The 72,089-nt window shown below is 33.5% G+C and overlaps 2 protein-coding genes across 3 annotated transcripts; one reads left to right on the top strand and one right to left on the bottom strand.

Moving 5' to 3' along the window:
* The first annotated feature begins 28,235 nt into the window (after nt 1-28,235).
* On the top strand, nt 28,236-33,462 carry LOC139840081 (uncharacterized). Of its 2 annotated transcripts, none has more exons than XM_071830300.1 (6): nt 28,236-28,376; nt 28,966-29,098; nt 29,194-29,297; nt 29,378-29,549; nt 29,644-29,784; nt 33,077-33,462. In XM_071830300.1, the coding sequence occupies exons 1-6, from the start codon at nt 28,327-28,329 to the stop codon at nt 33,407-33,409; spliced, it is 933 nt and encodes a 310-aa protein (XP_071686401.1). In that variant the 5' UTR covers nt 28,236-28,326; the 3' UTR covers nt 33,410-33,462. The 2 variants fall into 2 exon arrangements, with proteins under 2 accessions (XP_071686401.1, XP_071686402.1); XM_071830301.1 differs by lacking the exon at nt 33,077-33,462 and adding an exon at nt 32,012-33,038.
* A 6,772-nt stretch (nt 33,463-40,234) lies between these two features.
* On the bottom strand, nt 40,235-42,705 carry LOC139840915 (zinc finger protein JAGGED-like). The gene is made up of 4 exons (XM_071831154.1): nt 42,588-42,705; nt 41,764-41,889; nt 41,527-41,611; nt 40,235-40,475 (listed from the first exon to the last, which is right to left on the bottom strand). The coding sequence occupies exons 1-4, from the start codon at nt 42,703-42,705 to the stop codon at nt 40,235-40,237; spliced, it is 570 nt and encodes a 189-aa protein (XP_071687255.1).
* Nucleotides 42,706-72,089: the final 29,384 nt, after the last annotated feature.

Raw genomic sequence — 72,089 nt, forward strand, 5'->3', positions numbered from 1 at the left:
AAAATTGAAAATACAACCTAATCTATTTTACATACCAAATATAAAATAAATTACATAACCAAATGAATAATTAATTTTACAAACCAAATTAAATGAATATTACAACCATTCAACCAAACAAATATCCATTCAAACACACATGCATACATCATAAGGTCAAGGCATTGATTGTGAATTACAATATACAATAAATATGACCAATTTGCAAGTTCCAAACCCACTTTTGGAACTTTTAAAATTCGGCCAAAATCAAGCAACCCTCCAAACCCGAAAAGTTTTTGTAATCTACTTTCATGCATGTTTATAGATTACAAAATTCTTTGGTTTATAAACCATATAAGAAGCATATTCCAAAGACCTCGGCTCTGATACCAATGTTGGAATTCAATATAACAACATGTTCTTAAGGTTAACATAATTACTAAATCAATTTAGTAAGAAATATAGCAAGCGGAAGCATGATATATTAAGAAAACAAGTGTATGTATTAAACCATTTTAGTTGAATTCCAAGTAGATATCAAGTCTTGATAATATGCTTACAAATGTAATGAGTAAAGAAGAGTGTTTATACCTCCTCAAAGCTAGTTGAGGGTTGTTTCAAATGTGCAAGATGATGATGAAGATGATGAAGAATGGAGCTTCAAAATGATGAAACCTCAAGGAGAAATACCCAAACTATTAACCCAACACCTTTGTTATTGGTTAGGATTTATGTGACACTTGAAACTAGCTTGCAAAAACCAAATTTTGATCTCTCTTTTTCTCCCCAACAGCCACGGCCTACAGCCCAGATTTTAGAGAGTTTTTCTTGCAATTTTCAAGTGTATTTGCATGTAAGAGTCAAGGTTACTTGCTAGAAGAGACTAGTCTTGCACTTAAGGAAGTGTGTATATAGAAAGTAACAAAAGCAAGCATGAGTTGTCTCCTAGGAGACCCAAAATTCTGCACACTTCTTATAATAATAATAACAATGTTTTAATATTTATATAAACTTGACATAAATATATAAAACCATGTATATTATTAAGTTACTTGCATATTTTATAAACTTTTTATAAAATATAACACAATATAATTATTCAAACCTATAAATAATTAAATATAAATTATCCAAATAATTTATCTCAAGTGATAATATTTTAGAAAACCGATTTTCTAAAGTTCAAGTATCACGTATTTATTCAACGATCCAATCGTTGAGATTAAATACATATAGAGTGTCGGTAAGCTTGTAATTGGGTATGACCCGACTTGGATCATAACACATTAGCCGCATTAATTTGATATGTCTCTCGGGCATACGAAATACCTTCAGTGTGATAGATGTCTACCTCTAGTACAAATCCCATTGATTCACCTAATAATAATGAAGAGTCGAATATATTTTGGGAAGATTCACAAATTCCCGAAGAGGAACCGGAAGAGGAGGAACCGGAAGAGGAGGAACCGGAAGAAGAGGAACCAGAAGAGGAGGAATCGAAAGAGGAGGAACCAGAAGAAGAAGAGGTTCCGTAGGAAGAAATATTGATACCTAATAGTAAATCGATTAAATAAAAGAAAATCCTCAACCAACGGACCAAAGTTAATAATGGTCAATGGTGTTTCCGCCGAGGAAGCAAAATATTGGGAAGATTACCAATTTTTCGATGAATCGGATCCCAATGAGGATTCCGATGATGTTATAGAAATTACCTCGACCCAATTTAATAAAGCGAAAGAAAATAATAAGGGAAAAGGTATAAAAATAGAGAAACCCGATTTCAACCCCGATGAACTTTATATGTATCGGCAACATATGTATTTCCTAAAATGTAACAATGACCCGGGAACCTCTAAACCACCAGGTTTTTCTAAACCATTATGGAAAATGACGGCTCGTATTAGAGGAACACCATATATTCCTAGAAAATTAGGAAAACGAACCAAGTCCGAAGAAGAAGAAACCATTGATTCAGATTAGAGGGTTGTAATCATGTTGTGTATTATATGTATTGTAGTGTGCTTATACTTTTATGTTCTATGTAAAAATTGCTTGTATTGTTTGTTAATTATCTTTTACGAATCTAATCCTTGTCTATTTTACAGTATAAAAACAAAATGGACGTTAAGGGTAGAGAACTGAATATTTTAGAAGATCTACCAGAGGATATGATTGAGGAAATCTTGTCTAGAGTCGGTCAGAATTCATCAGCACAATTAATTATGGCAAAATTAACTTGTCAAACATTTGAAAGACTTTCCAGAAATGCCTTAGTTTATAAAAGGCTTTCCTTTGATAGGTGGGGTATATCACATTGGGGAGACCGTAGGTTACGCCGTGTTTTCTTTAAAGCGTTAAATGCGGGGAACCCAAATGCAATTTTACGCTACGGGTTAAGAACCTATTTTGACTCAACATATCCCAACATAGGATTTCGTAAATTAGAAAGAGCTTCTAACATGCAACATAAAGAAGCATGTTATGCTTACGGGTTAGTGATGTTCGCTTCTTACCAAAGTGAGAAAAAGAATATCGGATTGCAACTTTTAAATAAAACCTTCTCACAAGTAACGGATTCAGTAGTTGGGGTAAGAAACAAGGTTTTTAGATTATTACGGGGCTGTTGGACATTACGAAACCCTCGTCCTTTTGACGACATTACAACATGCTGCCTAGCCAATGGTCATAACGGTTATTTTCCACAAGACCAAGGATGGGAAGTCGTCTTAGTAAAACCAGAATACATGACTTGTTTCTGGACTTATGAATTACGTGTCTTTATTTCCTTTGCTGAACAACTTGCGTATTAACTAGGTTTATCTTCAAAACTGTCCTGTATCAAAGTGTACTATATTTCATGTTATATGTAATATAGCGAAGTTGTAAGTTTGAAGAATATTTGTATGTGATATATTATTATAATCAGTTTTTCATATGGAATTGTAGTAGTTGAATTGTATATTAGCTACTAAGTATGAACTTAACAGGTAGGTAGTACCCGAATTTCAACTTATAAAACGCTAATATGAAGAAAAAGCTTTTATAAATGAGTTCATATTATGCTACGAAATACTATTGACTACTCTTAATATTCTGTATGATTAACTCGATTCAGTTGGCTATTTTGAAGGAAATGTCACCGACTACTTGATACACCATGAATATGAGCGAAGAGGAATTTTGTACCTTTCTTGCTGCAAACATAGCCGCAGTACAGGCTGCGCTACATACCAACAATAACTCTAAATCTAGCAATGCAGCTAACGGCACAAGAAATCGTGTAGGATGCTCCTACAAAGAATTCACTGCCTGCAAACCTTTGGAATTTGATGGAACCGAAGGACCAATTGGATTGAAACGGTGGACCGAGAAAGTCGAATCAGTGTTTTCCATAAGTAAGTGTACTGAAGAGGACAAAGTTAAGTACGCTATGCATACCTTCACTGGTACTGCGTTAACGTGGTGTAACACCTATCTTGAACAGGTAGGACAAAATGCTGCTTACGCACGGCATTCAAGCAATTGATGAACGAGCAGTACCGTCCTAGAAACGAAGTCAATAAACTCAAGACAGAACTTAGAGAGTTACGAACACAAGGGTTCAACGTTACCACATATGAACGACGATTCACAGTGTTGTGCCTATTGTGTCCGGGAGCATTCGAAGATGAAGAAGAGAAGATCGACGCGTTTGTAAAAGGGTTACCAGTAAGGAGTCAAGAAGATGTGAGTTCACACGAGCCCGCTTCTATACAGAAGGCAAGTCGAATGGCTCATAAACTCATAAATCAGATTGAGGGAAGAATTAAAGAGCAGGTGGCCGAAGAAGCCAACACGAAATAACTCAAGAGGAAGTGGGAGGAAAACGGTGACAAGAGTCACCAGTACAACAACAACAACAATTACAACCACAATCGCAACAACTATCCCAACAACTGCAACAACAATCGCAACAATAACCGTAATCCTAACAATAACTACAACAAACATCCCAACAACTACAACAACCATTTCAACAATAATAACAATCCCAACAACAACCTCAATAACAACAACGGCAACAAAAACAAAAAATAGCCATGTCATAAGTGTGAAGAAAATCATCAGGGGTTTTGCACGACATTTTGCAACAGGTGTAAAAGAAATGGTTATAGCGCGATAAAGTGTGAGGTCTATAGACCAAAGTTTAACAGAACTAAAGGAACAAATAATGTCGGAACAAGTAATGCCGAAACGAATAGTGTCGGAGCAAGTAATACCAACGCTGTTTGTTATAAATGTGGAAAACCGGGCCACATTATTAGAAATTGCCCGAATCAGGGGAATACTAATGGGCAGGGCCGTGGAAGAGTTTTCAATATTAATGCGGCAGAAGCACATGATGACCCGGAGCTTGTTACGGGTACGTTTCTTATTGACGATAAATCTGCTTATGTTTTATTTGATTCGGGTGCGGATAGAAGCTATATGAGTAGAGAATTTTGTGCTAAATTAAGTTTCCCATTGACGCCTTTGGATAGTAAATTTTTACTCGAATTAGCAAACGGTAAATTAATTTCAGCAGATAATATATGTCGGGAGAGAGAAATTAAACTGGGGGATGAAACGTTTAAAATTGATTTAATACCAGTCGAGTTAGGGAGTTTTGATGTAATAATTGGCATGGACTGGTTAAAAAAGGTAAGAGCAGAGGTCGTTTGTTACAAAAATGCGATTTGCATTATGCATGAAAAAGGAAAACCTTTAATGGTGTACGGAGAAAAGAACAACACGAAATTAAATCTTATTAGTAGTTTGAAGGCGCAAAAACTAATAAGAAAAGGTTGTTACGTCATTCTAGCACACATCGAGGAAGTTAAACCTGAAGAAAAGAACATCAGTGATGTTCCCGTCGCAAAAGAATTTCCCGATGTATTTCCGAAAGAATTACCGGGATTACCCCCACATCAATCCGTTGAATTTCAAATAGACCTTATACCAGGAGCTGCACCAATAGCTCGTGCTCCATACAGACTCGCACCCAGCAAAATAAAAGAATTACAAAGTCAGTTACAGGAACCTTTAGAGCGTGGTTTCATTCGACCAAGCACATCACCATGGGGAGCTCCTGTTTTGCTTGTCAAGAAGAAAGATGGTACATTCAGGTTGTGTATCGACTACCGAGAGTTGAACAAACTTACCATCAAGAACCGCTACCCACTACCGAGAATCGATGACTTATTTGATCAACTACAAGGCTCGTCTGTTTATTCGAAGATCGATTTATGTTCTGGATATCATCAAATGCGGGTGAAGGAGGATGATATTCCAAAGACTGCTTTTAGGACGCGTTACGGTTATTACGAGTTTATGGTTATGCCGTTTGGATTGACTAATGCACCAGCTGTGTTCATGGACCTCATGAACCGAGTGTGTGGGCCATATCTTGACAAGTTTGTCATTGTTTTCATCGATGACATACTTATTTACTCGAAGAATGATCAAGAGCACGAAGAACATTTGAGAAAAGTGCTAGAGTTGCTGAGAAAATAAAAACTGTACGCTAAGTTTTCAAAGTGTGCATTTTGGTTGGAAGAAGTTCAATTCCTCGGTCACATAGTGAACAAAGAAGGTATTCAGGTGGATCCAGCAAAGATTGAAACCATTGAAAAGTGGGAAACCCCGAAAACTCCGAAACACATACGCCAGTTTTTAGAACTAGCTGGTTACTACAGAAGGTTCATCCAAGACTTTTCCAGAATAGCAAAACCCTTGACTGCATTAACGCATAAAGGGAAGAAATTTGAATGGAAAGATGAACAAGAGAAAGCGTTTCAATTGTAAAAGAAAAAGTTAACTACGGCACCTGTATTGTCATTACCTGAAGGGAATGATGATTTTGTGATATATTGTGACGCCTCAAAGGCAAGGTCTCGGTTGTGTATTAATGCAACGAATGAAAGTAATTGCTTATGCGTCTAAACAATTGAAGATTCACGAACAGAATTATACGACGCATGATTTGGAATTAGGCGCGGTTGTTTTTGCATTAAAGACTTGGAGGCACTACTTATATGGGGTCAAAAGTATTATATATACCGACCATAAAAGTCTTCAACACATATTTAATCAGAAACAACTGAATATGAGGCAGCGTAGGTGGATTGAAGTGTTGAATTATTACGACTTTGAGATTCGTTACCACCCGGGGAAGGCAAATGTGGTAGCCGACACCTTGAGCAGAAAGGACAGAGAACCCATTCGAGTAAAAGCTATGAATATTATGATTCACACTAACCTTACTACTCAAATAAAGGAGGCGCATCAAGGAATTTTAAAAGATTGAAATTTAAAGGATGAAATACCCAAAGGATCGGAGAAGCATCTTAATATTCAGGAAGACGGAACCCGGTATATGGCTGAAAGAATTTGGGTACCAAAATTTGGAGATATGAGAGAAATGGTACTTAGAAAAGCTCATAAAACCAGATACTCAATACATCCTGGAACGGGGAAGATGTACAAGGATCTCAAGAAACATTTTTGGTGGCCAGGTATGAAAGCTCATAAAACCAGATACTAAATACGTAGGGGAATGTTTGACGTGTTCTAAGGTCAAAGCGAAGCATCAGAAACCATCAGGTCAACTTCAACAACCCAAAATCTCGGAATGGAAATGGGAAAACATTACCATGAATTTCATCACTAAATTGCCAAGGACTGCAAGTGGTTTTGATACTATTTGGGTAATAGTTGATCGTCTCACCAAATCAGCACACTTCCTGCCAATAAGAGAAGATGACAAGATGGAGAAGTTAGCACGACTGTATTTGAAGGAAGTCGTCTCCAGACATGAAATACCAATCTCTATTATCTCTGATAGGGATGGCAGAATTATTTCAAGATTCTGGCAGACATTACAGCAGGCATTAGGAACTCGTCTAGACATGAGTATTGCCTATCATCCACAAACTAATGGGCAGAGCGAAAGGACGATACAAATGCTTGAAGACATGCAACGAGCATGTGTTATTGATTTCGGAAACAGTTGGGATCAACATCTACCGTTAGCAGAATTTTCCTACAACAACAGCTACCATTCAAGCATTTATGGTAGAAAGTGCAGGTCTCCGATTTGTTGGAGTGAAGTGGGGGATAGACAGATTACGGGTCCGGAGATAATACAAGAAACTACCGAGAAGATCATCCAAATTCAACAACGATTGAAAACCGCCCACAGTCGACAAAAGAGCTACGCCGACATTAAAAGAAAAGATATAGAATTTGAAATTGGAGAGATGGTCATGCTTAAGGTTGCACCTTGGAAAGGCATTGTTCGATTTGGTAAACGAGGGAAATTAAATTCAAGGTATATTGGACCATTCAAGATTATTGATCGTGTCAGACCAGTGGCTTACCGACTTGAGTTACCTCAACAACTCACGGCTGTACATAATACTTTCCACGTCTCCAATTTGAAAAAATGTTTTGCTAAAGAAGATCTCACTATTCCGTTAGACGAAATCCAAATCAACGAAAAACTTCAATTCATCGAAGAACCCGTCGAAATAATGGATCGTGAGGTTAAAAGACTTAAACAAAACAAGATACCAATTGTTAAGGTTCGATGGAATGCTTGTAGAGGACCCGAGTTCACCTGGGAATGAGAAGATTAGATGAAGAAGAAATACCCACACTTATTTCCAGAAGATACGTCAACACCTCCAACTGCTTAAAATTTCGGGACGAAATTTATTTAACGGGTAGGTACTGTAGTGACCCGAACTTTTCCATGTTTATATATATTAAATGAAATTTATATTTACATGATTAAGTGTTTCCAACATGTTAAGCAATCAAACTTGTTAAGACTTGATTAATTGAAATAGGTTTCATATAGACAATTGACCACCCAAGTTGACCGGTGATTCACGAACGTTAAAACTTGTAAAAACTATATGATGACATATATATGATTATATATATAATTAACATGATATTATGATAAGTAAGTATCTCATTAGGTGTTTTAACAATGAGTTATATACATAAAATTGAGTTTATTGAATTAAGAAACTCGAAACGATATATATAACGATTATCGTTATAACAACGTCTTACTAATTATATATGAATCATATTAAGATATTGTTACACTATGTTTAATCATGATAAATGATAAGTAAACATGTCATTATGTATATTAACAATGAACTACATATGTAAAAACAAGACTACTAACTTAAGGATTTCGAAACGAGACATATATGTAGCGATTATCGTTGTAATGACATTTAAATGTATATATATCATATTAAGATATATTAATATATCATAATATCATGATAATATAATAATTTAACATCTTATTAGATATAATAAACATTGGGTTAACAACATTTAACAAGATCGTTAACTTAAAGGTTTCAAATCAACATTTACATGTAACGACTAACGATGACTTAACGACTCAGTTAAAATGTATATACATCTTGTGTTTTAATATGTATTCATACACTTTTGAAAGACTTCAAGACACTTATCAAAATACTTCTACTTAACAAAAATGCTTACAATTACATCTTCGTTCAGTTTCATCAACAATTCTACTTGTATGCACCCGTATTCGTACTCGTAAAATACACAGCTTTTAGATGTATGTACTATTGGTATATACACTCCAATAATCAGCTCTTAGCAGACCATGTGAGTCACCTAACATATGTGGGAACCATCATTTGGCAACTAGCATGAAATATCTCATAAAATTACAAAAATATTAGTAATCATTCATGACTTATTTACAAGTAAACAAAATTACACATCCTTTATATCTAATCCATATACCAACGACCAAAAACACCTAAAAACACTTTCATTCTTCAATTTTCTTCATCTAATTGATCTCTCTCAAGTTCTATCTTCAAGTTCTAAGTGTTCTTCATAAATTCTATAAGTTCTAGTTTCATAAAATCAAGAATACTTCCAAGTTTGCTAGCTTACTTTCAATCTGGTAAAGTGATCATCCAACCTCAAGAAATCTTTCTTATTTACAGTAAGATATCTTTCTAATACAAGGTAATACTCATATTCAAACTTTGATTCAATTTCTATAACTATAACAATCTTATTTCGAGTGGAAATCTTACTTGAACTTGTTTTTGAAGCAAGATCTATTTTTCTCATTTCCAGTAGGTTTATCCACAAAACTTGAGGTAGTAATGATGATCATAACATCATTCGATTCATATATATAAAACTACCTTATTCGAAGGGTTAAACTTGAAATCACTAGAACATAGTTTAATTAATTCTAAACTTGTTCGCAAACAAAAGTTAATCCTTCTAACTTGACTTTTAAATCAACTAAACACATGTTCTATATCTATATGATATGCTAACTTAATGATTTAAAATCGTAAAACACGAAAAACAACGTAAAACCGGATATACGCCGTCGTAGTAACACCGCGGGCTGTTTTGGGTTAGTTAATTAAAAACTATGATAAACTTTGATTTAAAAGTTGTTCTTCTGGGAAAATGATTTTTCTTATGAACATGAAACTATATCCAAAAATCATGGTTAAACTCAAAGTGTAAGTATGTTTTCCAAAATGGTCATCTAGATGTCGTTCTTTCGACTGAAATGACTACCTTTACAAAAACAACTTTTAACCTGTATTTCTGACTATAAACTTATACTTTTTATGTTTAGATTCATAAACTTAAGTTTAATATGAAACCATAGCAACTTGAAACACTCAAAACGGATTTAAAACGAAGAAGTTATGGGTAAAACAAGATTGGATATTTTTTGCTTGTTGTAGTTACGTGAAAATTAGTAACAAATTTATATTAATCATATCCTAGCTAACTTATATTGTATTATATATGTATTCTAATATATTATGTAATCATGGGATACCATTGACACGTATGCAAATGTTTTGACATATCATATCGACCCATCTATATATATTATTTGGAACAACCATAGACACTCTATATGCAGTAATGTTGGAGTTAGCTATACAGGGTTGAGGTTGATTCCAAAAATATATATACTTTGAGTTGTGATCTAGCCTGAAACATGTATACACTGGGTCATGGATTGATTCAAGATAATATATATCAATTTATTTATGTACATCTAACTATGGACAACTAGTTGTAGGTTACTAACGAGGACAGCTGACTTAATAAACTTAAAACATCAAAATGTATTAAAAGTGTTGTAAATATATTTTGAACATACTTTGATATATATGTACTTATTTGTTATAGGTTCGTGAATCGACCAGTGGCCAAGTGTTACTTCCTGACGAAGTAAAAATCTGTGAAAGTGAGTTATAGTCCCACTTTTAAAATCTAATATTTTGAGATGAGAATACATGCAGTTTTATAAATGTTTTACGAAATAGACACAAGTAATTGAAACTACATTATATGGGTGAATGATCGAATCCGAATATGCCCCTTTTGCTTGGTAACCTAAGAATTAGTAAACTGATCTACTAATTGACGCGAATCCTAAAGATAGATCTATTGGGCCTAACGAACCCCATCCAAAGTACCGGATGCTTTAGTACTTCGAATTCATTTTTATCATGTCCGAAGGATTTCCCAAAATGATAGGGGATATTCTTATATGCATCTTGTTAATGTCGGTTACCAGGTGTTCACCATATGAATGAATTTTATCTCTATGTATGGGATGTATATTGAAATATGAAATCTTGTGGTCTATTATTATTATGATTTGATAATATATAGGTTAAACCTATAACTCACCAACATTTTTGTTGACGTTTTAAGCATGTTTATTCTCAGGTAATTATTAAGAGCTTCCGCTATTGCATACTAAAATAAGGACAAGATTTGGAGTCCATGCTTGTATGATATTATGTAAAAACTGAATTCAAGAAACTTATTTTTGATGTAATATATTCTTATTGTAAACCTTTATGTAATGGTCGTGTGTAAACGGTATATTTTAGATTATCATTACTTGATAATCTACGTAATGCTTTTTAAACCTTTATCGATAAAATAAAGGTTATGGTTGTTTTAAAAATGAATGCAGTCTTTGAAAAACGTCTCATATAGAGGTCAAAACCTAGCGATAAAATCAATTAATATGGAACGTTTATAATCAATATGAACGGGACATTTCAGTGAACCTCAATTAATGTATCTTGATCCTCGCACAAAAGAATGCGAGACCGAAGTTCAAAAAATAATGCATATGCAAGAACTTGCGAATAAATTGCCTGATGCATTTACAGATACAAAAAGAGTGACTAAATCATATATACCAGCAGCAAATGCTCCAGCTCGAATTGAAATTCCAAAAGCTGGCAATAATGTCACTCTTGAGTCTTTACCACGCCAGAAACGTGGAAGACCAATTGGTTCCAAGATAAAAATCCTCGATGATAATGATGTAAAAGAAAGTGTTCAAGAAGAACCACAAATCAATACTCCTTCTGCAGAGGAGATTGATGATGTCAATACGGAATTTTCAATCAATTATGCACATTCAAAAATATTATGGAACCGAAATGAAAAATCTTGATGAGATATTTTTATATAATATTGCATATGACATCATGAATGATGATGATGATCCAGAACCAAAATCTGTCATGGAATGTCAAAGTAGACATGATTGGGATCATTGAAAAGGAGCAATACGAGCTGAATTTGAATCGCTCAATAAAAGAAAAGTTTTCGGATCTATCATTCTCACACCTAAAGATGTGAAACCTGTGGGATATAGATGGGTTTTTGTGCGAAAAAGAAATGAGAAAAATGAAGTTACAAGGTATAAAGCTAGACTTGTAGCTCAAGGTTTTTCCCAAAGACCAGGAATTGATTATGAGGAAACTTATTCTCATGTTATGGATGCAATTACTTTTAGATACTTAATCAGCCTGGTAGTTTCTAAAAATTTAGAAATGCATCTCATGGATGTTGTGACTGCTTATCTATATGGATCAGTTGATAGTGATATATATATGAAGATACCTGAAGGATTTAAGGTATCAGAAGCAACCAATGCAAAACCAAAAGAAATGTACTCAATCAAGTTACAAAGGTCTTTATATGGGTTAAAACAATCGGGTCGCATGTGGTATAAACGATTAAGTGATTACTTGATAAGCAAAGGGTATACTAATAATCTTATTTGCCCATGTGTATTCATTAAAAAAACAACATCCAGATATGTGATCATAGCCGTTTATGTCGATGATCTTAACATCATAGGTACAAATAAAGGGATCCATGAAGCCATTCAACTTCTAAAGAAAGAATTTGAAATGAAAGATCTTGGAAAAACCAAGTATTGCCTTGGTTTGTAGATTGAGCATATGCCTAATGGTTTACTTGTACATCAAACAACTTATACGGAAAAGATTTTAAAATGTTTCAATATGGATAAAGCAAAACCATTAAATACTCCTATGGTTGTTAGATCACTTAATGTTGACACTGATCCATTTCGTCTCTATGAAGATCATGAAGATATCCTGGGACCAGAAGTACCATATCTTAGTGCAATTGGAGCTCTTATGTATCTTACAAATTGTACAAGACCTGACATTTGTTTTGCAGTTAATTTGTTGGCAAGGTTCAGCTCAGCTCCTACCAAAAGACACTAGAATGAGATCAAACACATATTTCGATACCTTCAAGGAACTACTGATTTAGAATTATTTTATTCTAACGAATCAAAACAAGATTTGGTTGGTTATGCAGATGCAGGTTACTTATCTGATCCACATAAAGCTAAATCTCAAAATGGATATGTATTCCTAAATGGTGATACTGCAATATCATGGCGTTCTCAAAAACAAACACTTGTTGCAACATCATCAAATCATGCCGAAGTGATTGCATTACATGAAGCTAAATCTCAAAATGGATATATATTCCTCAGGAATGTTTTTGGTTGAGATCAATGACACAACTTATTACTGATTCTTGTGGACTAGAATGCGATAAAAGTCCAACAACTATCTATGAAGATAATGCAGCTTGCATAGCACAGATGAAAGAAGGGTATATCAAAAGTGACCGAACAAAACACATACCTCCTAGATTCTTCTCATACACTCAAAATCTCATTAAGGACAACCAGATTGAAATGAGATATGTTCAATCCAGCAAAAACTCTGCTGATCTTTTCACGAAAGCACTTTCAACTGCTATTTTCAGAACACACGTTCACAATATTGGCATGAGGCATGTTCAAAAGATATAATAGCTGAGGCGATGCCTACTTGAGGGGGAATCAACTTTATACTGCACTCTTTTTTCCTGGCTAAAGTTTTTTCCCACTGGGTTTTCTTTAGCAAGGTTTTTAACGAGGCAATACTATTGATATCTAAATGATAATAACATTGTCATCCAAGGGGGAGTGTTGTAAAGTCAATTGTGGCTAATAATATTATATATATTATTACTATATCACCTACCATGTACAGTACATTATATACTATAAATAAAGGGTGTAAGCTACCATATTGAGCACACCATCTATTGAATAAAAATAGTTTTGCTCTCTACTTCAATCTTCTTTAATATTTGTAGTACTATTGTCAAGAACCAAACCACAAAAGGTAGTTATAAGCCTACTGAATTATAACAGATTTTTAATTTTTCCCCTATGGTATATATGAAAGAGTTTATTTTAATCTTGAAACGAGAAATGAATCACTAGCTCAATTTGAACACAAAGTACACACAAGTTGAGAAATTACATTTGTAAGTCTATATATTGTTCTAGTTACAATTACGGTGAATATAGGAACAACTGTGTTTATCTTACGAAGAATAATATCGACAACATTTTTAGGCATGAGTTCAAGTATGGCAGTATTAATGTTTCATTCATTGTGCCATGAGGAACAGGCAACGTGTAGAAGACGAATCAATATTAAAAGAACAGTTTTAAACACGAATCTTGGCACATTACATGTTTCTTTTAGAACGGAAGTATCGGCATTACCCAGAGGGGACTTAACTACCTTCGCGATCATAACACTTTAGGAGGATACTCCTCACATACCATCGCGCAATGCGTATCCGGTGTGCTTTGGATTAAACCGAGTGGCTTACGGCATGCACCTTGTCGCCACAACTGGAGAAAAGCTTCCCACCAGGATTCGAACCGACGCCGATTATTTCACGAATGTGGACCCGACTTAACACAAGACTTCCATATCGTTCAAGCAACGCATACTTGATTCGACACATTAGATGTTGATATCCTTTTCACTCAACACATAGTATTATTTATTGAAGAATCAAATCTATAGAAACTTTTATATGTTTCTTTGAATTAAGGAATTGTACAAATACAACAACAACACCCAATCCCGCAATGTGTGGGGTGTAGAGACCCGTCCTAATCCATCCGGACGAAGTCCATATCGATTACAAACGATTCACAATAGTTGGTTACATCGCGAGGTACTTGACCTCTATATGATACATTTTATAAACATTGCATTCGTTTTAAAAGATAAACTTTCATTTCATCGAAAGTTGACGGCATGCATACCATTTCATAATATATCCAACTATAATTGACTTAATCATAATCTTGATGAACTCAATGACTCGAATGCAACGTCTTCTGAAATATGTCATGAATGACTCCAAGTAATATCTCTAAAATGAGCAAATGCACAGCGGAAGATTTCTTTAGTACCTGAGAATAAACATGCTTTAAAGTGTCAACCAAAATGTTGGTGAGTTCATTAGTTTAACATAAACAATCATTTTCGTTATTTTAATAGACCACAAGATTTCATTTTCAGTTCTCATAAATATACGTCCCATGCATAGAGACAAAAATAATCATTCATATGGATTGAACACCCGGTAACCGACATTAACAAGATGTATATAAGAATATCCCCTATCATTCTGGGAAATCCTTCGGACATGATAAAAACAACATCGAAGTACTAAAGCATTCGGTACTTTGGATGTGGTTCGTTAGGCCCAATAGATCTATCTTTAGGATTCGCGTCAATTAGTAGATCGGTTTACTAATTCTTAGGTTACCAAGCAAAAGGGGCATATTCGGCTTCGATCATTCAACCATATAATGTAGTTTCGATTACTTGTGTCTATTTCGTAAAACATTTATAAAAATTGCGCATGTATTCTCAGCCCAAAAATATAAAGGGTAAAAAGGCAAATGAAACTCACCTAATGTATTTTGTAGTAAAAATACATATGACGATATTGAACAAGTGTGGTTTGGCCTCGGATTCACAAACCTATAGCATTATATATATATATATATATATATATATATATATATATATATATATATATATATATATATATATATATATATATATATATATATATATATATATATTAACACGTATAATTGTATTCGAGCAAATTTTCATATATCATTAGTGATATGATTATTATATTAATAATTCATATGTTTCATAAAGTAACTATGTTTATTTTATATACTTTTAAATAATTAATTTTTATTATAAAAATATTAATTTAGTTACGTTATATGTATTAAATATATTTATATATAATTAATATTTATTTGTTATAATATTAGTTGATAAGAATAATATTAATAATAAAGATGCTTAATAATGATAATAATAATAATTATGATAATAATACTAATAGTACTTATAATGATAATAATAATAATAATAATAATAATAATAATAATAATAATAATAATAATAATAATAATAATAATAATAATAATAATAATAATAATAATAATAATAATAATAATAATAATAATAATAATAATGATGATGATGATGATGATGATAAAAATATTAATAATAATAGTAATAGTAAAAATGATACTTTTAAAATGATAATTTTAATAGTAATGATAGTTTTGATAAAAAAAAACAAAATGATAATTTTAAAAAAAAAATATTAGTTTTAATAACAATTCTAATAATAATAATGATAATAATAACAAGAGTAATAAGGATAACTACCTCTCAAGACAAAGTCCCAAAAAATAAATGCCTATGCCCAGGCTTGAACCCGCAACTTCTTGCTCAACGACAACCCACCCAACCATTGATCCATTTGTTACTTCCTGAATTTATCTCGCACTTTTATTTATTTACTATGTAACACGCGGTTTAATCATCTTCATAACATCACCATCTTTATGATCATTTTCATCATCTTAAACTATCATCAACTAACATCATCATCGTTTCTTATTACGTTTATCATTTTCTTAATGAATCGTGAGTCAGAAACACCCACCAAATCGATTCGTTACTAATAACAACATCAAATTTTAGGATCATCATCCCAATCAATTCAGCCCAAAAGACATATAAATTAAGGCCAGTGCCTCGACCCAATATCATAATAGAATACATAGTCCAATAACAATTCATTCGGCCCAAGTAAAATCAATAGGTTGTTTTGGTTTTCCCTGAGTTCTACCGAATTGCATATATATATATATATATATATATATATATATATATATATATATATATATATATATATATATATATATATATATATATATATATATATATATATATATATATATATATATATATATCGCTGTTAGTTTCAATATTCATCATCATCTTCAGTAACATTATCACCATAACCATTGTCATTCATCTTTATCATGATCACTCAACTTATACTCATCAATTATAATTCCTAATCATAAATCAAAATTCCTAATTATAAATCATAATATATCGAGTATCATTTTCTCGTTACCTTCCTTCTTTACAGCCATCAACATTCGCGTAACTTTGTGTTAACAGCAAAATAAACAGAATTTATAGCAACAGAAATGATTCGAATAACAGACACAAGGTTTGGCATGGTGTGTTCGATTGGATTTGAAACAGAAAACGTGCAGTATCAACTTGTAGTTAACAACGAAGAACATTTCGGGATGATTCAATGGTCGGCTGCAAAACAGAAAAAGGAGAAAGCAGTAACAGCGTTGCAGTCACTGTTTGGCAGTTATTGATTGTTAATTCGAAATATTAGCCCAACAAAACAGCCGGTTAACAAACCCATAAGGAAAGTCCACTAAACAAAATAAAATGGTCCAAAAGGAATTGTAATCTGTTTGGTTTTGCTGTTGCATTAGCGAAGTGAAAACAATAAAATAGAAAAGAAATAAGAGGCAATCTATAAATAAGTACCCACTGGTCGGCCACTATGGTTGCAACTTGGAATAATTAGTTCTAAATTTAAACGCCTTTTTAATATATCATCATATCGATAACTGAGTCGATGCTTTTGATTTTTGTTTGAGATTCGACAGAAAAAATAGATGCATAACTGTAGCCTTGTGTTGTCTTCGGTTTTGGGGTTTGAAACTGTATAGAAACAGAAGTTAAAAGTAAAGATCGATGGTGGTTTGCTTGAGCCAGAAAAGAATGAAAAGATGGATGGGTTGTTCGTGTTTTAAGGTGGTGATGTTTATAGTGGTAACGATAGTTGTTTTCGGCAGTGGTGGTGTAGTTTAGTAACAAGAGTTGATAAAAATGGTGATGGGTTTGTAAATCACAAAACAGAAAACGTACTAGAATAATGGTTTTGGTGTTGGGTTGTTTAAATAGTAAGCACAAGTAGTATCGTTTGATGGTGGTTTGGGTAAATGTTTGAAAGGAACAGAAATAGTAATTAGATGGTGGTGTTGTTATGACCCATGGTAATTATACTCGATGGTGGTGGTGACTTGGGTTTACGTATGGTTGAAGGTGGGTGGTGATAGGTACAAATAACAGGAAAAACAAACAAGTATAGCATCGGTTCAATTTGGTTTCGTGATGGTGATGAAGGTGATGAAGCATTCATGGGTTTTAATAGACATAAGTGGGTTTCATGTAGATGAAGTGGGTTGAGGTGGTCGTGGGTGTTTCGTTTGTGGGTTGCAGCAGGAAAAAAAATATATAAAATATGGATGGTATCCTTTGGGTTTCATGATGGTTGATCGATTTATGAAGAACAAGTGTTTGTAGTTGTAGGGTGGTTGTTTGATCAAAAGAAGAAACAGAAAGCAAGTAGGAGGCATAATAATGATGACAATGGCGAGTGTTTGGTGACTTGAAGTTTCAGTTTGAAGTAGATCGTGATGGTGATTTGATGTTGGTTTGTTTCACGAAGAAGAGAACAAGGAGAAGAAGGAGAGAGAGAAGAGAATGGGTGTGGTGGGTTTGTAAATTCTGAATTCGCATCACCTTAAGTCTCTAACACGTACATACAATAATTAATAATAGTAAAATAATTAATAATAATCTCATAATAATAATTTACATGATTCATTCAGTGAATGATGAAAGAAAAAGAACAAGCACAGTCGAATTCACGTGAATGTTTGTTGTTTAATCTTACCGACAGTTTTCATGGACTACTATTTCGCATCCTGTTGATAATTAGTGGCGGATAAAAGTCCTCGAAAAAATCCCATATTTTTAATTTAACTATATTTATTTATTTTGGCCATTATGATATAAAATTCGAGCATTAACTATTAAATAAAAATTACATTAATTATTCACTCCTAACCCCTAAGTAAAATATAAAAAGTTTTAAAATTTAACAAACATCTCCTAAATATATTATTAACAAGCATAAAATTTATAAAACTCATTTTCGGATCACCCTTTATTTTAAAATCATATAAGTTCGAATTAAACTTCTCTAATATCAATTGGAACATCAAACGCGTATTACAATCATTTAAAATTTATTTTAAGTATACTTTATTTATATATATAGATATATTTTAAATAGTAATTATTATAATATCTTATTTTTATTTTATTAATTTTTAATAACAACAACATATAATACTTCAAATTATATTTTGAATTATTATTTATATATACATACACACATATCGATTTACAATTAATTGTTCATGAATCGTCAAGAGCAGTCGAAGTTTAATGAATGTAAGAAAAACAGTTCAAAAATTTTGAGATTCAACATTACAGACTTTGCTGATCGTGTGGAAATCAAATAAGATTAAGTTTAAATTTGATCAGAAATTTCCGGGTCGTCACAGTACCTACCCATTAAAGAAATTTCATCCCGAAATTTGATTAGAATCATCATGGTTGACAATAAATATGTTTTCATGACTCACATGAGCTGATAAATAGAGTTTTATCATTATTGAGTGATATAAATAAAACAATCCGAATACGCGAAGAGTATAAGTGAAGCTATCACAAAAGACTGAAATGAGACACTAAAGATTTGTCTTATCCTCTGACGTAGTCGAGGCTGATTTCCGGAATTTCAGGGATTTAAAGATATTCTTCAAAATCTATCTATATAAGATTTGATCTTCGGTAATCAAGGAGATTGGGATCCGCTTTAAATGCGATCATCTGTTTTGATTGCTTTGTCAGATATTTTACTATAAATCCACCCCCTTCGTTTCCTTACACCCCACACCTTCTATCTTCTATAACTTCTTCCTTAATTCATACTCTTGTTTTCCCTTCCCAACTTTAAGTCAAGCGAATAATGTTCCAGAATTCGTAGTTATAGAATTTCAAATGAACATGACTAATGTTCTAAGAGAGAGATTGTAATAGCACGATCTTGATTGGTTAACTTACCATAATTCAAGAGAAAAGATAAAACTATTAGGATATTATGTTCTTGATATGTTTATAGATTTGGATAGAATGTAAGAGTCGTGTAACATGGCACATGATGACGTTAGGGTCTGTGAATCATCACGTTCCATTAGAAACTCAACATGAGCTGCTGTAATATAATCACGTTGATCAAGTGTCATTATATTATACTAACTCATGCATCAGTTCCCAACACCACTTCAAAAACATTCATAGTTTAAACTGGAAAGTTTACAGAATATAGAAACTAACAGCTTCATTTTATGATATAATACGGATAGCGCAGAGAGATAATTAATATCGAACCAGAATATTTATGAAGATATCTTCAGGAATATTGAGGATATTAATAAATAAAGGTACGATGATATCTTAGGATTTCAGAATCAAATTGTGATGAAGAAATTCATTCACGATGATTTAGAGTGGTTAAGGAGTAAGGTATTCGCTAAAGATTTCATCAAAAACAGAATCATTTGGATTCTTTATGTACAAGTTTAGTCCTTGTAATTTGTTCAGAGTCTTCTTCATGGTTTGCTCAATCCGGTTTCCAGTTCCAACTTTTCTGAGCTTTGTCAACACATTTATTCTTTATCTTTATACCTTTGACTGTTAAGGTCGTGTACAGTTTTTGCTGCTGTATTCAGAATTTGAAGTATTGATTTATAGACTGGGTGCTTTTCAGAATTTTAGAATGGAAGGTCATAATTCAAATAGATAAATGTTATATGAATACATATAACTGTTGATGTGGAAACGTTGCGAGACTCACAATACAGATTTGCTGATTCCCGGTAATTGGTATGGCAATTCTTGTTACAAGATGCGGATGAGTACATGATGAGACTTAATAGATAAATATAGTGATTTGTCGGAGAGATTTAATCCAAGGAGCAACGAGGTTGCTGGTACATCTGCTGGTAATATGGTGGAATATAAAAGGTTCCCCGGTAACAATAAAAGAGCATGCATATATATCAAGGTTATAGTAAGGCTAGTCCGACTGAAAAGTCGAAGTTGACTTGTTGTAGCTGTGACAAATTTGACTAATTTGAAAAGGAATTGCAAAGTTATTTTCAGTAATAACAATGCCAAAGGAGTTAGCACAGATAAGTGCTAGACGTTTACTCAGGTTCCGAGTGTTTTCAAGTGCATAATTATATGCATCAATCTCTTCTTACGTAGATGAGGTGCGGTTGGTTCATCCTCTCGATTGAGGTGTTTTCAAGAATCATGAAATGTTTGAACGCAAATTTGTAATCGTCAAGATACAAATGAGGTTTAAGATGAAATCAAGTGGCAAACTTGAAGAATTGTTTAGTTTCATATGTTATAATCAATATTTTAGTTCATTTTAATTGTCCAATGTTGGTCCTCAGTTGATAGTCCACAGTTAGCAATTTAATAATTCATATATAGTTTAATACATAATATTTAAATTAAATAATACGTATCGTGACCCGTGTACATGTCTCAGACTCGATCACAACTCAAACTATATATATTATTGTAGAATCAACCTCAACCCTGTATAGCTAACTCCAGCATTACTGCATATAGAGCGTCTATGGTTATTCCAAATAATATATATAGATGCGTCGATATGATATGTCAAAACCTTGTATACGTGTCCCGATACGTAAAGTGCGTAAAAATAAATAACAGAAATTAAATGACGATAAATAAAGTGCGTAAAGTAAATAACAGAAATTAAATGATGATAAATAAAATTGTGAGAATGTAAATTGCGATAATTAAATTGCGATAAATAAAATGTAATCAGTTAGCTAGGAGCAATTAGCTAGGAACAGTTAGCGTGGAATCTTAACAAAATTTCTCATAGTTAATTTGTTTGTTTCTAACCAATTTTATTTTTTTAAATGTTTTCTTCATTATGCCACTTGTTGGATTCTGATAAGTCAAAATCCAAATATGAAATTGAATGAAACTGGTTATTTCGTGGTGAACGGATTCATATATCTGTGGGTGTAAGTAGGATAGTAAATGAATATTGAATTAGACTTGAAAGAATGTACAGTGTACTTATTAATGCGAAATCTAAATATTCCTCGGGTATTACCTACCCGTTAAAATATTTTCACCGTTAACAGTTTGTACAATAAAAATTTTAATTACAATCTTTATGAAAACATATATACATATATATTTTCTTCAGATGTAATCATGGATTTAATGAGTCAATGTGATATTAAACTCATCAGATTTACGGCTAGAACTAAAGTACATAATCTCTAAAACATTAGAGATTACATAATCACAATGAAGGACGAAGATAGTTTATGTAGAACGATTCGTAGAACGATGATTATGCTTGAGGTATAGATTGCGAGGTTGAGACTTGTGATGATGTTGTTGTTGTTGGTACTGGTTATGCTGCTGGTGCTGCTGATGGTGGTACTGTTGTTTTCGGTGCTACAAGTATTGTTGGTGCTAAGGTTGGTAATGATGTTGGTGTAGTAAGTATAGCTTGTAAATCACGCACCATTCTTGTCAGGGTTTCTATCCTACCCTCTATCATTTCTATCCATCCACTCATCTGATTCGATAGATCTTGATTATCAATTCGAAGTTCCCTAACTTCTTCTAATATTCCTCTTCGATTGGTATTCGGAAGTAGAGGTTGAATATTTTCTGAGATTGCAGTAACGCGACCCTCGAGGTGGAAAACTTTAGCAAGAAGGGTGAATACAGTGTTGCGCATAGGTTCACCGGTGAGTACATCGTTTTCTCCGATGTTAGGAGGTAAGTTTGGTTCGCGGTAGGGCTCGCCTTCTTCATTTCTCCATCGAGTGAGTAAGTCTCGGACCCACCCCCATCTTCTCCAGAAAGAAAAATAGTTAAACGGTGGAGACACTTCGGGTTCATTGATTTCGGAGTCTACTTAAATACGCATCTCAAAATTGCTTCCGGAACTAATGGAATCCAAGCTAGGTGTAGGATCCATCTCTTATGATCAGTTAGAGGATTTTCGATATGAAATGATTTTCGGTTATCGGATAATATTCTAATTATATAGAATATCTAATATAGTACAGAAGATCCCGTAGATCCCGGAGGAAATTAAGGAAACGTGTCAGATAAAGTCTACAGTAACAGTACGCTAAGATATGGATTTGTCTATACATTATTCATGCAATCAATGCAGTAAAACGTGTCTAGACTAAGAATAATGAGCAGGTAATTTCCTAAGGATGATAAGCAGATGATTTCTGACAAAAATGATAAGCAAAACTTTTGACACGCAGACACGGTCGAAGTCCAGACTCACTATTGCATCCTAATGACTATCAGTTAGACACACTAATGCAAGACCTGGTTCGCTAAGACCACCGCTGTGATACCAACTGTAGAGACCCATCCTAATCCATCCAGACGAAATCCATATCGATTACAAACGATTCACAATAGTTGGTTACATCGCGAGGTACTTGACCTCTATATGATACATTTTACAAACATTGCATTCGTTTTAAAAGACAAACTTTCATTTCATCGAAAGTTGACGGCATGCATACCATTTCATAATATATCCAACTATAATTGACTTAATCATAATCTTGATGAACTCAACGACTCGAATGCAACGTCTTTTGAAATATGTCATGAATGACTCCAAGTAATATATCTAAAATGAGCAAATGCACAGCGGAAGATTTCTTTAGTACCTGAGAATAAACATGCTTTAAAGTGTTAACCAAAAGGTTGGTGAGTTCATTAGTTTAATATAAACAATCATTTTTGTTATTTTAATAGACCACAAGATTTCATTTTCAGTTCTCATAAATATACGTCCCATGCATAGAGACAAAAATAATCATTCATATGGATTGAACACCTGATAACCGACATTAATAAGATGCATATAAGAATATCCCCTATCATTCCGAAAAATCCTTCGGACATGATAAAAACAACATCGAAGTACTAAAGCATCCGGTACTTTGGATGGGGTTCGTTAGGCCCAATAGATCTATCTTTAGGATTCGCGTCAATTAGTAGATCGGTTTACTAATTCTTAGGTTATCAAGCAAAAGGGGCATATTCGGCTTCGATCATTCAACCATATAATGTAGTTTCAATTACTTGTGTCTATTTCGTAAAATATTTATAAAATTGCGCATGTATTCTCAGCCCAAAAATATAAAGGGTAAAAAGGCAAATGAAACTCACCTATGTATTTTGTAGTAAAAATACATATGACGATATTGAACAAGTGTGGATTGGCCTCGGATTCACAAATCTATAGCATTATATATATATATATATATATATATATATATATATATATATATATATATATATATATATATATATATATATATATATTAACACGTATAATTGTATTCGAGCAAATTTTCATATATCATTAGTGATATGATTATTATATTAATAATTCATATGTTTCATAAAGTAACTATGTTTATTTTATATACTTTTAAGTAATTAATTTTTATTATAAAAATATTAATTTAGTTACGTTATATGTATTAAATATATTTATATATAATTAATATTTATTTGTTATAATATTAGTTGATAAGAATAATATTAATAATAAAGATGCTTAATAATGATAATAATAATAATTATGATAATAAGACTAATAGTACTTATAATGATAATAATTTTGATGATAATAATAATAATAATAATAATAATAATAATAATAATAATAATAATAATAATAATAATAATAATAATAATAATAATAATAATAATAATAATAATAATAATAATGATGATGATGATGATAAAAATATTAATAATAATAGTAATAGTAAAAATGATACTTTTAAAATGATAATTTTAATAGTAATGATAGTTTTGATAAAAAAAACAAAATGATAATTTAAAAAAAAAATATTAGTTTTAATAACAATTCTAATAATAATAATGATAATAATAACAAGAGTAATAAGGATAACTACCTCTCAAGACAAAGTCCCAAAAAATAAATGCCTATGCCCAGGCTTGAACCCGCAACTTCTTGCTCAACGACAACCCACCCAACCATTGATCCATTTGTTACTTCCTGAATTTATCTCGCACTTTTATTTATTTACTATGTAACACGCGGTTTAATCATCTTCATAACATCACCATCTTTATGATCATTTTCATCATCTTAAACTATCATCAACTAACATCATCATCGTTTCTTATTACGTTTATCATTTTCTTAATGAATCGTGAGTCATAAACACCCACCAAATCGATTCGTTACTAATAACAACATCAAATTTCAGGATCATCATCCCTATCAATTCAGCCCAAAAGACATATAAATTAAGACTAGTGCCTCGACCCAATATCATAATAGAATACATAGTCCAATAGCAATTCATTCGGCCCAAGTAAAATCAATAGATTGTTTTGGTTTTCCCTGAGTTCTACCGAATTGCATAAAAATATATATATATATATATATATATATATATATATATATATATATATATATATATATATATATATATATATATATATATATATATATATATATATATATATATATATATATATATATCGCTGTTAGTTTCAATATTCATCATCATCTTCAGTAACATTATCACCATAACCATTGTCATTCATCTTTATCATGATCACTCAACTTCTACTCATCAATTATAATTCCTAATCATAAATCAAAATTCCTAATTATAAATCATAATATATCAAGTATCATTTTCTCGTTACCTTCCTTCTTTACAGCCATCAACATTCGCGTAACTTTGTGTTAACAGCAAAATAAACAGAATTTATAGCAACAGAAATGATTCGAATAACAGACACAAGGTTTGGCATGGTGTGTTCGATTGGATTTGAAACAGAAAATGTGCAGTAGCAACTTGTAGTTAACAACGAAGAACATTTGGGTTGATTCAATGGTCGGCTGCAAAATAGAAAAAGGAGAAAGCAGTAACAGCGTTGCAGTCACTGTTTGGCAGTTGTTGATTGTTAATTCGAAATATTAGCCCAACAAAACAGCCGGTTAACAAACCCACAAGGAAAGTCCACTAAACAAAATAAAATGGTCCAAAAGGAATTGTAATCTGTTTGGTTTTGCTGTTGCATTAGCGAAGTGAAAACAATAAAATAGAAAAGAAATAAGAGGCAATCTATAAATAAGTACCCACTGGTCGGCCACTATGGTTGCAACTTGGAATAATTAGTTCTAAATTTAAACGCCTTTTTAATATATCATCATATCGATAACTGAGTCGATGCTTTTGATTTTTGTTTGAGATTCGACAGAAAAAATAGATGCATAACTGTAGCCTTGTGTTGTCTTCGGTTTTGGGGTTTAAAACTGTATAGAAACAGAAGTTAAAAGTAAAGATCGATGGTGGTTTGCTTGAGCCAGAAAAGAATGAAAAGATGGATGGGTTGTTCGTGTTTTAAGGTGGTGATGTTTATGGTGGTAACGATAGTTATTTCCGGCAGTGGTGGTGTAGTCTAGTAACAAGAGTTGATAAAAATGGTGACGGGTTTGTAAATCACAAAACAGAAAACGTACTAGAAGAATGGTTTTGGTGTTGGGTTGTTTAAATAGTAAGCACAAGTAGTATCGTTTGATGGTGGTTTGGGTAAATGTTTGAAAGGAACAGAAATAGTAATTAGATGGTGGTGTTGTTGTGACCCATGGTAATTATACTCGATGGTGGTGGCGACTTGGGTTTACGTATGGTTGAAGGTGGGTGGTGATAGGTACAAATAACAGGAAAAACAAACAAGTATAGCATCGGTTCAATTTGGTTTCGTGATGGTGATGAATGTGATGAAGCGTTCATGGGTTTTAATAGACATAAGTGGGTTTCATGTAGATGAAGTGGGTTGAGGTGATCGTGGGTGTTTCGTTTGTGGGTTGCAGCAGGAAAAAAAATATAAAATATCGATGGTATCCTTTGGGTTTCATGATGGTTGATCGATTTACGTAGAACAAGTGTTTGTAGTTGTAGGGTGGTTGTTTGATCAAAAGAAGAAACAGAAAGCAAGCAGGAGGCATAATAATGATGACAATGGCGAGTGTTTGGTGACTTGAAGTTGCCGTTTGCAGTAAATCGTGATGGTGATTTGATGTTGGTTTGTTTCACGAAGAAGAGAACAAGGAGAAGAAGGAGAGAGAGAAGAGAATGGGTGTGGTGGGTTTGTGAATTCTGAATTCGCATCACCTTAAGTCTCTAACACGTACATACAATAATTAATAATATTAAAATAATTAATAATAATCTCATAATAATAATTTACATGATTCATTCAGTGAATGATGAAAGAAAAAGAACAAGCACAGTCGAATTCACGTGAATGTTTGTTGTTTAATCTTACCGACAGTTTTCATGGACTACTATTTCGCATCCCGTTGATAATTAGTGGCGGATAAAAGTCCTCGGAATCCCATATTTTTAATTTAACTATATTTATTTATTTTGGTCATTATGATATAAAATTCGAGCATTAACTATTAAATAAAAATTACATTAATTATTCACTCCCAACCCCTAAGTAAAATATAAAAAGTTTTAAAATTTAACAAACATCTCCTAAATATATTATTAACAAGCCTAAAATTTATAAAACTCATTTTCGGATCACCCTTTATTTTAAAATCATATAAGTTCGAACTAAACTTCTCTAATATCAACCGGAACATCAAACGCGTATTACAATCATTTAATATTTATTTTCAGTATACTTTATTTATATATATAGATATATTTTAAATAGTAATTATTATAATATCTTATTTTTATTTTATTAATTTTTAATAACAACAACATATAATACTTCAAATTATATTTCGAATTATTATTTATATATACATACACACATATCAATTTACAATTAATTGTTCATGAATCGTCGAGAGCAGTCGAAGTTTAATGAATGTAAGAAAAACAGTTCAAAAATTTTGAGATTCAACATTACAGACTTTGCTTATCGTGTGGAAATCAAATAAGATTAAGTTTAAATTTGATCGAAAATTTCCGGGTCGTCACATGGGGTATGGGGGAGGTGAGACGTAGACAATCCTTCCTATATCCTAGAATAAAGAGAAGTCATTTCTCCACCCCGAGTGAAACACCCCAAAGAGTAGGGAAAGTCTTCTCTCTCTCTCTCTGTTCGACGGATAAAGAGATTGCTTCGTGGAGGACCTCCGGCCAAAAAATATTAAAAAACATAAAATAAAATAATAATAATACTAGTAAGAAAAAAAATAGAATAAATAAGTAAATAAATAATAAAATAAAATAAAACATATATAAATAAAAAATAAAAATAAAATTCAACGTCACAAAAATGGTAGAATCAGATTTTCATGGGTTTTAAATCGTGTCTGGAGTTCAATTTAGGCTCTAAGTGAAAGTCATGTCACTAATAAATCGACGTTCGATGTTGACTCACTTCCGTGGGAATTGAACAAATGTATTTTTATTTTCATACCTTACTTGGTCTTTGGTTGGTTGTATGTTAGAATCAGATATGCAAAGTTTCGAGTTTCGACTAGCATTATCAAAGTATTAAAGTATCAAAGTTATAGGGATTAAATATGTAAGTCCAAACCAAAGGCCAAAATAACCAAATCGTCAACTATCTACAAACGGAGCTGATCGACCAAATCGACTGCCTGAATCGTACGCCCACCACCGCCGATATAAACAACATATGTCCGATTGTTCCGGTTTCAATGTCTATTTTGAATCAAATCTTCAATAGGGGACTTATTGGTGCAAAATGGTAAGTTTCTTGACCCACTTTCCTTCTCAATTTTTAACTTAGGCTTTTTACCTTTCTTGATTTCAGGACTATTTCTTTTTCATATTTATGAATTACCAGTTCCATGTCAGCTTCAATTTCTTATTAACAGACCTACAAAAGTTAAAGTTAGCATTTTTATCGTTTACAAGTTCTTAAATTATATGAATTATAAGTCCAGATTTATTAGGAAGCTGCTATCAGAAAATAATATTGTGCATATGTTAACCCATAGAAAGCTTCATGATCAGTTGATCACACTGTGGTGTTCTATGTTGTAATCAAGTTCAAAAATTTCAGGTCAAGGTTTTGACTTTTAAGATCAAAGGTTTAACTTTTGATATCCAACAATGATTCAGATCTAATTAGATCTGTAGGTTCAATTATTTGATGGTAATTTATACTGTTCAGTATCATCTTAGTTACTGCAATGTGTGAAGTGAAAACATTGTTTGGATAATTTTGGATTGACAAATTGACCCGTTTGACTTGAAAAAGTCAGATTGCTTTTGCAGTAAAATTTTAGTTCAAGATGATAATTATAAATTTGATGAAAATAATGTTATTGCAGTAAAACATGCCTAACGTTAGCGATATCAAGGATTAAATTGCTTCAAAACAAGAGAGACACACAGTTGAAACTAATGCGCCAGGAAATAGCTCAGTTTCTTCAATCTGGGCAAGAACCAATAGCGCGGATACGAGTAAGTCATTATAGTAATATATAACGTGAATTTATCTATCAAGTCTTTTCCTTTATGATTTTCATCATTAGAAAGATGTCTGTAATTTGTTTTAGGTGGAGCATATTATAAGAGAACAAAATATATGGGCTGCCTATGAGATCTTGGAGATGTTTTGTGAGTTCGTTCTTGCACGAGTTCCGATTATCGAAAGCCAGAAGTAAACTCGTTTAAAATTTGCTTATACTATTGTGTGTGTATGTACGTATTTTGACCTAAGTTTTTTTTTTGTAAAAACAGAGAATGTCCATTGGAGTTAAAAGAAGCTGTTGCAAGCATAATTTTTGCAGCTCCGAGATGCTCCGATTTGCCCGATTTATTGACTGTTAGAAATTTGTTCGCTACAAAATACGGGAAGGAGTTTATTGCAGCTGCCTCTGAGCTTCGACCTGATACAAGTGTCAACCGTACAGTTAATTAGTTTAATATACATTTTTATTTAAATTTAATAATGCAGGCAAGGTTTGATTAATCGCATATAATTTCTTTTTAAATTTTGGTTTCAGATAATTGAGAAACTTTCAGTTTATACTCCGTCCGGTGAGGTAAAGCTTAACGTATTAAAAGAAATTGCACGAGAATATAATATCTTATGGGATTCTTCTAAAACCGAAGCTGAATTCAACAAATTGCCGGAGGATCTTTTGGTAATTTTACTTTTTTATACCTTCTTTTACTCCACCTAAATGCTCTTGTAGTTCTAAAATATAGCTAGAGATGCAATCTTTTATATTTTCTGAAAGGAAAATATCGAATATTGATAATAAACTAGCATCTTGCTAGGAAGCTAGGAAGTACGACCAAGACGATCGTAGTAAACTACAACGAACCTACACCTTAAATTCTAATAAAAAAACAACCTTACACATTGACAACTATCGTAACAATCTCACACACCAAGGTGGCGTTTGGTTAGACTTTTAAGTTCAAATGCACTACTTGTTGACACTAAAATCAAGGTTGAAAAAGACGCGAGACAGAGATGACGGTCAGGAACTTGAAAGGTCGAGTCAGTTTAGATGGACGTTGACCATTGTTGACTTTTAAATACCATATTATATTATATATAAATAATTCAAACATAATATTTTAAAGAGAAAATTGGGCGGTTGGTCCCTGTGATTTCCATGAAATGGGGCATTTGGTCCCTGAACTTCATTTTCGAGGTTATTGGTCCCTGTGGTTTTCTAAACACGTGTGGGTGGTACCTCCATCAAACGGACGTCAGATTGATCCGTTAAATCTAATATTGTGAGGGGTATTTTCGTCATTTTTGTCATTTCTTTACCAATTCATCAATCTTTCTCACACAAATAAAACTCTAATATAAAACCATAATACAATACAATTCTCCATGTTTACATTACACAGCAAGAACACCTCCAACTTATTATTTCCAATTACCATAGCAAGTTAAAATCAAATATCTAACCACAAACATCTTACAATCAACAACTTCAAGATAAAATTTAATTTTAAACACCAATTTTTTCAAAATCAATAATTTTGTGTTCCTTTTACACCTCCATCTCCAGTATAAACCCTTAATTGCATATTAAGGTAACACCTTGTTATACTAAAACCCATCTATATGTATATTAAAAAGTAAAAACCCATCTCCTTTATTAAAAACACGCTTGATTAAACTTAAACCCACAAATACACCCATGACTGAACTAAGAAACACTGATCCAACTTTCGGTACAAACCTTTGAATCAAACTCCGCCCATGGTGATGGTTTATTTATGATGGTTCGAGCATAAAAGAGGTGAAAAATTTCAGATCCAACGAGTTACGAAGGAGGTGCTGTCGGAAAATGGTTCCGGTTACGATGAGTTGGGGTTTCCTTTTAATTCTTTGTCTCATGTTCTCGTTCTTTCAGTTCATTCACTTTCAGTTAGATCCAACGAGTTACGAATGACGTGTTGCGGGAACGGTCCTGGTCATATCTATAACGTTGTAAAATAGATGGTTTTATTTTTTCCAATTCATTCACTTTTGGTTCATATATGATGATTATATCAGAAAGTGATTTTAGGAAGCAAACATAGGAAATTTGTGCAATGCTTTGAACTGAACAACCATGGTAGCAAAATTGTAGACCTTTATGAAAGTCAATTATTTTATTTTATTTTATTTTTTTTATAAAAAAATGTTGTGATTTTCTAGAGTGAAAGAAAGAGGCATAATTAATTTTGTTTGTGTTCACTTTTGGTACTTAATTGAGTTTGATTAATTGGTCTAGTTTGAAAGAGATGAAGTTGAATAATCAACAAGGTGGGTTTGGAATTTTTTATTACTTTATTAGGGTTTTGTTTGGGTGAGAATGATGAATTACTAAAGGAAATGGTTAAAATGACGAAAATACCTCTCACATGATCAGATTTAACGGATCAATCTGACGTCCGTTTGATGGAGGGATCACCCACACGCGTTTAGAAAACCATAAGGACCAATAACCCCGAAAATGAAGTTCAGGGACCAAACAAAACCACAGGGACCAACGGCCCAATTTTCCCTATTTTAAATCTAAATATATTTAATAAAAATGATTCACAAATAAGATGATGTGGTGTTAGCTAAAATAATATATAGGTTTTCTATAGTTAAACTCGTGGTATATTTATATGATAAAGCAATTAACAAAAGAATCAACAACACGAACTGAATTGATCGAACTAATTTGACTTTATTTGATAAGCTTGGATACATGTTTACAAAGCGAAATTGAGCAAAAGTGAATTGGAATGAGAAACGTAATGAACTAACTGCCACAGATGAAAATACAAATCAATTAGGCTGGGTCAACGAAAGTCAAAGCTGCACAGGAGCGTATAACAGAATTATAACGGCTGCTTGTTCTTCATTTTCAGTATTTGACGGAAACAACCCCTGTACTTGTAACTTTGGAAGAATTACACATTAAACCCTGCATTTCACATTATAAATTTATGTTTAAGAGATACTATGTAAGTAAGTCAATGTTTTTCCCAACTAATTTTTCAATCAGCTTAGGATTTTTATTTACACTAGAACAAGGCCATAAAACTGTCAACTTTTGACCGACATTGACTGACTTTTCCCGAGTTTGGCATGACTTTTAAAATTTGACCGACTAATTAGACATTTTTGGGTTAATCGGGACAGGCTAGTCACCAAACTGCCGCAATCGCCGTTTGCAACCATATAGTAGCTTGGAAAAGATGAGGTTGTTTTGGCACTTTGACTCCTATGATACCACCGACTTAAAGCAAATGAGAAATGATATATCCTTCTATAAGTTTTCCTGATGCTACATAAAGTGTTGAAGAACTCGGGAGTACTCGGCAAAAAAAGTCCCCCGATTACTCGGTCCAACAACTCGGATTACTCGGTCAAACTCAGTCAAAACTTGGGATTACTCGGTCAAAGTCAAACTTGGTCAAGTACTCATACTCCCCGAGTTGCCTAGTACTCTCTAAAAATTCCCGACTGAGTATTCCCGAGTAGCGATTGTTGCTACCTTGGCTACATTGATATGAATCCATGAGAGAGTGAGGATGTGTGTCTATTTATTGCTCTCATGGATCCATGCTATTTTTCATTAGAATGATTTGTAGAACTAGCTACATTAATTTTTTTTGTTAATGCACTATAAATTATTTATTTGGCCATTATATATACTCTCCAATATATGTGGTATTATTTTTTCACCAATGTTACTTACCTTAGAAAAACATAATTGACTTCATTAAATTTTTATTACTTACTATTGTCATGTTAGTACCCAAAAGGAGCAACAAAGTAAGATAACTTCTGGTTCAAGTTGGGTTGGGTTGACCCGAAACACGTTTTGTATTAAGTTTGTGTGTACATAGCATAAATCTTAATCAAGAATGCTACAAACGTACGAATGTATCTAAACTTGTTCTGTGATGTTTTATTTATGTGACTTGTAGAATGGACCAAGGCGTATATCAAGCGTCACTTCACAAATCAATAATAAAGAACCCCCTAAAGCTGTACTTCGGCCACCATTGATCAGCAGCCCACAAGTTCCTGTTCAGCCACTTCAATCTCCCAAGGCTGCTGCAATCGTGAGTCCGTTCGAAGTCAAACAGTCGTTAGCAGAAAGTCAAAAGGGAAGACCAGTTTCATCGGAGTCACTTGATGTGTTGGAGAGAGCTCGTGTTGCGATAGCTGCTGCAGATCGTGCATCAGCTGCTGCTCGTGCTGCGGCTGAATTAGTTAATGTTAATAATAACTCAATATCATCAGAAATGAGTAGATAATTCTACTAAAGTATATGATCACAAATTGTTAATTTTATCTCTTATTTTTTTTAGTTAATTTTGTATGTGTGTTGAGTGCACGTTCAATGTTGAGTGTTTTTTTCTTCTTACAGTTTGTTTTTTTCTCGTTACAGTTAGCAGAATGATATACAGTATGAATTTATCATTATGTATTTTCTAGAATTGTGTAAATCTAGGCTTTACATAAAAGCAAACATAAGATCAAAGTCCATTAACTTGTTTTTGTTTTACACTTTTGCATTTTTATTTTTTTTCGAAAAAATTTAATAACATTAACGGATTCTAAGATCAACACTGTACAAACGATTAAACAAGAAATCCAAATATAGCCAACTAAAAACGGTTCCACCAATAGAGTAAAAAAAAAAAAACGGTTACCTTGGAAACTAAACATTAAAATAATAACATTAGCCTTCTATATAAGCGGTGCTGGAGATTTAAACAAAGAAATAATGCATTATGGCATAAGATCATATCTTCGATCTATGGCAAAGAGGGTGGATTATCTAATGGCGATGGAATTGCACAACAATCCTCTGTGGAACAAGATTCGCAAAATGTGGTGCATGTTGCGTACATTGGGCGTCCCCTTTTCAACATCCATTTTGCGTAAACTTGGATGTGGGGATCAAGTTTCGTTTTGGAATGATAAATGGATTCCGGGTCTGTTGACGAACCTCAAAACAGTCTTTCCTAGATCTTTTGCGCTCGATTCAAACAAAAACGCTCTTGTTTTGGATCGAGTGTGTAACACGAACTTGGGAAAATGAGATTACTGTTAAGTTTCTTTCTGATTTTTTTAACAGCGAGATTAGAGTCATTGACGAGGACCACCAAAGGATTTATCACAGTGGCGATTTCAGAATTATAACTCAATGGGGTCCTGAAATTTTTTGAGTACTACATATATTCGAATGACATTTTAGTGGTAAAAATCGAAAAATATATGGGGTCCGAGTACTTAAATTTAGTGGTGTCCAGTACAATTTAAAAGAAAAACTATAAATCTGAAAAATATATGGGGTCCTGCAGTTAAATTTAGTGGTGTCCTATACAATTTAACAGATATTTTCTACTAAAATTTTTCAAACTAGTGGTGTCCCGTGACCCCACGGACTTGTTACTAAACTCGCCCCTGATTTCTCACCACCCGATCATATCCGTTCCATGTGTAAAGGATGTTTCACCGAAAAACTGTCATAGGGCATGTTCTGCGTGTAGTCACTCTTGATTTAATTGATGTTTCTTTCTGATTTAATTGATGTTTTTACTCTTGATTCTTGCTGTGGACTTGCTACAAATAAATGTCCCATGTCTCCGAAGAAAGTGAACGTTTTTACTTGACGTTTCAATCTTAAAGGGATTTCAACACGTGTGAAACTTGCTAAACGAGGCATCCAGATTAACACAGTTAGTTGCCCCTTTTGTCAAGACAATCCTGAATGCCTCGATCATCTATTCACTACGTGTAAATTTATTACTCCTTTATGGAGGAGCTTTTTGGATTGGTTAAGCGTTAGTTCTAATCGTCGTTTCTAATGCAATTAGCGAACAACTACCCTGTGGGAGCAAAGACGTACTCCAGGCGAGTTTTCCTTAGCTTCACGTTATGTATTATTTGGCGTTGGCTCAACAAACTAGTCCATGGAACCCCAGAGAAACGACAAGCAATCCTATGTTCTAGCCAGTGGCGGAACTTGAAACTGGTCACAGATGTGGCGGGTGTAAAAATTTATTAAATTTTTCATTGATAGATGGGGCGAATACTAAAGAAAACTTTATTTTTTAATAAAAAATTTTTTTAGTGTAAATTTTTTTTCTTTTTTATATCCAGCTGGGGCGGGTGCCCCACCCTGCCCCTTATATATTCCGCCCCTGGTTCTAGCAAGTTCAAAAATATTGTCTCATCTTTGGATTTCAACTAGGAGTGCAAGACACAACATCAGGTTTGCTATTTGGAAAATAAACCCAAAGGGAGCTTTCGATAAAGCATAAAGCAATTGCAAATCAATATTTGGAGTCAAAGGTCTTGTAATGTTTTTGTTCAGGTGTATATTTTCTTTGATGTCGTAGGCATTTTGATGCCATTTAGCTCCTTGTGAATCTGTTACTGCATTCTTGTCATATTGGAGTTTAATACAAGTATTAGCTTTTAAAAAAAAACATAATAACATAGGATAACCGAATAAATTATTATTAAAAGTACTAAAAATGATACAATAACGCAAACCACGGTAGCGGTCGGGAAAACGCCGCCCCCGTTACAAACAAAATACAACCATCTCGGCAAAATACCGAGCCTTCGGGAGAACGTAAATGCCGATGGTTCGCCAATAATATAGAAGAACAGATAGATTCTAGCCGCCGCAAGTCACTTAAGCCGTCACAAAGATGGAACCGTCCGCAAAACACCCATCTCATCCTCGGGGAAGAAATCAGATCTCCAACTATGAGATCGTCACCTGACCCAACCTCGAGAGTGCAACCGGTACGAGGCCATGTAAGAAAACCACGACACCCGCAACTCTACATGCAACCAATCCACACCTACCCCCGTCACTCATCGCCCTTAACCATATACCATATTTAATATGGAGTATGTTTTAGAAGTTTTTTATTTATTTATTTATTTAATTTGAGTATTTTAACATAAATACATTAAATAACCTACTAAAGTATTTAGTTTAACTATTAAGTAATTAAGTAATTACTATTATATGTTATACACTAATTTAATTAAAACAAAATTTGTGTAAAATTTCTAATAGTTTTCTAAAAAAGGCGGATGCATGTAAACCTTTGATAACGAATTTTTTTTTTTTTAAGGGAAACATAATCTAAGATATTATTTTGCTACACCTAAAAGAGTATACTTGTATTTTATTTATTTATGTTGGTAATCATTTTTTTTTTTGACAGCGATTGAGATTACCCGAGGGGGACTAAATCACCCGTTGCGATCATCTTCTGTTTCGACTATGCCGATGCAGCGATAATAACCCCGCCCCCATCGCTGCCCGGGAGAAAACTTTGAAACCGATCCAAGGGCAGGCCAAGTAAAACCCCATCCCCTTTACCCCCCAAACGAATTGGAAAAGGTGCCATGGGTGAATACTTCATGACAGGGATGAAATTATGTTTTTAATATGTAGTCAACGGTGGTCGAACTCCTGACCTCCTCTAAAAAGGCAAGCTACCAACCGCTGTACCACATCACAACTTCTTCATAGGTATCATTTTTTATAAAGACAAACATACATATCTAATTACAAATAGTCCATCAAAGGACTTGAACTCACAACTATTAACCATTTGCATACAAAATGATGGGAAACAAGAGGACTAACCAAATTCATTTTTCTTTTCTAGCATTTTGATTTTAATAATGTAACTTATACTCCGTAATTAATACTTCATTTGTTCCACTACAAATGTCCACTTAATTTTTGCACAAAGTTTTAAAAAATTTCACTAACTTATTTTCCACCAATTAAAAATCTTCTCTTGACAGAATGATTTCTTCTAATTGGTTTAAACCTCAAGTGGACAATTGAAATATGACATTTCAAAATAAAAAGATAGACACTTAAGATGTGACGGAGGTAATAATTTGTACGGAGTAATTATTAATTAATATAGTAATATAACTAGGAGATATTTTACATTTATTTTTGCAATATCTAGCAAGTGTAACATTACTACACCTAAAATATGCTGTGTCTATTATTATAACTAGATTCCATGGGCATATAAGAACAAAAATATAATATGATGTGCATACACTCCGTATATAATATGTGTGCTACGGCCTCCAAACTGCAACATGTCTCAAAAAGAAGAAATCTTTGTCACCCTAATGTCTTGTACCTTTTCTTCATCTTTGGCCAAGCGTGATGAGTACTTAAAAAAAAAAAAAAAAAAGCAAAAGATGAAATTAAACATAAAAATTAATCGAAAACTTTGCTATTTGGGGAGCCCAAAACATCGACTTCAATTCTATAAATATTCAATCTGTTGATGATTATAATATTAATTAATACTTCACTGCTTTGGATCATGAAAACTGATAATGCATGGTTTAATTAGATCAAACATTCATGTACATTTTTAGCATCTTTTCTGAAATTAACAGTGAAATACGTATATATACCCGGTGGACGATAAGTCGGTGACCACCGGTTTTTAGTCGAAAATTGAAAATATCTAATTAGTCAATTGATTTGATATTGAGAGGATTTGCAGTTTAGATTTAAGTATTAAATTATTCAATTCTCATTATTTATGCACGGAGGAACTAAGGTAAATTTTATTTGTTACTTTTTAATATAGGATATTATCTAGTTATTAGAGTTTTATTAAGTATGTGGTATATGAATTTGATGTTAGAAATAGGGTATGAATTTAATGTCCGGATTGATTCTTGAATCGTGTATTCACTTTCTTTATAAAGTATTTCGATCCAACGATTGCTTGGTTTCACGAAAATTTTATAGGGATAAGAAAATAGCGCAGTTAGTGTTTTTGGCAATAAAATCATTAATCAAAATATCAGAGAAATTTTGTATGTTTTTGTTGTTGTGTATGAATGCAGTATGACAAAACCGAAATAAGAAAACTCCTCAATTCGGCAGTTATACTTTGAAGGGATACAACCTTTCAAATTGAGCGGGAAAATCTGTTATACCAAAAGGTATAACTCTTGGCTGGAATACACCTTTTCCACATAACCTATAGTGAAACTCTTGGCGCTGCCCATTGGGCCCCGTAAGGGAGCGCAACCCCCTTGACCCCCGCAATTACTCGACAGTTAGTAGTCAACTCTTACGGACGTTTACTTTACAATCTCCGAACCCGTTGTTAAATATAATTAGCTAATTGCATTCAAGTAAATCGCAATTAACTAATATATATTGGATGACACTAAAATTATCAACATTTGACTCCTCGAGTGGACCCAACTATGATTCGAGGGAAAACCTAAGGAAGAGATTTAGGTTTGAGGGAAGATTTGTAAGGTGCAAATTAAAGTTTCACATCGGTAATGGGCAAGGTCAAAGATATCGCTTATCGCGGAGAACTCGGCAGAGATTTTTGAAGAAGTTCTCGGGGGAGAACTCGGATGTTGATTAACGTTAACTTTTAAAATATAAATAATAAATTTTAAAATATATATTATAAAGTGTGTATATTTAATGAAAATATTAAATAAATTAAATTTATTTGAGAATGAGGACTTTCTCTACTCTTTAGGTGTTTCACTCTGAGTAGGAAAATGACTTCGCTTTTTTCTAGAATTGGGAACAGATTGTCTACAATTTATTTCCCCATACCCCACTAACATTTATGTGAGATTGAGTTTTATTGTTGTTGTTGTTGTTGTTGTACGAAGTAGTAAATAAATTAAGATAGAGATAGATATTTAAAAGTGTATATTTAAATAGAATAGAAAGTTAGTTTGGAAAGTACAACAACAATAAAACCAGATCCCACATAAGCGGGGTATGGAGAAGGTAAGATGTGAACAATTTTTCTTCAATACTAGAATAAAGATAAATTATTTCTCCACCAGAATGAAACACCCCTAATAGTAGAGAAAGTCGTCCCTCTAAATATTTAATGGATAGAGAGATTGCTTCCGAATGGACCTCCGACCAATAAGTAGGTGTGAAAAAAAAATGTGAGACGCCATGAAAATGGTAACATCAAATTTCCAGAGGTTTTTAAAGCTGTTCGAAGTTCAAATTAGGCTCTAAGCGACAACCAAGTCGCCAATAAATCGATGTTTGCTGTTAACTCGATTAATAGTCATTTTGGTAAGTACAATGGGTTAAAAGTTAAATTCAAATAAAAATCTCAGCTTTCAGTTGAACGAGTTTTTTTACCGATTTCTCGAATTTACGAGTTTATCCGATTTCTTGGCCGTTTACTGAGTTGACTCGGCCGTTGACTGATTTTTTGGCCGAGTTTGGGCCCCAGACTCGGCAGCGATTTGAAACTGAGAACTCCTTTAGTTCTCGGCTGAGTTGGCCGATATCTACAAAACTGATCATGAGACAAAATAAACATATGCATATAATTTTAAAGGAAACTCCGATTCTATTAATAACTTCATCTAGCACTATATATCATTATTGAAATCTAAGTTAAAAAGTTGATAAAGTTTTCCCGAAAGATTATAAACTTTTGTTGTTTTTCCGAAAAAAAAAAAGAGTAGAGTGTACAAGTCCAAAAGAAATTATAAATGATGCTTGCAAGTTTCAACTCAATCCCAATGCAAAACATATATCATTTCAAATTAAAGAAAAGTTCCTGTTGAATTCTAACTTGTTTGTCCCTCCTGCATATATCTAGTTATATGTACATAGATGTATTAATGTTTAACAATCACATTCTGCACCCGGTTCAACTCTTTCGTCCCGTTTAACTTCTAGCTAGCTTAGTTATGAGAAATGTACTTTAATTCTGTTACAATTGGTTAGACCCAACCGAGTTTGAGTATTGGACTTGCACACATCTAAAAACCGATTAAAATGAACTAATGCGACACACACGCCAATCAACGGGCGAAATCGTTCTCGTATCATCGCACAAACACAACCAAAAGTTCATATTCATTACGCTTAGTGGAAGGAATTACATCAATTATAGGGCTCAAATAAAATACGAATTAGAAGAAATTAATTAAACTTAAAGAAGCAAACTAACACAAAAACTTGCTAATAAAATAGTACTACTAAAGCTAAAGGATTAGTATCCATATTTTTGTTGAGTAATACTCTTAATTGGACAGTGCATTGCAAGTTTCTAGTTGAAAGAATTATCGGGTATTGGGACGGCAGCACAATTCAAGTTCTGAAAGCCGAGTTGTGGGTTAACAAAGTAGTCATTTAGTGAATGTGGATATTGAGATGAATAGGTGGCAGGTGGTGGTGGTGGGATGGTGGTTGAATTGCCGGAATAAAGTCTTGAAGGATAAACATTAGTAGGACTCATGTTAAAGCCTGCAGCTGGATAATGATAGCTTCCATGCACACTTGGTTGTCCACTACACATATTACATCTTTACAAATTAGTTCAACTAATCAATTACAGTAACACACAATTAACCAATAAAGTTATGTAACATCAAATGGATCATATATCAAATTTTGTTATAAGTTATTTAATTAACTTCATCTAACGATTTTTGAATGAAAATTTGGCCATCAAGTTAGTCATTATCAGAGTTAATATATGTAACTTTTGTTAGAACTCTGAATACTTTCAAACTGCATGAAATGGATTGCTTTATAACTTTCATCATTCTTTTACTGTTTTTTTTTTTTTTTTTTTTTAAAATGTATCTTTGTGAACAAACATATCAAATATTTTCATCAGGAGTTCCATATATGTAGGCCTTAATCCACAAGCTGAGTTAGGGTTTGTTGATTAAGTATAGTAGTATATACATGTAGTATTTTTCTCTATGTTTATGTGTGTGTGTTTGGGTTTGGGGGGGGGGGGGGGGGGGGGGGGGGGGGGATTGTACAAGACTTTTATGCGTAGTAAAGATAGAGGGAGGCTTTGGCTCAGTGGACATGTGGTGGTGCCTAGCACCCCCGCCGGGCTAGAGGTCTCAGGTTCGAGCCTCGTCACCTACAAAGGATATTATTTTAAAGAAATTCCTTGAGGGTGCCCCAAAGGGAAGGTTTTACCGACCCGCTCCGGACCTAAGGTCCGGCCCTCCTGCCCCGTATGGGATGGTTTAAGGGTCGGATCCCCTGAGTGTGGTTCGGGTTTCCTGCCCGAACGCGTGTGTGTGTGCAAATGATGACTAGGCTTCGGTCCGGACTGATGCAATCTTGCAGTTCAAAAAAAAAAAAAAAAAAAAAAAAAAGGGGGAGGCTGTCGTTAGAAGAATTCACACATTGTGTAAGTCTTATCAATGAGAGGTCAAGTACAATCACGTATCATTTCATTCAATGTTTGTAATAAACGCACATATCCAAAGGGACAAGGAAAAAAAATAAACAAGATTTTATTATTGTTATTTTTTTGAACGGCAAAAATAAATACTCCAATAAACACGATTATAGTAGAGGTAGAAAGAAACATACCCTAAATGGTGAGGGCGTTGGGGTACCAAATTATTAGCACTGAAAACCAGTTGACGAGCTTGGTTAAGTGTTTCTGTCTCCCTTTCTGATACAATTAACCACGATTTAATATTAATATATAGTAGGAGTATTTAATTAAATAATTTTAAACTGATTATTTTCCACAATCGTTTTTTAAATTAATTAAACTAAATTAATCAAGATTATATTTTAATTAAATTATTATTATTATTATACCTTGGCGATGGCGGTTCATGTGTCCTCCAAGAGCTTGAGATTTGCCAAACTTGAGAGAACAAAACCTACACTCATAAACCTTCCCCTTTTCATCTTTTGCGCCGTTTTTCTTTCTTCTGTAGATCCCTATTACAGTAAGTATATATATTTTTATCCATTTTTTTGATTTGATAATCAAATTCAATTTACTTAATATTAATATAAATATATAAATAATAATAGAATAGAAATAATAAATATACTCCGTATATGCTTGACATGATGGGACCTAACTTATATTCACTGTTTTCTTCTTTTACTTTTACTAGGAGTATATGCAGTTGCCGCCTCCTTTTTTTAATTTTCAACACAACTCTAGGTCTATTATGTACACAACTTCAACCCTAATAAGCACCATGCTATTTCATAAAAATAAAAAGTAAAAAAATAAATATTTTAGGACTAGTAACAATTATCGTAAAAGATTTAATTAATTAACAAGTGATCGATATATATATATAAAATAATTCTTTTTTTAATTTTCAACACAACTCTAGGTCTATTATGTACACAACTTTAACCCTAATAAGCACCATGCTATTTCATAAAAATAAAAAGTAAAAAAATAAATATTTTAGGACTAGTAACAATTATCGTAAAAGATTTAATTAATTAACAAGTGATCGATATATATATATATATATATATATATATATATATATATATATATATATATATATATATATATATATATATATAAAATAATTCTTTATTTTTTCATAATTAAAGGATTAACAAAAAGTTTAGACTTTTATGATGTAAAGTACTAGTAATTACTGTAATACCTGAAACAGCAGAAGATGAGTCATGATCAAGTGGTTGTTTGTTTTGGTTGTTATGGTCCCTAAAGAAATGATCATCTGGTAAATTGTTGAGGTCCAGTGGGCTTCTCCTGAAAACCATGTAAATAGAGAGAACATTAATTAAGTGATCACTGATCATCATATAAATATCAAGAAAGAGAGTGACAGTTAATTAGTCAAAGATAACACAAGAGTGGGGTGAACCCTATGGTGCATACATACATGATGTTATGTTATGTTGGTACCACAGAGAGAAAATTTTAAACAAGAAAACTATAGTTGAAACAATGATAATCTTCAGTTGGAGATGAGGTGTTATATGGAGATAGATAGATATAAATATATGATATGATGATATGATTATAATTATTAATTATTAATTAATTGTTATTGAAGTTTATGAAAGAAAAGTTATGTTTTTTTCTGCCACCCTCTTTCACACACAAATGGAAAAGAGAGTGGGGGACTTGTGACCTTTAAAAGGAGCCATAGTGGGTTGGGACTGCTGTTAATATGTGGTTAGGGTGTAGACTGTAGAGACTAAATATGTGGGCTATCACCAATTCATTTTTAACAACTTTTAATTATTGAAGTATGTGCATATATGGTCATCTTTTTGAGACATTATTATAGATGTGGTGGTTTGTTACCTCACAAATATGAAATCTCATCTCAAATGTGGATTATTTGATCCCTTATTTGTTAATCATGTAGAGATGTTAATGTTTCCATTTTTGTTTATTCGGTGCTAGTTAATTAGTTAAAGATTCAAAGTTGAAAGGTAGTCAAGTGTCTTTGTTCTCTATTTTAGTGTTTCCACATTAAAGTTCACAGGCTCAAGTCTATCATTTCAAAAAGTGTAATACTTATGTAGTTATATGGGATATGATTTTCCTAACTCTAAATCACTATTTTATGTTTTTATTTAAAAGATTATTAACTCTGTCACATAACAAATGTGTAGAATTCCGTTTTCGGTTATTACCAAAGTGCCTAATTTTGTTTCTATCAATCAAAAAGATTTAATAATTAAAGATGATATACTCCGTATTAGATAAAGTATGATTAACTTCCATTAATTCGCTCATTATACATCCGACATGGTTTTAGATTAGCTTCAAATGGTATGCAAACAACGATTTCAACCCATTTGATTACATGATGACGTATACACATTTCAGTGTATGCCCCAGACTTGAAGGTTGTGAACAACCTATGTTACATGATGCATATGTTGCACACATTCATCATGAGAGGGAGAAATGATTAACAGGTTGATATTCGAACAAGATAACCTTCACCAAATTTCATAAAAAAGATCAAGACACCTACTACTCAAATTATAGCACCAAATCAAACAATGTAGAGAAATCAACTAGTGTTTAATGAAGGGGGAGTGAAACAAAGACACAACTTTCCGGAGGGAGCAAAAGGAAAAGAGTGTTATAGTACGTGTCGGATAACCACAACAACATTAAAGTTGATCTAAAACATTTCAACAAGAGAATTTCTTAGAGTAAGCAATACGAACTTGCAATGATCATTGCATGGACAATCAATATTCATGAAGAAATGGAAGCTTTCACAAATAGAAGTTTCTACTAGTTAAAATTTTATATTCAGAAATGTGTTGGTTCTTCCGTGAGAGAGAGTTACTAAATGAGCAAAGGGGAGAATACTAGAAGTTCAAGCTTCTTAGACAAGTAATGTTCAAGTTTCTCAAGTGCTCAAGTTGATAAAGATATATTCCCACAACGCATATTAATGTGGAACATGTTAAGTTTGTCAAATGTGATATGCATTGTAAAGTTTAAGTCATTGTAATAAGGTGGTGTATGAGGTATAAATACACCTTCTACACGTAGTATGTTTCAACCTTCTCCTCACAATTCACACACTTAGAGTGTGTTACCCCTCTTTAATCTCCCTCACACTTGAAACCCTTCATTTCCTTTTACCACCCATCACCAAAACCCTATTTTTGTTTTCCCCGAGCGTCGCCCGTTGTTGTTTTCGTCTCCATCATTCTGGATCCCCCCTTTATTCAGACACCGCATCTCATTGGTGGTCAGATTTTTGACTTATGTATGTCTTCTTTCTTCGTATTCTTTATTTTGTTTCGTGCTTCGCGTTCCCCTTTTCTTTCTCCATTGGTTTTCATTTTCCCGATTGCCTTTCTCTCGAAGTTTCGGTTGTTGGCGCCAAATGTCATGAATCCACTAACATTCTATTGATTTGATAACTCTTTGTAAAGGGTGGCCTGATTCTTCATCTTCTTTTGTGATCTGGGTTTTTTTAAGCAGGCAGCAAACACCAAGTTGGGGTGTCCTGTGCCCATCTTAGAGGTTATGGTTGGGTGTTTTTGTTTTTGGTTTCTGTCCAATTGCAGGCTTATCAACGATTTTCTTGTTGGATGGTGTCTGCATGACTCCTCCGCCTTTTGTGTCTTCTACTTTTCTAACCCGGATTTCTAGCTGGATTTCTTGTTGCATTACGAGTAGGATTCTCCGAGTTTTCTTTTTTTTCGCGCTTCCCCGTTTTCGTTTTCATTGTTTTACCTAGGTTTCGTTCGCTTCATCTCTCTAGTTGTTGTTTTCTATTGGGCCGGTCGATGTGTTTTCTCCTTTTCGCGCTTCCCCATGTTCATTTTTGTCATTTTATCTAGGTTTCGTCCACTTCATTCTCGGCGTTATTGCTTCCATACCCGTTTCATTAAGTTATCAATATTCTACAGTTGCCATGACTTTTATTTTGGCCTTTGTTTTATGAGAAAATGACTCGAAAAGGTAACTTAAGTTACTCAATTTGATAATCAAGGTAACTCCTAATTTGTACAAGCCCGAAAAGGATTACCATTTAATTTTTGCTCGCAAAAAGGATTGCGTGTTCAATTTTTTTTTTTTAAAAAAAAATTGAGGTAGTATTCAGTGAACACAAAATCTAAAATCTTGAATTACTTCGAATTGAGACTTGGAACAGATTACTAATGCTTCGATTACAATTTTTTGTGAAGCAACTTGATCCAAAACATCATGAAAAACAACGAATCGAGATGAACAAGTCATTTGAACAAGTCGACTTGTTCATCTCGATTCGTTGTTTTTAGTGAATACGAAGAGTTAATCGTTTGTTGGCTTTATTTTAGTGAATACGAAGATGATGCAAGAAAAATCGAAGAAAACAGACTTAAAACGAAGAATATCGAGCGAAAACGGTGAAAAACAAGTTACGACACTGGAAAGCAAGTTACGATCCGGAAATCAGCTCAAAAACAAGTCACACGGGCTAGGCACACGGCCTGCCCAACCTGCACGGGTTTCCCAGAAACTAAGCTTGAACGGTTGGAACACATGATTTACCCAAGATATGATTGCACATAGGTGTCCCACACGGCCCGTGCACATGGGCTACCCAATCCACACGGCTAGACCACACGGCCTACCAGTGCCAGGATTTTCCTATAAGTAGAGTCTTTTGTCATCCATTTTCCACACACTTCTGTTACTCGCAATCTCTCACTAGTTTCTCTCTCTATGATTATGATATAATTATCGATTAGCGAATTACCTAGAGTAGGCATTATCAGAGTCTGTAGAAGATTGGAGGTGCGTTAGAAGTTGTCACTTTTGTAATTTCGAAACTCGATTAATCTACTGATATTTCTATCCCTTATCTATCTTTTATAATGACTTCCATTATGGTTATGCTAGATGATAATTGTCATGATTAGCGAGTAGTTATCTTTGTTACGGTGTAGTTAGTTACGATGTTGATATAAATTATGAAATGTGATGCTGCTGAAATGCTTTCCGATTAGTTTTAAACTGGCTCTATAATTGATCAAAAGGATTCCTCTAGTTGATCTAGGTCATGCCCCCGGGATTCATTCTCCTGCGCTTGTGCCTAGATCAATTGGATGTGTAAGCTCTTTAAGGTAGCTCATTTCTTAGATCAATCAAGATCTTCTTAGAACTTGATGTACAGATAGATAGAATAGCGGTAAATAACATCTTTCTAGCTTGCATATTCGTGGAACTCAATCTCATTTAGAAAGCATTCTCTTTATCTTTCAGCAACTGAACGGGAAGTGGTATAGGAAAGGAATTTAAATTAGGTGCGCTTGCCCAACGAGAACGGCTCTGACCCTGCCAATCAAGTAAAAATAAAAAAGAAAGAAGAGAACGAAAAGAGAACTTTGTATTTTAGTCACTCTCTAGGAGTCACATTTAACCTTGAATGGTATTAATAGATTCTACAGTAAAGGTCCCTCGGACTAGGAAAGTAATAACGAAAATGTCTAATGAATAGCATATTCTGCAGCTGCCACCATTAGAACCAATATCGCTTTACCAACTAATAGAACGTCGTTATTGGCTCTATATTGACACGTCGCGAACCTCGATTCAGAGAACACTATCTTTGTCAAACCTTTGGTTAAGAAAATTATGTCGATTACATAGTGCATTTGACGGAGGCACAACGCTTGTAGAACGTCAACCTGCACTATAGATTTCGACAGATGAAACTTTTATAATGGAACTTCTGTCTTGGAGTTTGGAGTACAAAGTGTAGCGACCTTACAATATTGTCATTTGACGGTGCCGTCTACTTAGGTCTCGTTACGTGGTCGTAAGTCTTTAAAACAACGTTCGACCAAAATATGTCGCATTCATTTCAATTATAAAGATGTTTCAAGGTTTACAAAGTAGGTTCGACAACTAAACATGTTACAACATTTTAAGTACAATTGAAATCTATGCGACACAAATTAAGTTAAGTCAAAAGACGCTCCACGTATGCATGTATACTCGACATTCAAGCAAGTATCAAAAGTAATGAACAGAAGCATGTATCACAAAACGTTCAAGGACCTGAGAAAAACATAGAAATCTGTCAACGAAAACGTTGGTGAAATCATAGGTTTAAGTAAGTAAGTAAGTACAAATGAACCACAAGATTTATATCATTGAAAATAGTAGTAACCATTCTAAAATTTGTTATCACGAGCAGCCAATTATCAAGGCTTAACTTTCCTTCCATAGAACCCCATCACAATAGTGTTAGAACATATACTGTTTCTCGAAAATATATTTCATCCGAATAACGGTAGCGAACCATCCGAATGAGGGTTTGTCAAACTCATATGGCCATACAACATAAGTTCTCGCTTACACCCGGGAAGTGTAACTAATGATAATCGAATTGAGGATTTTTGTTCTAACTCGTATGTAGAATGTTTGTTTTCGTACATGTGTTCACTTTGTAAAATGAAACGTTTATGTTTTCTCATCCCAAATGTAAGTTTAAAAGAGTAAAGGTGGGACTATGATCTCACCTTGAGTGCACGAGTAATAAATTACTTCACAAGTAACGTGTGCAAGAAAGAATGCTAGTCTCGACCTAAACAAATAGGTTGTATCAATAACGGTAAACACGGTCGGTCAAAGTGTTCAATTAGTTCTATGACTCGTTACGACTCGATTATATATAGCATGTGAATCACGTTGTCAAGTTTCATGCACGGCACAAGTATAAAATCATGTTAGAACGATTGCATAAGTATTTGGTTAGGTTTGAATAAAAGTCAACTTTGATCAAGTCAAAGTCAACGAAAAAGTCAACACGTTCGGGTCGAGTCCCGAACTATTTTTCTGAGCTTTTTAATCATATATAAGCATGTTGGAACAAGTTACATGTTAATCAGAGGTGCGTAGCATAGTTGGAATTAAATGAAAAGTTGAAATGTAAACAGCCATTTTTGGAAGCTTTAAGCCGCGCCGCGGCTGGAACACCCGCGCGATGGGCTAAAGCTTGTTTTGTAGGTCGAGCCTTTTGATGGTCCCAGACCATCTGGGTCAGTGTTAAGTCGCGCCGTGGTTGGGAGGCCCGCGCCGCGGTTAATACCTGATCAAAAAATCTGGACAGATTTCAAGTGTCAAAACGAGCCAATCTTCAAACAAACGCAACTTATGAACCGCAAGCACTTAAAACACATGCCATACATCGTTGGAAAGGTAATTTAACGATGAACGCAACTAAACACATTTAATCAATCAAAACATCATTTAAAATAATCAAATCCAAGTTGAAAGCTCATTAAATGTCTACCATTAATGCCTTCAAGTTCATAAATGCACATTTATGATTCGAGAATTAAATGCATACATATAATACGCCGTTTCGTAGGTAATCATGTATACAATACTAATAAACACTTACAATTAATCTTGAAAAGCATTCAATGAATTTAAATTCCATTTTACTTCTACCAAACCCTAACCCAAAATCATAAAATCAATAATCATGTTAATGAAGTGTTCTTAATCAACCAACACATCAAATTGAAGCTAGTGATGCTAGTAACACATTTAATACATGCACTTTTAACATCTAACAACATTTAAGCAACCAAATCTCCAAATCAAACACACCCATTTCAAGTTTAAGCTAGTTACATCTAAATGACAAGAACAAGCATGTAAATCATATATTCATGTTAGACTTGAGCCATAGACACTAATTAACACTTTTATAAGTTAAAAACATCAAGAACAAAGAACTTAGTATTTTTAGAAAGTTACCCAAACTTGATGAAATCTGTATGGAATCGAAGAGGAAGTTGCAAGGATTCCAAATATGTAATTTGTTTTGTAAAACACTTGCTAGATTGAATTTAGATGATGAATTGGTGTTTGAGGGTTTGAGAGAATAAAGGTGGAAGTATGAGGAAGGAGAAGATGAAATGAATGGATGAGAGGAGGTTTGACCACTTTGACCTAGTCACCACTTTGGTCCATTGGCAAGTTTAGTCCTTCAATTTTAAAAGCGGGTGCGTGAATTACCTAAACGATTTATTTTAAAGCGTGTTTTAACGGGAGATGTTATAATCATATAACGGACTTTAAATAAATAAACGGAAAGTAAAGGAAAAAGGCGGGATGTTACATTACCTACTCCTTAAAAGAAATTTCGTCCCGAAATTTAAGTAGGCGTAGTAGTTGTAGTGACCCGAACTTTTCCATGTTTATATGTATTAATTGAGATTGATATTTACATGATTAAATGTTTCCAACATGTTAAGCAATCAAACTTGTTAAGACTTGATTAATTGAAATATGTTTCATATAGACAATTGACCACCCAAGTTGACCGGTGATTCACGAACGTTAAAACTTGTAAAAACTATATGATGACATATATATGGATATATATATAGTTAAAATGATGCTATGATAAGTAAACATATCATTAAGTATATTAACGATGAACTACATATGTAAAAACAAGACTACTAACTTAATGATTTTTAAACGAGACATATATGTAACGATTATCGTTGTAAAGACATTTAATGTATATATATCATATTAAGAGATATTCATACATGATAATATCATAATAATATAATAATTTAAAATCTCATTTGATATTATAAACATTGGGTTAATAACATTTAACAAGATCGTTAACCTAAAGGTTTCAAAACAACACTTACATGTAACGACTAACGATGACTTAACGACTCAGTTAAAATGTATATACATGTAGTGTTTTAATATGTATTTATACACTTTTGAAAGACTTCAATACACTTATCAAAATACTTCTACTTAACAAAAATTCTTACAATTACATCCTCGTTCAGTTTCATCAACAATTCTACTCGTATGCACCCGTATTCGTACTCGTACAATACACAGCTTTTAGATATATGTACTATTGGTATATACACTCCAATAATCAGCTTTTAGCAGCCCATGTGAGTCACCTAACACATGTGGAAACCATCATTTGGAAACTAGCATGAAATATCTCATAAAATTACAAAAATATGAGTAATCATTCATGACTTATTTACATGAAAACAAAATTACATATCCTTTATATCTAATCCATATACCAACGACCAAAAACACCTACAAACACTTTCATTCTTCAATTTTCTTCATCTAATTAATCTCTCTCAAGTTCTATCTTCAAGTTCTAAGTGTTCTTCATATATTCTACAAGTTCTAGTTACATAAAATCAAGAATAATTTCAAGTTTACTAGCTCACTTCCAATCTTGTAAGGTGATCATCCAACCTCAAGAAATCTTTGCTTCTTACAGTAGGTTATCATTCTAATACAAGGTAATAATCATATTTAAATTTGGTTCAATTTCTATAACTATAACAATCTTATTTCAAGTGATGATCTTACTTGAACTTGTTTTCGTGTCATGATTCTGCTTCAAGAACTTCGAGCCATCCAAGGATCCGTTGAAGCTAGATCCATTTTTTTTCTTTTCCAGTAGGTTTATCCAAGGAACTTAAGGTAGTAATGATGTTCATAACATCATTCGATTCATACATATAAAGCTATCTTATTCGAAGGTTTAAACTTGTAATCACTAGAACATAGTTTAGTTAATTCTAAACTTGTTCGCAAACAAAAGTTAATCCTTCTAACTTGACTTTTAAAATCAACTAAACACATGTTCTATATCTATATGATATGCTAACTTAATGATTTAAAACCTGGAAACACGAAAAACACCGTAAAACCGAATTTACGCCGTCGTAGTAACACCGCGGGCTGTTTTGGGTTAGTTAATTAAAAACTATGATAAACTTTGATTTAAAAGTTGTTATTCTGAGAAAATGATTTTTATTATGAACATGAAACTATATCCAAAAATTATGGTTAAACTCAAAGTGGAAGTATGTTTTCTAAAACGGTCATCTAGACGTCGTTCTTTCGACTGAAACTATAAACATATACTTTTTCTGTTTAGATTCATAAAATAGAGTTCAATATGAAACCATAGAAATTTGATTCACTCAAAACGGATTTAAAATGAAGAAGTTATGGGTAAAACAAGATTGGATAATTTTTCTCATTTTAGCTACGTGAAAATTGGTAACAAATCTATTCCAACCATAACTTAATCAACTTGTATTGTATATTATGTAATCTTGAGATACCATAGACACGTATACAATGTTTCGACCTATCATGTCGACACATCTATATATATTTCGGAACAACCATAGACACTCTATATGTGAATGTTGGAGTTAGCTATACAGGGTTGAGGTTGATTCCAAAATATATATAGTTTGAGTTGTGATCAATACTGAGATACGTATACACTGGGTCATGGATTGATTCAAGATAATATTTATCGATTTATTTCTGTACATCTAACTGTGGACAACTAGTTGTAGGTTACTAACGAGGACAGCTGACTTAATAAACTTAAAACATCAAAATATATTAAAAGTGTTGTAAATATATTTTGAACATACTTTGATATATATGTATATATTGTTATAGGTTCGTGAATCAACCAGTGGCCAAGTGTTACTTCCCGACGAAGTAAAAATCTGTGAAAGTGAGTTATAGTCCCACTTTTAAAATCTAATATTTTTGGGATGAGAATACATGCAGGTTTTATAAATGATTTACAAAATAGACACAAGTACGTGAAACTACATTCTATGGTTGAATTATCGAAATCGAATATGCCCCTTTTTATTAAGTCTGGTAATCTAAGAATTAGGGAACAGACACCCTAATTGACGCGAATCCTAAAGATAGATCTATTGGGCCTAACAAACCCCATCCAAAGTACCGGATGCTTTAGTACTTCGAAATTTATATCATATCCGAAGGGTGTCCCGGAATGATGGGGATATTCTTATATATGCATCTTGTTAATGTCGGTTACCAGGTGTTCACCATATGAATGATTTTTATCTCTATGTATGGGATGTGTATTGAAATATGAAATCTTGTGGTCTATTATTATGATTTGATATATATAGGTTAAACCTATAACTCACCAACATTTTTGTTGACGTTTTAAGCATGTTTATTCTCAGGTGATTATTAAGAGCTTCCGCTGTCGCATACTTAAATAAGGACGAGATTTGGAGTCCATGCTTGTATGATATTGTGTAAAAACTGCATTCAAGAAACTTATTTTGTTGTAACATATTTGTATTGTAAACCATTATGTAATGGTCGTGTGTAAACAGGATATTTTAGATTATCATTATTTGATAATCTACGTAAAGCTTTTTTTTAAAACCTTTATCTATGAAATAAAGGTTATGGTTTGTTTCAAAAATGAATGTAGTCTTTGAAAAACGTCTCATATAGAGGTCAAAACCTCGCAACGAAATCAATTAATATGGAACGTTTTTAATCAATAAGAATGGGACATTTCAGTTGGTATCCGAGCGTTGGTCTTAGAGAACCAGAATTTTGCATTAGTGTGTCTTATCGAGTTTGTTAGGATGCATTAGTGAGTCTGGACTTCGACTGTGTTTACTTGAAAAATGATTGCTTAACAAATTTTGTTGAAAACTATATATTTTTAACATGTGAATATTATGTGATATATTAATCTCTTAACGTGTTTGATATTATGTGATAGATGTCTACCTCTAGAACAAGTCCCATTGACTCACCTAATAATAATGAAGAGTCAAATGTAAATTGGAATGATTCGTGGACTGATTCACAAGTTCCCGAAGAGGAACCGGAAGAAGAGTCGGAACCGGAAGAAGAATCGGAACCGGAAGAAGAATCAGAACCGGATGAAGAAATAGAACCGGTGGGGGAAATAATAAAACGGTTAAGTAAAAGAAAATCCTCAACCAACCGACCAAGGTTAATTATGGTCAATGGTGTTTCCGCCAAGGAAGCAAAATATTGGGAGGATTACCAATTCTCCGATGAATCGGATTCCGATGAGAATTCCGATGATGTTATAGAAATTACCCCAACTGAATTTAAAAAGGCAAAAGAAAATATTAAGGGGAAGGGCTTAAAATAGAGAAATCTAATTCCAACCCCGATGAACTTTATATGTATCGTCAACCCCCGAAGTCCTTAAGTTGTAACAATGACCCGGGAACCTCTAAACCACCAGGTTTTTCTAAACCAATGTGGAAAACGACGGCTCGTATTAGGGGAACATCATATATCTCTAGAAACTTGGCAAAACGAACCAAAACCGAAGAAGAAGAAACAAGCGAGTCGGAATAAGATAGTTGTATTCGTGTGGTGTAATATATGTAATATAGTGTGCTTATGCTTTATGATATATATGTAAAAATTGCTTGTATTAATAAGTATTTTTTTTATGAATCTAACTCTTGTCTATTTTACAGTATAAAAACACAAAATGGATAGACAACCCAATATTTTAAGAGACCTACCCGGAGACATGATTGATGAAATCTTGTCTAGAGTCGGTCAGAATTCTTCGGCACAACTATTTAAGGCGAGATCAGTTTGTAAGACATTCGAAGAACGTTCCAAGAATGCCTTGGTTTATAAAAGGCTTTCGTTCGAAAGATGGGGGATATCACATTGGGAAATCCATAAGTTACGATGTGTTTACTTTGACGCATATATTGCAGGGAACCCAAATGCTATTTTACGCAATGGGTTAAGAAATTATTTTGACTCAATATATCCGAATATTGGACTTCGTGATTTAGAAAAAGCGGCTAACATGCAACATAAAGAAGCATGTTATGCTTACGGATTAGTAATGTTCGCTTCTCACCAAAGTGAGAACAAGAACATCGGGCTACAACTATTAAACAAAACGTTCCCACAAGTGACGGAGTCGGTAATTGGGGTAAGAAATGAGGTTTTTAGATTGTTATGGGACTGTTGTACATTACGTAACCCTCGTCCCTTGACGACGTTACAAAACGCTGTCTTATCAACGGCCATAACTGTGACGATCGCTCCAAATCCATATGGACGAACACGTCATTCATTGATTTCATTGCGAGGTATTTGACCTCTATGTGATACGTTTTGTAACATTGCATTCGTTTGAAAAGGTATTCATAAATGAATATATAAATTCCAGTTTTTTTTACATCTGATGATTCCTACGTATAGACAATCACCATTTAAATGGTTTACAATAATACATCTGTTGACAATACAGTCAAAATAAGATACATGGTAATGGTTTGATGAATGCAAGTTTCTTGTATATAGCATGTATGACTCCAAGCACATAACTTGTATCACGTATGAGCAAACAGCGGAAGACTTCTAGAAACCTGAGAATAAACATGCTTCAAGTGTCAACACAAAGGTTGGTGAGTTCATAGTTTTAATATTACACATAATCCGTATATCGATGTGGATTACAAAAGTTTAGTTGTTTTATTCAAAACGTTTATCAATAGGTTTTACATAAAAGGTGGATCACAAGATTTCAGTTGTTTCATCCGAAACGTTTATCAATTGGTTCTACAAAGTTGAGCACCCTGGTAACTAAACTTTAATGTTTATATAAATTGTACCCTTTGTATAATCGTCTTAATAATACACGCAAACCAACGTGTACGCTTCTCAAATAGCATACGTCCGTTAAAAGGCTAGCGCTCTAGCTCGGACGGGGATATCAAGCCCTATGGATCCATATACTACTACTCGCGCTCACCAGTTCTTATAACTGGCAGTTACTAGTTACCAAAGCTAAGGGATTTTCGGTTCAAACTCAGTGTAGAATTAAGTATGTACTTGTATCCATTGCATTTAAAATAAATTGCATGTATTCTCAGCCCAAAAATGTAGAGAGTAAAAGGGATCTTATGAAACTCACGCATATAAATATTGTAAATCAGTTAGTAAAGCATTTGCATGTATTCTCAGCCCAAAAATGTAGAGAGTAAAAGGGATCATATGAAACTCACACATATAAATATTGTATATCGGTTAATAAAGCATTTGCATGTATTCTCAGCCCAAAAATATATGTAAAAAGGGATCAAATGAACTCACAGTTTAATATTGATATACAATATTGCAGGAAAGCACGTAGACGCATCGGAGATGATAAACACGAGGTTTGATTCACAAAAATACCCCCGAACATTACCCATAATTTCCTTGGCAATAACCCATATTTTCCTTAGCTCTAGCTCGCTCGGAAACTCGTTTTGAAAATTACTTGAACATCACTCCGTCGTAATATTTTTTTGTACATTATTATTTTTGTATCGCAAAAATAATAACACTAATAATAATAAAAAAAAATAATAAGATTAATAATAATCTTATTAATAATAATAATAATAATAATAATAATAAATAATAAATAATATTACGGAGTATATATATATTTGTGTATGTGTGTGATTTAAATCGAGCGAAAACACTGAAATTTATAGATGTGGCCTGAAATCTGGAGTCATGCGACTCGCATGGAAATGGCCTTCTGGCCATGCGACTCGCATGAAGACCAGGGACAGCTCACATTGTTTTGGCTCCTAGCTTGTCGACATAATATAAAATAAATATAAATATATAAATAATTAATATAATTATTTATATATTATATTTTATTCTTGTGCATAGTAGACTAGATATTTTTGGTCCGTTGCGTCGGGCGTTTCTTCTTGACTCGGGTCCCGGTTCCGGATTTTCGAACGTATTTTCGTACGTTTAGAAAACTTGCATTTTACGTTTCGTGACACGTACCTTTGTCAAAATATAGACTTAAACTATCCATAAACTATGTCACTCAAAGTGTATCTTATACGTTTGAGTGTTTTGGTCATTTACTGTAGCAAATAGTGATTTTTGAAAATACTGTAGCATTTTGGGTACTGTAGAAATTTGAAAATACTTTAGCAAATTAGTGTTTTACTGGTTCATCTTAAACGTTTTAGTTAACTTATCTAAATATCATTTGAATCAATAATCGAATGTTATTATCATTTACTAAATAACTTGAGATCATATATATTCAAATAGATATATAAACCAATAAGTTTAATGTACGGTATCATTTTCATAACACTTTGTTACGTTTTCAAGTTATAGCATATGTATCTATTTACATATAATTGTTCGCGAATCGTCGAAAATAACCGAAGGGTATTTAAATATATAAAAGTAGTTCAAAAATTTTGAGATTCAGTTTTACAGACTTTGCTTATCGTGTCGAAAATGTTAATCATACAAAGATTAAGTTTAAATTTGGTCAGAAATTTCCGGGTCATCACAGTACCTACCCGTTAAAGAAATTTCGTCCCGAAATTTGAGTGACATCGTCATGGCTAACAATAAAAATGTTTTAATGACGAATATGAGTTAATAATAGAGTTTTATCTATGTTTGAATAATATGGATAAAATAATCCAATTACTCGAAGCGTATGAGAGAAGTTATCGTAATCAAGTGAAATGGAGAATAGAGATGCGTCTTATCTCTTGATGTAGTAACGATTGATTTCCGGATTTTAAGGAATAGAAAATCTTCATAATTTAAATAAGATTTGATTTTTCGGAATTTGCGGCAATTAGGATTTTCTTTGATTAAATGCGTAATCTGACTCTATTACTGCGTCCGATATTTTGCTATAAATTGACCTCTTCCGTTTCATTTATTTTCAACACTCCTATAATTTTCGTTATTATTTCATACATCCCAATAGATTGTGAAAATGCTTAATCCAGTTCTGATTCTTGATATTTTCCTGGCTATCGTATCCTTCATTCTTCTTTTTCATCTGCCACCAGAGGAAGTTATTTTCTTCTACTATTACCTTGGGGTTATAGTGTTTTTCATTCTCCCGTGTCTTTATATTGCTATACGCATTGATATATACGGTTTGTAATTTCGGGGTTGTTTTCGGGCTTTATATTTTCCATTATATTTCGGAGCTTCATGCTTTCGTTTTCTCTTCCCGACTTTAAGTCAAGCGAATAATGGTCCAAAATTCGTAGGTATGAATTTCAGAATAAACATAATTAATGTTCTACGAAAGAAACGGTAATGGCACAATCTGACTTGTCAAATTACCAGAATATCCGAAAAAGACCGAATCATCAAGAAATATATTTTCTTGATATATTTAGAGATTATATAGAATGAAAGAGTTATGTAACATGGTTTATGATGAGGGTGTGATCTGTGAATCTTTGTCACGTTCCATTAGAAACTCAACATGACTTACTGTAATATAATCACGTTGATCAAGTGTCATTATATTATACTAACTCATGCTTCAGTTCCCAACATTACTTCAAAACATCCATTTTTTTCGAATTTTTTAGATTTTAGAAATTAAAATAGTTTCTTTTATGATGTAACACAGATAGCGCGAAGAGGTAATGATTTCAGATACGTTTGAGTGTTTTGGTCATTTACTTCTATAAATCATCGTTTCACTATTTGTTAAAATACATTTTTAAAATAGTGTTTTACTGTAGCAAAGTTACTGTAGCAATTCACTGTAGCAAAGTCAATTTTACTGTAGCAAATAGTGATTTTCGAAAATACTGTAGCATTTTGGGTACTGTAGAAATTTGAAAATACTTTAGCAAATTAGTGTTTTACTGGTTCATCTTAAACGTTTTAGTTAACTTATCTAAATATCATTTGAATCAATAATCGAATGTTATTATCATTTACTAAATAACTTGAGATCATATATATTCAAATAGATATATAAACCAATAAGTTTAATGTACGGTATCATTTTCATAACACTTTGTTACGTTTTCAAGTTATAGCATATGTATCTATTTACATATAATTGTTCGCGAATCGTCGAAAATAACCGAAGGGTATTTAAATATATAAAAGTAGTTCAAAAATTTTGAGATTCAGTTTTACAGACTTTGCTTATCGTGTCGAAAATGTTAATCATACAAAGATTAAGTTTAAATTTGGTCAGAAATTTCCGGGTCATCACAATAACAGTTATGTTCCACAAGACCAAGGATGGGAAGTAATCCTAGTAAAACCAGAATGCATGACTTGTTTCTGGACGTATGAATTACGTGTCTTTATTGCCTTTGCTGAACGACTTGTATACTAGCTAGAATTATCTTCACAACCATCTTGTATCAAATTTATTGTGTGCTATATTTCATGCTATATGTAAAATAAGCGGTATTGTAAGTTTGTAAAATATTGTGTAAAAGTTTGAACGCGAAATATTATTATAATCAGTTTTTCATATAGAATTGTAGTAGTTGAATTGTATATTAGTTACTAAGTATGAACTTAACGGGTAGGTACTACCCGAATTTAAACTTATAAAACGCTAATATGAAGAAAAAGCTTTTATAAATGAGTTCATATTATGCTACGAAATACTATTAACTACTCTTAATATTCTGTATGATTAACTTGTTCCATTTGACTATTTTGAAGGAAATGGCACCGACTACTCGACACACCGTGAATATGAATGAAGAGGAATTCCGTACTTTTCTAGCTTCAAACATAGCCACAGTACAGGTTGCGCTACATACCAACAATAACCTTGGATCTAGCAGTACAGGAAATCGTGTAGGATGCACCTACAAAGAATTCACTGCCTGCAAACCTTTGGAATTTGATGGAACCGAAGGACCGATCGGATTGAAACGGTGGACCGAGAAGGTCGAATCGGTGTTTGCCATAAGTAAGTGTACTGAAGAGGACAAAGTGAAGTACGCTACGCATACCTTCACAGGTTCTGCGTTAACATGGTGGAATACCTATCTAGAGCAAGTGGGACAAGATGATGCGTACGTACTACCGTGGTCAGCATTCAAGCACTTGATGAACGAGAAGTACCGTCCCAGAACCGAGGTCAATAAGCTCAAGACAGAACTTAGAGGGTTACGAACCCAAGGATTTGATATTACCACGTACGAAAGACGATTCACAGAATTGTGCCTATTGTGTCCGGGAGCATTCGAAGATGAGGAAGAGAAGATCGACGCGTTTGTGAAAGGATTACCGGAAAGAATCCAAGAAGATATAAGTTCACACGAGCCCGCCTCCATACAATAGGCATGTAGAATGGCTCACAAACTAGTGAACCAGATTGAAGAAAGATTTAAAGAACAGACTTCTGAAGAGGCCAATGTGAAGCAAGTCAAAAGAAAGTGGGAGGAAAACGGTGATAAGAATCACCAATACAACAACAACAGCAATTACAACAATAATCGCAACAATTATCCCAACAATCGCAACATCAATCGCAACTACAACAAACGGCCCAACAACAACAACAACAACAACAACAACAACAACAACAACTACAACAATCATCCCAACAACAATAATAACCGCAACAACAACAACAATCAGAAGCAGCTATGCCAAAGATGTGAAAAGTATCACTCGGGGTTCTGCACCAAATTTTGCAACAAGTGTAAAAGAAATGGTCATAGCGTGGCGAAGTGTGAGGTCTACGGACCAGGGGTTAATAGAACAAAAGGAACAAATGGTGTCAGAACGAGTAATGGCGGAGCAAGTAGTGTCGGAGCAAGTTATGCCAATGTAGTTTGTTATAAATGTGGAAAACCGGGCCACATTATTAGAAATTGCCCGAACCAGGAGAACATGAATGGACAAGGTCGTGGAAGAGTTTTCAATATTAATGCGGCAGAGGCACAGGAAGACCCGGAGCTTGTTACGGGTACGTTTCTTATTGACAATAAATCTGCTTACGTTTTATTTGATTCGGGTGCGGATAGAAGCTATATGAGTAGAGATTTTTGTGCTAAATTAAGTTGTCCATTGACGCCTTTGGATAGTAAATTTTTACTCGAATTAGCAAATGGTAAATTAATTTCAGCAGATAATATATGTCGGAATCGAGAAATTAAACTGGTTAGCGAAACATTTAAGATTGATTTGATACCAGTAGAGTTAGGGAGTTTTGATGTGATAATCGGTATGGACTGGTTGAAAGAAGTGAAAGCAGAGATCGTTTGTTACAAAAATGCAATTCGCATTATACGAGAAAAAGGAAAACCCTTAATGGTGTACGGAGAAAAGGGCAACACGAAGCTACATCTTATTAGTAATTTGAAGGCACAAAAACTAATAAGAAAAGGTTGCTATGCTGTTCTAGCACACGTCGAGAAAGTACAAATTGAAGAAAAGAGCATCAATGATGTTCCCATTGCAAAAGAATTTCCCGATGTATTTCCGAAAGAATTACCGGGATTACCCCCACATCGATCCGTTGAATTTCAAATAGATCTTGTACCAGGAGCTGCACCAATAGCTCGTGCTCCTTACAGAATCGCACCCAGCGAGATGAAAGAACTGCAAAGCCAATTACAAGAACTTTTAGAGCGTGGTTTTATTCGACCAAGCACATCACCGTGGGGAGCTCCTGTTTTGTTTGTCAAGAAGAAAGATGGTACATTCAGGTTGTGTATCGACTACCGAGAGTGGAACAAACTTACCATCAAGAACCGCTACCCACTACCGAGAATCGATGACTTATTTGATCAACTACAAGGCTCGTCTGTTTATTCAAAGATTGACTTACGTTCCGGGTATCATCAAATGCGGGTGAAAGAAGATGATATTCCAAAGACTGCTTTCAGAACACGTTACGGTCATTACGAGTTTATGGTCATGCCGTTTGGTTTAACTAATGCACCAGCTGTGTTCATGGACCTTATGAACCGAGTGTGTGGACCATACCTTGACAAGTTTGTCATTGTTTTCATTGATGACATACTTATTTACTCAAAGAATGACCAAGAACACGGTGAACATTTGAGAAAGGTGTTAGAAGTATTGAGGAAGGAAGAATTGTACGCTAAGTTTTCAAAGTGTGCATTTTGGTTGGAAGTTCAATTCCTCGGTCACATAGTGAACAAAGAAGGTATTAAGGTGGATCCGACAAAGATAGAAACTGTTGAAAAGTCGGAAACCCCAAAAACTCCGAAACACATATGCCAGTTTTTAGGACTAGCTGGTTACTACAGAAGGTTCATCCAAGACTTTTCCAGAATAGCAAAACCCTTGACTGCATTAACGCATAAAGGGAAGAAATTTGAATGGAATGATGAACAAGAGAAAGCGTTTCAGTTATTGAAGAAAAAGCTAACTACGGCACCTATATTGTCATTGCCTGAAGGGAATGATGATTTTGTGATTTATTGTGACACATCAAAGCAAGGTCTCGGTTGTTTTTTAATGCAACGAACGAAGGTGATTGCTTATACGTCTAGACAATTGAAGATTCACGAACAAAATTATACGACGCATGATTTGGAATTAGGCGCGGTTGTTTTTGCATTAAAGACTTGGAGGCACTACTTATATGGGGTCAAAAGTATTATATATACGGACCACAAAAGTCTTCAACACATATTTAATCAGAAACAACTGAATATGAGGCAGCGTAGGTGGATTGAATTATTGAATGATTACGACTTTGAGATTCGTTACCACCCGGGGAAGGCAAATGTGGTAGCCGATGCCTTGAGCAGGAAGGTCAGAGAACCCATTCGAGTAAAATCTATGAATATAATGATTCATAATAACCTTACTACTCAAATAAAGGAGGCGCAACAAGGAGTTTTAAAAAAGGGAAATTTAAAGGATGAAATACCCAAAGGATCGGAGAAGCATCTTAATATTCGGGAAGACGGAACCCGGTATAGGGCTGAAAGGATTTGGGTACCAAAATTTGGAGATATGAGAGAAATGGTACTTAGAGAAGCTCATAAAACCAGATACTCAATACATCCTGGAACGGGGAAGATGTACAAGGATCTCAAGAAACATTTTTGGTGGCCGGGTATGAAAGCCGATGTTGCTAAATACGTAGGAGAATGTTTGACGTGTTCTAAGGTCAAAGCTGAGCATCAGAAACCATCAGGTCTACTTCAACAACCCGAAATCCCGGAATGGAAATGGGAAAACATTACCATGGATTTCATCACTAAATTGCCAAGGACTGCAAGTGGTTTTGATACTATTTGGGTAATAGTTGATCGTCTCACCAAATCAGCACACTTCCTGCCAATAAGAGAAGATGACAAGATGGAGAAGTTAGCATGACTGTATTTGAAGGAAGTCGTCTCCAGACATGGAATACCAATCTCTATTATCTCTGATAGGGATGGCAGATTTATTTCAAGATTCTGGCAGACATTACAGCAAGCATTAGGAACTCGTCTAGACATGAGTACTGCCTATCATCCACAAACTGATGGGCAGAGCGAAAGGATGATACAAACGCTTGAAGACATGCTACGAGCATGTGTTATTGATTTCGGAAACAGTTGGGATCGACATCTACCGTTAGCAGAATTTTCCTACAACAACAACTACCATTCAAGCATTGAGATGGCGCCGTTTGAAGCACTTTATGGTAGAAAGTGCAGGTCTCCAATTTGTTGGAGTGAAGTGGGGGATAGACAGATTACGGGTCCGGAGATTATACAAAAAACTACCGAGAAGATCATCCAAATTCAACAACAGTTGAAAACCGCCCAAAGTCGACAAAAGAGCTACGCTGACATTAAAAGAAAAGATATAGAATTTGAAATTGGAGAGATGGTCATGCTTAAAGTTGCACCTTGGAAAGGCGTTGTTCGATTTGGTAAACGAGGGAAATTAAATCCAAGGTATATTGGACCATTCAAGATTATTGATCGTGTCGGACCAGTAGCTTACCGACTTGAGTTACCTCAACAACTCGCTACTGTACATAACACTTTCCACGTCTCGAATTTGAAGAAATGTTTTGCTAAAGAAGATCTCACTATTCCGTTAGATGAAATCCAAATCAACGAAAAACTTCAATTCATCGAAGAACCCGTCGAAATAATGGATCGTGAGGTTAAAAGACTTAAGCAAAACAAGATACCAATTGTTAAGGTTCGATGGAATGCTCGTAGAGGACCCGAGTTCACCTGGGAGCGTGAAGATCAGATGAAGAAGAAATACCCGCATCTATTTACTATTCATGAATAGTAAATGAAAATAAATTAATTAATTTACTATTCACATGAAAGCGACATGATAGAAATTATTAATTATAAGTTACATAATATACCCCTGAAGTATTTAATAAATACGACTTTTTAAAACTTTACGTATCAAATTTTGATTCTAAAATATTATTATATTATTATATTCTATTTTAATATTATTATATTATTATATTCTATTTCAATATTATTATATTATTATATTTTATTTCAATATTATTATAATTAAAAATATAGCGTTTTAGCGCTCCCCGGCAGCGGCGCCAAAAACTTGATGTTGTAGGGGGTGTATACGAAATAGTATTATTTTTAATACAAAATACTACAAAATATGACACAAGTTATATTAATTTACGGATGGGATATACCTAAACCTTGCTACAATACTATAGGCAGTGTACCTAATCGTAGAGTAGTGTAGTTTTTAGTAAGTCCGGTTCGTTCCACAGGGAGCTGGTGATACTTACTATATTTTTAACTATATTTATACAAAATATATATAATTATATAAGTAGTAATATTATTATAAAAGGGGGGTTTTACCGTTTAATGACCGGTTTGTCGATTCTATATTTTAAGCGTAAAGATAAATGACGATAATTAAAGTGCGCAAAATAATGACAATAAATAAAATGACAGTAAATAAAATTGCGAGTAATAAAATGACAGTAAATAAAGATACGATGAGAAATATAATAAAAGAATTATGCTTATTTAAACTTCCGTAATCATGATGTTTGACGTGTTGATTTTAATTTATTACCATGGGTTAATTGTCCTTTGTCCTGGTTTATTTGATACATCTATCTGGTTTTTGTCCATAATAGTCCATCGGTCATAAATATAAAGTGCGAGTATCCTCGTCAAATTACCCTTATACCCGAAGTCAAATATTCCAACTGATTAAGGATTTAAACTGTGACGCAGTTATCACTTCTGTCAACAATTACACCAGTTATCACTGTATGTAATCCACCCCTGTTTTAATTAGTTTATGAATATTAATTCATCCACTTGATCAGAATGAATAATCAATTACCCAACTCAATTGATTAATTAAATGATTATAATAGATTCCATATGAATGTCACTAAATAGGACAACCATAATCATTATTAATTATTAGGTTAATTAATTTGAAGATAGGTTCGACAGAATCCAATGAGTTGTCACTCAATTAGACAATACCCCCCATCTATTAATAGTCAATAGTTCAATTTCCACAAGTGTCGGTCTTTTGCCCAAACCTTAATTATGGTCCAAAGTTCAATAACCCCTTCTTAATATTTTAGCCCAACATCACGATTACTTCGGCCCAAATAAGCATAATAATAACTTAGTTACGATACATTAATTTAAAAAGGAAGAACATAGCTTACAGTGGTGATTAATCGCGTAGCGTTACACAGGCAGAGTTTCAACTTTAAAACCCGTAAAATATTTCTTACAATAACCCAATTATTATTAAACTTAAATTAAACTTAATATTATAAATATAAATATATATATTCTTACAGAGGGAAAGAAAGAAAAATGAAGTGAATGTGTTCTTTTTCATTACTACGTGAATTCCATTTTATAGGCAAATGTTGATTTGAAATTTTCACTTATGACCCCTTAACTATGCTCAATTAACAACTTTTTATTATTTATTATTATTCTTATTATGAATTATTTAAATATTATATTATATTCTTGTGCATAGTTGACTTGTACTTTCAGCTCCGTTGCGTCGAGCGTTGATAGTTGGCTCGGGTATCGGTTCCGGATTTTTGAACGTCCTTTCGTATAATTTAATATCTTGTACTTTGCGTTCCGCAACTTGTACTTTTGTCATTTTTAGACGTTTCTCATCAATAAACTGAACCACTTGGATTGTATCTTGTACATTTGAGCTTTTTGGTCATTTGCGTCTTCAAATCGTCGTTTTCGCCTTTTGTCTTCACACTTATTTAATATAAACGATTACAACTTAAAATAGGACAATTACAACTAAAAACTTTACATATTGGAACGATATTGCTACTAAATATATGTTCATTTGGAGCACTATCAAATATCCCCACACTTGAGCGTTGCTTGTCCTCAAGCAATACAGAACTTGAAATAAAAACATACATGAATCACTATTTTATTCATCACATTTTGTACATCAGTGATTTTGATATAGCGGTATAAACAATGACAGTAATGATGGTTAAAGGTGGGTGTGTCATCCACAGTTGCCTCGGGTTTAGGTCAACGACACTTGCAATCAAATAGCCGATTTACTTTCGGTTTCCAAAGCAAAGTGCACATTTGAAAGGTGGTTTACAGTCCCACATGACTTATGAAAATTTAGATCCGTTAGGAAATTGGATCTTTATGAAAACTTTTGATCTTTTGAAAATTCAAGCTAGATTTTACCCTAGACAAGTTTTCTGATTTGATCCACCATCGGTATTGCAAAATATATTTGTGGATCAATATTTTGGCTAAAACTTTTAGGTTCGTGTAATCCACTGCTATCCCTGTATCGGAAAGCACACATCCAGTTTACTTGTTCCGTATATTACCTTTCGGTAAACTACCGTCCGGTTGTAAAGGAAAGCGATGAACAAGAAACTGTTAAGGCAATGTCTAATGACATGCATTTGTTCATGGTCTAAAACGTGTCGGACGCAATTACTATCCTTGGTAAGAGCAATAGTAAAGCTCACCCTTATAATTTTTCGGTCTGGCACAAGGTCCTGTCTTCGACCATGCTATGCAACCACCGTTCTTACGGTTGACACCCGATTTGGTTCAGGTGACCTAATGAATTCCAGGTGAATTCCTAGGATTTTACGTTCAATGGTAATGAACGCATTGAAAATGGGTTTTTAGAAAACAAATCGGTTTATAATTTGATCAAAATATTTTCTCGTTCATGCTCGAGTTTAGATATCATCGAATTCCATGAGTTTGAATTTTCAATCTTTAAGGTCAATCTCTAGGATTGAGTATTATCAGTCTTAAAAGCTGATTTTTAATCTTTAAGGAGATTATCCTTTTCTGGGGATCTGATTCATTAGTCTTATCAAGCTAATTTGCACGGTGCCTCCCCATTGTACGAGATAAATCCTTCTCATGGTTAGGATAAATCTGACCACTTGGCGACCCTATTTGATGCTGAGGTCCGTGGATTTCCTGCTGATTTTAGTGATGACTTTTCTAGATTTTTCGTCAACCTACAGCTGGTCTGGACGACAACTTCTTGACCTAAATCAAGAAGCGTGTGTCTTTTTCGGAAGACTTTACTTCCTTTTAATGATGGAATTGATTCATCGTGTAGATCCATCTTTCTTTAAAATATATTACAGTAAACCGGGTAAAACTGATTAGTATCGTCCAAAGCAAAAGTACCTGCAATAATTCTTATACAAAAATGTGATAGATAGTTTTTAATTGAATAACTTGGTACATTCTCCCCACACTTAGCTTTTATTTATTCTTTTCTTTGCCTTTTTATTCTCTTCTATCCCATTTTAAATGAATTCAAGCATTTTGGGTTGTTTCTCAATTTATGTCCTCGAGGTAACAATAATTTCGGCATTAACACCTAGTTTTATCGTTCATAAATATGTATAAACATGATTTTGAATTCATTTAGTTGAAATTTTTTCAAATTTTCACAAAATTTGGCAATTAAAACAAGTGTAAACCCGAAAGAATTTATAACCCTTCCCCACACTTGAGATCTTGCAATGCCCTCATTTGCAAGAAATCAGTAAAAATTTAAATTCATGAGGGTGATTAGTGTAGAAAAATGATTAAAAATACCGAGTTTGCAAACATATTGTTGTTATTTCACATTTGATATTTTGTTTCTTGTCGTCAAAATTAGTACCTTTTTCTGAACTTAATGACAGTCTTTGAAAGTGCGTTGTTTTACCCTGTTTTGTATATAACATAAAATACAAACATACATAATTTTAAAGTTGGGTATATTACCCCACGTTTAAAAATTTATAAAATCTAATATTTTTTTTTGGCATACTTTAAATCAATTAAATTAAAAATAATGATAACAAAATTTCTCGCCCCGTCCTCGGTTAAAGTAATTTCGGCTCAACGACCTAGTCTTTAACTCACGACGAATTTTAGAAATCATTTTTTTCAACTTAATGAAATAAAGTAAATTTTTGTTTTTAAATTTACACAAAACTTAAATTTAAAAAGCATATTAATTTCATATAAAACCTACAAAACAAAAAAATTCAGAATGGGGGGAGAAAACTAGTTCTTTAGTGTCTGCTAGTGGAAAAGACCAATCGGATTCCATTCTCGGAACTACACGAGAACAGAACAACTAACTCCAAACAGCATTTTCTTTTTAGAATATTTGAATCTCCTCACACTTAGGTAGATGTGGTGTCGAAATTGTGATTAACTTCATCGTCAATTTCTCTTGGACCATAATCAACTTGCATATCTGTGACTTTTGCTTTAAGCCAGTGACCAGCTTTTTCTGTAATATCCACAAATTCAACTAGCTTCGTCTTTTCTTTAGGCGATAGATTGGATACTAACCGGTTACATAACTTAAAGTTCCCCTTGGTTATAGCATCGCGAATCCGTTTAATAAGTTTCTTCATTGAACTATTAATAACTGGGTCATTTAATTTCGTATCAACAACGGGGTTCTTTGTTATCATGTCATCATTAGGTGTTACTTCATTTTCCCCACACTTAGGCGTTTTATTATTGTTAAGCACTACCGTTGGAGTTGGTAAAACAACATGGTTCTTACCAATCGTTTTTGCTGGTTCAATGGTTTTGGTTGGTGGAGATTTAGACTTTCGAATCATAAAGGTGATTGATTTGTCACCACTACTAAGTGTCATTCTACCGTTTCTTACATCAAAGAACGCCCCGGTGGACGCTAAGAATGGTCGACCTAAAATTAGAGGAATGTTTGGGTCCTCTTCTATGTCAATGACAATGAATTCGACTAGAAAGGTTAAATTGCCTACTTGAACGGGTAGGTTGTCGGCAATTCCAACTGGGTGCTTAATGGTTTGATCAAAGAGTCGAACACTCATATCCGTTGGACTTAACTCACCTACACCTAATCTCTTATATAAGGAAAGAGGCATAACACTCACACTCGCACCTAAATCTGCTAGTGCATCATACATGACACAGTCACTAAGTAGACAAGGAACAATAAATTCACCCGGATCACCTACCCTAGGTGGAGGATTTGGTGGAACTGTCTTCACCGGGTTTACTTCTATGATTTTTGTTTCTTGCACTTTCTTATTCTTCTTCTTCTTCTTCTTCTTTCCAGAGGTATCACAAACTTTATTACCTATTACTTGCTCATACTCAACTCCTTTTCTTGGAAACGGGAGGGGTGGTTTGTATGGTGTCACCACTGGCTTTACATACTCGGGTGGTGGTGGTGGTGGTGTAACTTCTTCATTGTTACTCACATCAAAAATCTTCCCATCTTCTGGTGCTGGTTTTTCAGAATTTGTTGACACCATATTAACATTCTCATTCCGAGGATTTACTTCAGTATTACTCGGTAGCTTTTCTTGTTCCCTCTCACTCATCATGCTAGCAAGAGTACCTACGTGTTTTTCTAGATTCAAAATGGAAGCTTGTTGAGTTCTTAATGACTGATCAAACCTCTCATTCGTTTGAGTTTGAGATGTAATAAATTGTGTTTGAGATTCAACTAGCTTTGCCATTATTTCTTCTAGATTTGGCTTTTTCTCTTCGGTTTGTTGTGGTGGTTTATACAAGCCAGGTCTTTGTTGATTGAAAGTGTTGTTTTGAGTTGGTTGGTTATTCGGACCTTGTTGGTTATACGAGTTATTGTCGGGTCCTTTTGGATTGTAAAGAATGTTTTGATTTCGATTGAAGTTTGGCCTTGGCGGTTGATAATTATTCTGATAATTATTTTCCGGCCTTTGGTTCATGTAGACAACATTCTCACGTTGTTCCATCGTTTGTTCAATGTGACAGTCTTTCATTAAGTGTGGTCCACCGCATTGCTCACAACTAATTCGTATTGCGTGAATATCTTTATTCATCTTTTCCATTCGTCTCTCGAAAGCATCTATTTTTGCGGAAACGGAATCAAAGTTATGGCTAGAATCGGCTCTAGCCGCTTTAGATGAACGATATATATCTTTCTCTTGGTGCCACTCATGAGAGTGGGAGGCTGTGTTATCAATAATTTTGTAAGCTTCAGTTGCGGTTTTCTTCATAATGGAACCACCAGCTGTTATGTCGATGTCTTTTCGTGTAGCAACGTTGACACCTTGGTAGAATATTTGTACTATTTGATAAGTGTCTAAACCGTGTTGAGGACATCCTCTCAACAACCTTCCGAATCTTGTCCACGCCTCATATAGAGTTTCATTTGAGTTTTGTGTGAACGTAACAATTTCTCTTTGAAGTCTCACGGCTTTAGATGCCGGAAAGAATCTTTTAAGAAATTTCTCAACTAAAACATCCCATGTGTCAATCGCCCCTTCAGATAACGATTCTAACCAATCTTTGGCTTCTCCCTTTAAAGTCCAGGGAAACAACATGAGATAGATCTGTTCATCCTCAACTTCTCGGATTTTGAATAGTGTACAGATCCTATTAAACGTACGAAGATGTTCGTTTGGATCTTCCTTCGGCGCACCACTATATTGGCACTGATTAGTTACCATGTGTAGGATTTGTCCTTTGATTTCATAATCTGGCGCATTAATGTCTGGCTTAATAATGGCGTGACCTTGGCCCGTGCGCGTGGCTCTCATTCGGTCTTCCATACTTAGAGGTTCCAGATTTTCCATAATTGAATTTGTTGAATACGAATCACTAGAAGATTCTGATTTAATGGTTTGTGGTTCAGGAGGAATGATTAGTGGTTCTGGATCTTGGAATTGTCCCTGAATATTCTCCGGATTCTCAATTGTGAGGTCGGGTTCAAAAGATGGATTATCGGAAATTTGAGTTGGAGTTCTTGGTCGACTAGATGATGATTCTAAAGAAAAATCAACGGCGACAATATTGGCTAGATGTCTTGATCGAGTTACAGGTGGTGAACGTATGAAAGGTGGTGAACGTTTTGCTCGGTGCATTCACAGAATATCCTATTAGTTATAAAAATAAGAAAAACTTATATAAGTTGTCCAATTAATAGACTTTTCTGATTTTGCCCACGTTTCGAATAGCCAAAAGATGTAGCAGGTAGCCAGGACCCTTTAAATCGGAAGCCCACAACTAGCCACTAACAAATCCAATTATTACTACGAACCAGAAAAATGTCAACGTCTATTAATTTAACCGCTTAAATAATTTTTCTTTCCGTTTTAAGATTTAGATAAGAAGTATAGAAAATTCTAAGTCCTAAAAACTAGAGTATCGAGAAATAAGGAAGAAATAGATTGCGCGTCGAAAAATGTTGAAAAATAAAAAGGTCGAAAAATAGGCGTCGAAAAATAAAAATAAGAAAATAGTGCGAAATATGGCGTCGTAAAATTCTAAAGCACCTAAAACTTAGTCTAAGGAATAAGCACTTAAGGGATTTTAAGGCAAAGCCTAAAAATTCTAGAAGTAAAAATAACTATGGCAAAACTAAACTTAATACTAAAAGTTGTAACTAGAGTCTAAAAATCTAAAGGTAATAAAAAAAAAAACTTTTTTTTATATTTCGTTTTTTAAGGATTTTAAAATTTTTAAAATTTTTTTTTTTTTTTTATATATTTTTTTTTAAAACTTTTTTTTTAAAAAAAGTTTTCTTTAAAAAAACGATTTTTTTTACAAATTTTTTTTTAAAACGAAATTTTTTTCTTTAAAAAAACGATTTTTTTTACCCAATTTTTTTTTTTTAAAAAAAACGAAAATTTTTTTTTTTAAAAAAAACGAAAATTTTTTTTCTTAAAAAAAAACGAATTTTTTTTACAAATTAATAATTTTTTTATAATTATAATTTTTTTTCCAAAACTTTTTTTTTAATTCATTTACTATTCATGAATAGTAAATGAAAATAAATTAATTAATTTACTATTCACATGAAAGCGACATGATAGAAATTATTAATTATAAGTTACATAATATACCCATGAAGTATTTAATAAATACGACTTTTTAAAACTTTACGTATCAAATTTTGATTCTAAAATATTATTATATTATTATATTCTATTTCAATATTATTATATTATTATATTCTATTTCAATATTATTATATTATTATATTTTATTTCAATATTATTATAATTAAAAATATAGCGTTTTAGCGCTCCCCGGCAGCGGCGGCAAAAACTTGATGTTGTAGAGGGTGTATACGAAATAGTATTATTTTTAATACAAAATACTACAAAATATGACACAAGTTTTATTAATTTACGGATGGGATATACCTAAACCTTGCTACAACACTATAGGCAGTGTACCTAATCGTAGAGTAGTGTAGTTTTTAGTAAGTCCGGTTCGTTCCACAGGGAGCTGGTGATACTTACTATATTTTTAACTATATTTATACAAAATATATATAATTATATAAGTAGTAATATTATTATAAAAGGGGGGTTTTACCGTTTAATGACCGGTTTGTCGATTCTATATTTTAGGCGTAAAGATAAATGACGATAATTAAAGTGCGCAAAATAATGACAATAAATAAAATGACAGTAAATAAAATTGCGAGTAATAAAATGACAGTAAATAAAGATACGATGAGAAAT

This window comes from Rutidosis leptorrhynchoides, chromosome 4 (genome assembly GCF_046630445.1).
Source record: "Rutidosis leptorrhynchoides isolate AG116_Rl617_1_P2 chromosome 4, CSIRO_AGI_Rlap_v1, whole genome shotgun sequence".
NCBI lineage: Eukaryota > Viridiplantae > Streptophyta > Magnoliopsida > Asterales > Asteraceae > Rutidosis > Rutidosis leptorrhynchoides.

Bases quoted from the DNA above. Each gene is read 5' to 3' on its own strand.
- LOC139840081 (XM_071830300.1), top strand. From the start codon at position 28,327: ATGTCTATTTTGAATCAAATCTTCAATAGGGGACTTATTGGTGCAAAA. The intron at 29,298-29,377 runs GTAAACTCGTTT...TTGTAAAAACAG, and splicing joins CCGATTATCGAAAGCCAGAA to AGAATGTCCATTGGAGTTAA. The intron at 29,785-33,076 runs GTAATTTTACTT...TGTGACTTGTAG, and splicing joins AATTGCCGGAGGATCTTTTG to AATGGACCAAGGCGTATATC.
- LOC139840915 (XM_071831154.1), bottom strand. From the start codon at position 42,705: ATGGTTTTCAGGAGAAGCCCACTGGACCTCAACAATTTACCAGATGAT. The intron at 41,890-42,587 runs GTATTACAGTAA...TTACTGTAATAG, and splicing joins CTCATCTTCTGCTGTTTCAG to GGATCTACAGAAGAAAGAAA. The intron at 41,612-41,763 runs GTATAATAATAA...TAATTGTATCAG, and splicing joins CATGAACCGCCATCGCCAAG to AAAGGGAGACAGAAACACTT.